This window comes from Larimichthys crocea, chromosome XXIV, assembly GCF_000972845.2.
Source record: "Larimichthys crocea isolate SSNF chromosome XXIV, L_crocea_2.0, whole genome shotgun sequence".
Lineage (NCBI taxonomy): Eukaryota > Metazoa > Chordata > Actinopteri > Sciaenidae > Larimichthys > Larimichthys crocea.
The window spans coordinates 15,663,594-15,735,682 of NC_040034.1; the positions used below are offsets into that span (position 1 = coordinate 15,663,594).

Genomic DNA, 72,089 nt, shown 5'->3' on the forward strand with positions numbered 1-72,089 from the left:
AGACAGCGCAAGCGGCTGAAAACAGCTGAGCATCATGACTAAAATAACGTTCACATTTAAACACACTGAAAACCATTTGACCCAAACTTTAACTACTATCCAACATGACAACCACCTCTAACTTTTACTCTAACCTTAAACTTCAACTACTGACCAAATATCAGCCCAGTCAGCTGGTCATGTAGCCTAAGTCAGACTACACAGACACAAACCTTGACAAAGGGACCATGAACAGAGCACGAACACCACGGGACTAACTGGGTTTAGAGTTTGGCAAGAAGAAGATTGTTGACTGATGCAAAGTGTCAGGTTACAGTGTGACTCATACCACACACCAAATTGCATTTGATGATTTTATTGCAGCAGACTTTCCCAGGAGCCAACACACACCACAGCAGCACCAAGACTCAGAACAGAACCTTGTTTAAGGCTGCTGTGAAAAAGGTCCATTGTTGGTCTTTGTGCGTGTCACTGGATGGGCCTTCAGCTTCCCCTCTCTGTTGCCCCACAACCTAATAGACCCACGCTTCTCCCACACTCTGCCTGATCATTTCCTGCATGTCCCCAGTAACAAGTGCGGTGTTTAACTCGTGTTCTTTTATAACTTGCTCTACTAAGATTTTTGACAATAGTAAGTAACGGACTAAAAGAAGTGATTACCATGCGCCCCAGGGAAACCATGTAAGCCATTTCATGCCACGTCCAGCTGGTTTGTTCCCACAACCACCATGATGCCCTACACCAGTGGTTCCCAATCTTTTTTGTCTTGCGTACCCCCTGAGCCTTTGTCATACCATGAGTACCCCCTCACTCATATGTGTAAATGATTCTCCAAAAGTAGAACGTAACACAACTGATTACTGAATGAAAATCTTATTTAATCTCCTTAATTGAACATTTAACTCGCAGGCATTTTCTTTTTTTTTAACTCAAATTAAACATAAATATAATATAAAAATGTTGCCTTGAAAATAAAAAAGTAATATAATCTAAAATCAAAATAAATAATAAACTTGCCTTGTTTATACCACAAAAAAACGGAGCCCCTTAAATAAGTCCTTTAAACAGGCATTTAAAAATCTGGAACAACACTACACAAAAAATAATTTCAGACTAACTATAGCAGTTTTACTTCTTTTCATCAGTCATCTGAGGCAATATGTAAGATATTCACTGTATTAAACATAAAATTAATATGCTATATCATTTCTAAGGAACACGCTAAGTTGAAACTTGCTTGTACAAAACTACAGCCTCGCCAGTCATGCTCCAGTCTCTACATACATTTCTTACAGTTTTGTTAATTAACGTCTTGTGGCTTCTGTAAGTGGTATTCGCCCTCATACTTTGCACTGTAATTGCTGACTGTAGCTGAGGTTAATGTGCCCTAAGAGGGTGCATATTAAGTGTTGTACAAAGCCCCAAAGCACGTGCTAGAGTCAGAGACAGGAAGAAAACCTACAAGTGGGTTTTAAACAGGCTGAAACAGCGAGTCACATGACTAAAATATAACTGCTCTCACATTACACACACTGAAAACCCATTTGACCCAAACTTTAATACTAATCAAACATGACAACCCGACTCTAACTTTACTCAACTTAACTTCAAACTACTGACCCAATATCAGCCCAGTCAGCTGGTCAGGTAGCTAAGTCAGACTACAGACACAACTTGACTAAAGGGACCATAAACAGAGCACGAACACCACGGGACTAACTGGGGTTTAGAGTTTGTGCAGAAGAAGATTGTTTTGACTGATGCAAAAAGTGTCAGGTTACAGTGTGACTCATATTTGCAACACAGTAACCTTCGGGTCGGAGTACCCCATAACTTGAATCAAAGCTGTGGAAGCAGGAGACTCGAATGCAGCAGACAGTGCCCTTCAGTCCTGTAGAGTTACAGCAACCTATCTAAACGTTTGAAGCCTTAACAACCTAAACACAAAATAGATATGATATATATATATCCATGGTAGAATGCTATTTCAAGTTTCACATTCAGGTTAACACCAATATGGGGGTCCTTACTGTGTGTCTGTATACATATATACTGTGTAAGTGTATTAATACTGTTGGATAATACAGGAAATAAGATATTGTATCGTTATTATTATTATTATAGTATATACACCCTTATACAGTATATTTATATACAATTATAAAGATTGAGTGTCTCTGTCACTAACTGCAGCCAGCACACATACACACACAGACATGAGATGCCATTGTATGTCTTTTAGTCTCATACATTCCCGTGATGTCACATTCTCTGTATCAGCACTTTGCTGCAGCTGTTTGATTTATGATTTTTAACAATAATAATAAATAAAATAAGTAAAAGATTCCATCAGAGAACCTGTGTTGGTTTTATTTTCATTGTTGTCAAACACAATAGTAGCATGTAGGTTTATATAGCAACAGGGTGTGTCCAAATATCTGTTGATTTCTCTCAACCAGTGAAAGCAGGTCAGGAGAGGTAAACTTGTGACGTGAGCGATGAAGTAATGCCAACAAAATCCCCACACGTTATCTGTAATATGACACTACTACTTTCTCTCTGTGTTGACAGTGACTCTTAAGACGGGATGTTAAGACTGGTTCTAGGAGCCATTCATGGACGTGGGGCCTATTGTGTGGTGTTGTGTAGTAACAATAGTGTTTGATTTCAAGGCATTTGATCTTACCCACAATCCTGCAGGAGTGGATGCAGTGTCCAAATATTATAAAGTAGAAATACTTTGTTTTAATAATACTGAAGATTGTTTGTGTTGAAAATTACTCTGTCTCTGTTCTAAGAACAACCCTGATTAACAGTAACTGAGGTGTGACATAAAAGCTATTTTACACCAACAGTGAGTCATGTTTGACTTCCTGCAGGTAAACTGCACAGTGCATCATGTTGTAGCGTACCAGCAACAGCACAGAAAATAGGTGTTTGTTACATTATGGTAAGTGAACTCTTTCCCATCACAGTGTGGCTCTTTGAGATGTAATGCTCCATCTTTAGTTTTTAAAATGTACTTTCATCTGCACATTTAATGTTTCCAGACTGACAAACTCAGACTGAATCTCTCTGGTATTTCAGTTTTAATTATGCTTTTGAGTCACCAAGCCAAACTGACAGTCAGAGTGAGAGTGTGATGTTTACTGGATCTCTCTCAGACAATATTTCCATTGTGTGTGAAAAAAGAGATTCATTCATTCATCATCATCTTAAATGGAAAATATGAAAAACATAACCCAGTCAGTCTACTGTATCTTTCATATTATATTTCATATCATTCATTTGATATGATTTCATCACTGCAATGTATATCATAAGATATTGATGTTTGCCTACTATGAGTACTATCTATATATCTGTACTGTTTCTTGTGCTCCTGTAACACCTGAATAATCTCCACTAAACCTTGACTGATCTCACCTACTCACCCTGATCACTTAACTGTTTACTCTCGAGTATATAAACCGGTCCTTAGTCACTAATTGTCTGCCAGATTATCTACATGCCATGAGCATTAGCTTTTCAGTGCCCACATACTTCTCTGCCTGTTATTTGATCCTCCTCCTGTTTTCTGACGTAATCTTGACTATTCAGCTTCTACCTCAGCCAAGCCCTTTGTTTGTTTTGAACTTAACTGTGTGTTTCGAACTGAGACACTACTTGTGGATCAATAAAAGGGTATCTTAGAGCTAATCTAGTGCTTTATTTCACACTGCAGTTCATTTATTAACTACGGAATACACAAGAATAACTTCATAAACTGCCCCTTCTCAACTTGTCTTTAACAGGGATAAGGAGAGTGTTTTTTTATCAGCACATCTGTGTTTAATGCATGACATGTTGCCATCAAAGCTCCAAACTGTGACAGAAGTGAAACCAATTTCCCGTAACAAGATTGAGGTAACGAAAAATTCCTCAACAAATGCTCCTGACATACAGTCATGTCACTTATATCAGAAGCAATAACTTAAGTTTCTTTTTTACAGCCCTGCAGAGTACAGTGGCTCATACCACAGCTCTGCTGTTTGATGTGAGAAAGCTCACTGTCTCCAGTCTCTACACGTATTTCTTACAGATTTGTTAATTAAAAATGAATGCCACACTTTTGCCCTCTGCGCTTTCTTTTTTTTTCTTCTTCTTCCCTTTAAACCCAAATTAATTTGCTCTTTCTCACTGTATTAGTGATTTACTCAGCACTTATAGTTTATTAGCTTGCTTGCTGGCTCCTAATAATCAGTTTATTTAGCACAGAGTACACTTCAGACTTCATGAACTGATCTTAGGAAGGAAGTGGTCACACCATCATGTCATTGTAGGTAACAAGGTTAAGTTCTTTTTAGTGCAGCAGTGCTTCTCCAGTGAGCCATCATGAACCACAGCAGCACCCTGACTCTGAACTTTAATTTGTATCATTAGTAACACCCGTGTTTACCCTACTATTTAATCAAAATGTCTGCTGTGAAAAAGGTCTATTGTTGGTCTGTGTGTGTGTGTGTGTTGCGGGGTGCGGCCTCTCATCTTTCTGGTTGCCCCACCAGTTACTACTCATTTCTGTACCTAACTAGTTGTAATAAATTCCTGCATAATTTCATATTAATTTATTTCTATCATATACTGTAAATCACCCTCAAAATGTGTCTTTTATAATTTGTGGGCAAAGCTGAACCATAATAATATTAATGTTATGCAAGTTTGTGAGGGTAAACCAACCTGATTACTTGAAAATTGTTTCCATTTATCAGTTTTCACCCCTATTCAGCATACATTTATTGGCTGAGTGAAATGCAGCTTACTTGAGTATTTGAATAATGATAACACCATGACACAATGTACTCTTAACACTTTTTAAATGGTATGGGAAAATGTTGGATGACTGTGGTTACGACTACATATTAAAACTTTTTGGGTTATTGTCTCAGATTTACTGGTTTGGGTTAACTACACATTTCCTAAGGGTTAAGGCATAAGATAGCAACATCTCTCTTATAGCAGAAAGTTAAGCCCAAATTAGAACAGAGTTCTTTCAGATGTCTCAAATGTACAGTATCAGGTGCCAGGGGTCAAATACTCTGGCCTGTTATATCTCTGGGTTGACCATATGACCAAACAAAATGCAGAAGCTCTGTTCTTGGTCAGGTGTTTTCCAGGGTGTTCCTGAGTGACTAAATTATGTTTGCACAAATATGTTTTCTTTTCCGGGAAAGTGTGGGTGGATGGGAAGTATAAAGACAAACCAGCATGTGCTTTTTGTCACATGTCTGAAACATGAATGAGAATCCAAGAACAGATTAAGATATACAAATGAGGTCTACTTAAGACACCACAACAACACCAATAAGTCTTTTATGACTGCACTACTAATATAGCTGTATGATTTCACCTAAAATCTAGATCAAATTCAGCCTTCAGACTAGTAATATATGAAGTTGGTAGTGGTTAATGGTATTTCCTTTTTGTGTTGTGTCACCTTTGATTTTCAAGCACATCTCACTTCCTTTTTCTGTAGACCATCAGTGTAGATATGAATCCTTTTTAAACTTTATAAGATTGAGCTCCTGAACCTGATGACTCCATGGTTTGCTCAAGGTTTCTGTGCTCTGGAGTTTGAGTTAGTTTGTGAATTGATTAATCATTAACACACCTACAAACTTTAATTTGTCTGCTCACAACAAGTCTCTCATCTGCCGCCAAGCCTGATGTTGTCCTTCACTGTTCACATCCTTCTCTGCCTCATACTCAGCAGCTTTGTGGAGCCATGTTACTGAATGAAAGAGATGCCACGGGGACAAACTGTGTTTACATGAAGGTCTAATATAACATGAGCGTTTTTCTGTTTCAGGAGTAAAGTGAACAGGGAACCATGTTTTGTCACATTTGAATATTTTATTTTCATTATGATTGAGATAAACTGTCCATGTCTATAGCCTGTGCACATATTGGAGTCCAAGTACAGATGAAGATATGAAAGTGAGGTCTACTTAAGAACAACAACAACAACATCAATAAGTCTTTTAACTGTTTATAGATAAGCATTGCATAAGCATTTGTGTTTTTTTATGATGACTCATGAGGACTGAACAAACAAAAGCACTTACTCTGACAGGAAGTGATTCCATATTAGGGAAGTCATTTTTTTTCCTTGTGTCCGATTTCATCACTTTTCTTCACTGAAGTGAAAGAGTCATTGTTTCTAAGCATCTAGTTTTTTTTCTATGACAGTAAAGCAAATGTCTGTAATAGTTTCGGACAAAACAAGAATTTTGAAAAAGTCATCTTGGACCTGTTGGTCTGTTGGAAATTGTGATGTGAACGGTTTTCTGATATTTCATAGACCAATTGATTGGCGAAATTATCTGCAAAGTATTGATAATGAAACTTCTCATTACTTGCAGCCCCATATTCCACCTTTTATTTGGATTTTACTGATTTACCAAGAGATGCTGACTTTGAGTTTTTAAAATTTAAATTGTCAGTAGTGTCATCACAGCTTTCATTTATCTCCGTCATATTGGGGTTGATTCCTAATGATCATAAGAAATATTAATTATCCACATAGATGGATACTGTGATGGTAAGTGGGAATATGTTTCTTTATTAATTTATGCGATTTTAGACTTTAAAAGTAGAGCTGCAGGAGATGAATTAATATGTTGAATGTGGAACAGCTTTTTTTTCAATGTTAGAGTACACTGCCATCTACTGTTCAATTTTCCCTCTGGCGTTTGAGTTAGTTTGTAAATTGATTAATCATTAACACACCTACAAACTTTAATTTGTCTGTTCACAACAAGACTGAAAGTCTCTCATTGTCATTCCACAGTTGATTAATCTGTTTCTCTGCCGCCAAGCCTGATGTTGTCCTTCACTGTTCACATCCTTCTCTGCCTCATACTCAGCAGCTTTGTGGAGCCATGTTAGATGTCACAGGGACAAACTGTGTTTACATGAAGGTCTAATATAACATGGATGTTTTCATGTTTGAGGAGTAAAGTGAACACGGAACCATGTTTTGTCACATTTAAATATTTTATTTTCATTATGATTCAAATTAATTGTTCATAACTGTCCAGGTCTATAGTCTGTGCGCACATTAGACAAGTTATCTGGTTTTGTCTTAATATTTAAAGACAGTAATGTCTCATACACTTTAAATCATTCATCTTTACATGTTTCCTCATATATAATAAAATAACTTTTTCTCCGTTCCTTTTAGACTCGCTGCCGTCTCACACTAATCCGCAGGTCCTGGATAATAGGGCTAAACCCTCAGGACAAATAGGAACAATAAGACTCAGAGTTCACTGAACCAATAGACACTTTCGGGTCCTAATGTGAAGCCTCTGCTTCTCCTCTTGTGAGGGGAAATGGTGGTAAAACATGGTTGGAAAACATCAGTAAGGTTTCCTATTCTTTCAGTGGTGCAGTCTAGTGGCACTCTGATAGTTCTGCATCCAGAAAAGGATGAGCAGTCTGATTACAGGACATGAATGTACAGTATAGAAAGTCAGATATGATAACTGAGTTTGGAACAGGTCATTTTTGGAGGTGGTCAAAAGGGTGCTGTCACATTTGATTTACTCACAACAGAAAGAAAAGAAATGCAGTTGGATTACAGGAATAGTTTTCTGTCTTCTGTCTTTAAAAGCAACATTTCATACACAGGAATTATTACACACAGATGACCGTCTCCATCACTTACTGTTAATATGTAACTTCAGCTCTGTCTGTGATGATTGAGGTGTCAATAATCCTCATTAATCAGCTGATTCTAACAAAACATGAAGGGGTTGAAATCTTCTATCTGCACTCTATCACTGTATGTTATATTGTTGCCTTGATGTTTTCCAATTTCCTATGAATATGTCTTTTGTTTTTGGCATGTTGTTTTTTGCATGGGTGTAATTGTCCAGCTGTCTGTTTTTTGGATCTTTAGTCAAAATGCAAAAAGTAATGCAAGACCTTATGGTTTACCTTGGTTGGTTGGAGAATTCATATTTGAACTGTACCTCCTTACTTGTTTGTAATTTTAAAAACTGTATATTGCATGCTCTTTTTGCATGCATGTTTTTCTGGATGGGTGGGTATTAGAGGCAGAAATGTTTACATGCTTTACCACAAAGTCAAAAGTAATATGCAGAATTATATGTTCATATTTATAACATAATACAGTCACAGACTGATAAAATCAGTGTCAAATCAACACCTTTAATTCCTATAAAAATGAACAAGGTGGTGCCACCATGTCATGTGTTTTTGCCCATTTTCTCCATATGCTGCAAGAAAACTATTAGGAGTGAAGTCTGTCTTCAAGTTAGGAGAATAAATATGATCATGAACATCAAACATTTGGGAATATGTTAATCTCACCACTGGACAATCAGTCACTTGCATTTTCAAGATAGCTGCTATTATTTGAGTATTTGTCATACGTAAGGTAATACAAGGTCAACCATGAAATATGTTGGAACTGGTCAGCTCAGCATTGAGAGCACTAAAACAGTATTTTTTATATTAAAAAATATCAGAGTACAAAATAAAAATACAAAAAATAAAATGTTCTGAAATAGAATATGAGGAATATGTGTAAGTGTTGTAATATGTATATGCAGGTATTGAAGTGTCATGTTTTCACTGATGTAGTTCAGGCATGTCCAAAGTCCGGCCCAGGGGCCCAATCACGGCCTGCGGTCAGCTTTCATGCAACCCAAAGCTTTGTTTTTATTATATATTATTTATGGCCTGCTAGGATTGTCAGATACTGTATGGCTGGAAGATTTGGCTTTTTGGGGTGACATAACAAAGCATTTGAATGTTAACCTCTAAGGACATAACTGCTGATATACCTGTATGTACCTGTAGATGTGACACAAAATATTACTTTCTGAATGATTTTGTCAAAAAGTGTTAAATGTTAACAGACATTACTCATACTAAGTCATGTTTAAAATGAACATGAGGTGAAGAGTTTAACATATTCCATATAATTTACTCTTTGTTATCTGACTTCAGATGTGAAAGAAACTGGTTTTCAGATTTGTTCACGCCTGATTGGTGTAGATTTGGTTACATTGCCATTTAAAAAATAATAATAATTGTGACAATGAAATAAAAATGTTACAGAACAGTGCATTTGTTGTAACTTTTATTGGTAATTTTTTCATTTGTTAAATGTTAGTATTGCCCCCCTGTCATCGTCACATTGTCAAATCAAAGAAGTTTGTGAGATTTCAAAATAAAAGTTTGAATTTGAACACTGCCCCACCCACAACACTTAACTTCCTGCGCAGTGCACGTTCATGCGCATGGCCGTCAGAGCGAAGCGCGTGTGATGAGCGGGAGGAGATTTTATACCAAACTTTTGAAAGGTGAGTTTTATTTTAGTGCTTTTACAGTTTGATACATCATTGATGCTAAATTCAGTTCGCCGTCTTCTACGTAACGTCCTCTTTGTGAACTATTTAGCTAAAGTCTGAGTAAAGCTCGGCTGCTAGCTGACGTTAGTGTTTACTTTTGAGCGGGCTAATGGAGTTAGCATCTGCGACGTCCCGTAGCTAGGTAACGTGACTTCTGCAGCTTTCGAACGTCGCGAGCGTCACGTTTTCCCGCCGCGTGAAGGGAACGAACGTTACATCTCTGAGCTCGTTTGACACGCGCTAGCTGATAAAAATAATATAACTGCGCATTAAAGGTGAAAATTAAACCTTTAGCTTTGTTCCTTTTTAATTTAGTCAGTCACCATCGTATGTAGCATTTGATACAGGCTTATACTGACTTTATTTTTGATATTTTTGATCATAAGATTTAAGTCTGCTTTAGCTTAAATCACCTTGACAACTTTGTTTTTTATTGAATATAATACAATATATTATATATATATATATGAATATAATTTGAGCAAAGTTCACAATATGATAATAGATAAGATAAACTCACCAATGTAGCAGGTACACATCGACATTTAGAGTTTGTGTTAGTCATAGCTACAATGAATGAGTACATAGTGACCTAAACAAACTATGTATTTGAACATGCATTTAAAATAGAATAATAACAAGGACAAAACAAGACATGGTGTCAGAACCCAACGTGACCTTGTTTACGTTTGAGAGGGAAAATTCAGAGTGTGAAGACTCATTGTGAATGGCTCAGTAGATCATACTGTGAGACTGTTTGTTTGTGTGCTCTGTTTCAGAAACTGGACTTTACACGAAGAGAGGCAAAAAAAAAGTGGTTGACATGGCTCACACAGACAATGGTGAGTACAAGAAAGTGGGTTCAGTAGGATTTCTTGAACGGATGTAGCGTTTGTTGGAAAAAAATGTTGATTTTTTTTACTTCCATTTAGCTCAATTTGATTTTTTTTATTTTTTTTATTTTGCCTTTAGCTGATTAACTTAAGATGGTTAACTGATGATCTGGTCTCTTTTTTTTTTTTTTTCAGCAGACACAAAGAGCACGATTTTCAGTCGGCTCAAGCCAATCAAGTTTGAACACTTAAAGCCCATCTCGGCATATTCGCGGTTCATCACTTGTGATCAACAAAACGCCAGTCTGCATCAGTCCTCTAATCCGTTCATAAATTTAAAAATTGAGGTGGTGAACAATTGTCAGAAGAAAAGGAAATTAGATTCAAGTCCCGATGATTGTTATGAGACTCCAGCAAAAAAGGACTTTAGTCCACAGGCTTTGTCCCCAGATCTGGGGTGTTTTATGGACTTCTCCAGCCCACCTACAAAACAGGACTGCGTGTCCCCTCTTGCCACCTCTATGCCTGCGTTGTTAAATAAAACACAAGCTATCAGGAGTGAAGAAGAACAAAGTTCAAGCTCTGAGCCACACTGGAAGATGCACTTAAATGCAACGCCCTTTGACCTTGACGTTGACGACATATTGTGCCTAAATCCCCTCAGCACATATGCTACTGGAGCGTTTTCTGATAACGTACAGCGCTGCACAAGTCCAAATAGTGACACGTTTCAGAATAAGCCAGCCTTAGCTCCCAATGTGGCACACAAAACAGAACTGGGACGAGGAGACGGACAAGTGAAGGAAGAACAAGAAGAGCCGAAGGAAGAAATGCACCTGAATGTGAAAGATGTGGAGGAGGACAAGGGTTATTTCTCCATGTCCTACCTGAAGGACCACAAAATAGGAGTGGACTCTCCTCAGCTGCCTCCAGTTACCTGTAGCCCCCTCAGGAGAGGTGAAGATGAACGCCAGCCTGAAAGTGCACCTGAGCCCGGTTGTCACAAACAAGCTGTGCTGCCCGGACAAGATTTTTCCTTCACAGTTCTTGATTCTGGTCCTGTTGTAAGAGGGCCGCTGGTGAAACCTGCGGACTCACTCTTTGAGCCTTTAGAAGGTGACGTCGAAGAGATGTGGAACATTGGTTCCCCCCTGTTTGAATCCTCTGTGTGTAACAACGTCACTGTGAAGTTGAGCGCCGATAGTGAGCAGAGTAGACAGGTGTCAGAGGAGGTGAGGGGAGAGGTGATGGAGGCTGTCGATAAGTGTCAGGCCACGGTCGGCAGAGAGGAATCCACTTTGGACACCAGTTATGAAACTACTTTACCCCTTCAAGTACAGGTAAGCTGCCGTGACGCGCTCACCTTTGTCCATCTCATTTTGAACAGCGTATGGTGTGTGCACTGTATGTTGTTGCATCTTTTTAAGGTGAAGTCAGTTGTAGTGGCTCTCGGTCATCACGCTGCCAGCAGCGAGCCAGCAGCGCCTCTTCTGCCATACCAGGGGCCAAATTGTGTGAGGGGAGGCGTGATGGAGGCTGTCGATAAGTGTCAGGCGACGGTTGGCGGAGAGGAATCCACTTTGGACACCAGTTATGAAACTACTTTACCTCTTCAAGTACAGGTAAGCTGTCGCGACGCGCTCACATTTGTCTATCTCATTTTGAACAGTGTATCGTGTGTGCACTGTATGTTGTCGCATGTTTTTAAGGTGAAGTCAGTTGTAGTGGCTCTTGGTCAACACCCTGCCAGCAGTGAACCAGCCGCACCTCTTCTGCCATACCAGGGGCCAAATTGTGTGAGCAATGCCTGGACTGAAAGGTACTGTAGCAGTCTATCACCTCTAGGGGGAGTAGTGTGACTATATAATGGGCTTTCAAAGAGCTTGGAAAAGGTACCCTCTCACACCCCCATTACCTTCTTAGTTTCACTCAATTCCTGTATGCTTTTGGGATCATGATTATGTTGGTTGGTCCGAATAGACACTCAACAGTTGAGCCAAGATAGCGTAATATTGTTGTTTGACTAAACTTCAGACTATGTCAAATATATAAAAAGGTCTGTCCGAAAGCATTCATTAAAAAAGCAGTAAAACTCCTGTATTTCTCTTAAACCAGATCACACACATTTAAGCTATTCTATGTGATCTCCTTCGGACATGTAATGTAATAACGTAAAATTCTTTCATTCACTGAGCCACCACTGAAACTGTCTGGGGAAACGCCTCCCACTTTGAAAACTATATAAAACACAATGTGTCAGTTTCAGCCATGGTTTAGTGCAGAGGTCCTCAGCTACATTTGTCCAAGGGCAGACTTTTTCTAAGCAGGAGGCCAGACTTTCAAAATAATAATAATAATAATAATAATAATAATAATAATAATACAAATTATTGGCCTGACAAAAATCCATGATAATTAGATACCTAGCTAGAAATCACTCAGACCTTCACCAAGGAGGAAAGCATCACTCTTCAAACTACTGAGTAAACTACTGAGGAGTGATGCTTAAACTCTGTTAAGAGTCATAATTGCAAAACGCAGTCCTAATGAGTCAACAGTTTTGACGCTGTTATAAGTTGCACTGTTGTGCATGTAAGTCCTGTACTAATGGTAATTCAGTTTAATACTACGAGGTGCAGGAGTTTGTGAGCAGCAAAACAAACGTGTTTTTACTGAAGAAAAGGAAACTAACAACATGAGTCTGCCAAACTAAAATGAGTTGTGGCGTGCAGCCTGTAGCTCTTCATCTAACAGCTCACTGTGGCTGCTCCTCCTCGTTTCCATTACTCCACTGACATGAATCCACGCAGAAAATGGCTAGACTCATATTTGATGAACAATAGTGGTACGTGCTAATCTCACTGACAGACCCATTGGATTTTCTGTTCATAATTAAAATCAGCTCATGGTTTGAGGGTTAAATGTGACGCTGCAGGAGAATAAAATATTCAGTTTATATTAGCCATAATTTAATCTAATTCCTGGGAATTTTGCCACGGACACAGTTTGTAATATTGCCGATGACAAAACTTTCATTAGTGCCATTTTACAGGCCAGATGAGAACCTCCACCTGGATGTGGCCCACAGGCCGCCAGTCAACGATCTAGTTTAATGGTTGTAAGGGTTGTAATATTTTTATCTGCCTGCCTTTCTGTGATATCAGTGTCCATAGGCCAATATTTATTTAACAGTTTTGCTTTCATTCACTCGTAGATTTCAGTTTGAAACATGAAACGTCCTATGTGGCTAAATGTGGTTAAGATATTGTCCTTTTCAGACCGGTGATCGCTGACAGAGGAGTGATTCTGGAGCGGGACAAACAGCTGTATCTCCAAATGGTCACCAGACACATGAACGAGAATCAAGGTGGAAATAAAGGTATGACCCTGAGCTTTACCTGAAACACCCACTAGTGTGTAGGAAATTATTGGTATCTAGTGGTGAGGTTTCAGATTGTAACCAGCTGTATACCTCTCACCTCACCCTCCTCTGTGGAGAGAACCTATGGTGGTCATGAAACTAGAAAAAAGAGCCTGTGTTTAGTTCCACATGAGGGAACATAAACACAATTTTCAGGTGATTATATAAACTAATAAATACATTTTTCATTATTATAGATTTTTCATAGCCATGCAGTGCTTTCATGCAACACTAATGTGAAACTAGGACTGGATAATATCCTCATTGATTACAATATACACTCATCGACCACTTCATTAGGAACACCAGTACAATCTGATGTGATCCAATATAACAGCTCTGCTTTTATACGCGCTTATATTTTAACTGTCAGAAAAGTAATGATTCCTTTTTATGTTGATTATCGGTGTAGTGGGTGGTAGTGTTGTACTGGATGTTTAAAGATCATCTGATTTGTTTTGTTCTCATGTTCTTGTGGTTTTGTAAGACATCTTTTTCAGTCCCATCAGGATTTCACAGGCCTTTTTTGAGATAGTTGCGGCCTAAAATGCCTGATGTTGCATGAGGTTTTCAAAAAAATTGCGGCGAAAGTTGCGGTGCTTTTTACATTTTTGTTGCGGGAGGAAGTAAAAGTTGGGATAAGTTGCGATTCGACAGTCGCGCCGGAGGCGAGGGGGCCCCGGAGAGGGCGCAGCGAGCACTAAGTCCACGGCCCCAGAAAGCGTTGAGGTCCGGGCGGGCGCTCTAATGCTTGCGGCTCCACCTTCGCCCCCGAGCCTTTCCAAGCCCGACCCAGTGCCGGTCACGGCTCACTGCCGTGGAGGAAGTGCGCCCAGCGGTGGCCAGCCAGAGCTGATCATCTTGCACCATGCGGCCGTCCTTGGCCCGCCGAGTTCAATCCCCCAGGCAGACTGTGCGGAAGTTGTGGAAAAATCGTGGTGATTGGTTAAAATTGCAACACCGGCCTGAATTCACTGGGATTCACTAAAGTTGCAAATCGCAACATCGCGAATTCCTGGAGGGTCTGCTTTTTGTACTCTTTGCATTACTGAACCTTGTAGACTGTCTGTGTACGCTTACATTTATTTTTAAATCTGGTTTGGTGTCCTGAAGATGTCATGACTGAGCTGCTGAACCTGATGACCCACGTGGCTGATCAGGCACAGGGCACTAAGGCCAATCAGTGGCAGCATCCTTCCGATCTCACACGCAGGTACATCTTCTTCTTTTTCCTGATAGTTATGAAGCAGCTTGGATTTAAAATAGTTGATCTTTTTTTTTAACAAATGTTAAATATGTGGCTCTGGATTTGTGCTTCCTCTCAGGAACTACCAAAGAAGATTTGGCAACACTACGCCCACAATGTCCCTCCAGGAATGGCAGGCCAAGAACCTTGCAACATACAAGCGGTTTGCCCAGCTCCCAAAGATTTTCAAAAGGAGCCCGTATGACTGAATTCAGAGTATTCTTGTGAATAGGGTGCACTTCAACGTGCTGGAAACTCTTAATATTCCAGCGGACCTCATAAATATTATCTTTACGTGTGTTTTTGGTTTCTCAGTTTGTGTTGCACTATATTTTTCTCACAACTAATGCATGTAAACAAAAATTAATGTGTGTTTTAAGGAGTTTTGGAAATTATGCTAAGAACTAAGCACTTAAGGGTTTCAAGGACCTCAAATGCTTTGCCTTTTTACTGTGTTTGAAACTATGCCTGTTTTAATGTGTATTTAAGTACGTTTTGTACTTGTGCTGTTTGACATTTTGTCCTTTTTGCTTGTGAAAGTGTTCACCATTCATGTTTACTCAGGTTAGAATAGACCAGCACTGACTTTCTTAAGTTTCTTGTTCTTCCTGTGTATAAAAAAAAAAAAAAAAAAAAGTGCATCTTGGGTCGATGTTAGCCTCCCGTCGTTTTCTTTGGCGGATTCTTTGAATGACAACAGCAAGCAATTTAAAATATATAAACAAATTTAGCAGGCATGTTGGAGTGTAGCATTCCTGCTACATCGTTCTTGAGGCCATATTATGGCTACAGTGTTATATAAGCCTGGAAATGTTTACCAAGAGGTTGTAGTCACGCCTCTAGAATAATGTAAATTGCCTCTTCTGCAAATTTAATTCGAGATGGAGGGAACTGATACGAACATAGACTTACTTTGAATTTATAATGTGATTTAATTTATAGGTTTTGTGTGAGCATATAAATATTTTTCAACCATACCTTCGATTTGTCGTGGTTAATCTAAACTGTCTATGGACCTCTGGACAACCATCAAAGTCTTACTATAACCTGGAAATTCTGCTTTTATCAAATGTAAATTTTTTTTCAGCACTAAGAGCAAAATTCCTTTCTCTACTTCCATATTTTGACGTGTCAACAAAAGTCTCCTTGGTGGGGATTTAAAAATGAGGCCGGTGAAAGTAAAAAGTAAAAAAAAAAAAAAAGAAGTTAAAATAATTTTGGTGATTTGTACGACCCTTTTAATTGTAGAGCAGCAGTGACCACGCTGTACTCTCAGCTGCTTGGAGGATTCAAAGCACCGAGGTCTCATTTAAACCCTGAAATGTTGTAAGAATAGTGGCTCAGGCGCTGATCGCAGAACCTAGAGTCAGAGCAGGGCTGTGTTTGTGTGGGGGGCTGACAAAGTGCTCAATAAAGCCTAACCTGTTCAACTTGCACTACAGTTGTCATCCTCTGTTGTTTGGCAAATAATGTTGCACATTTGTCGTCTTTATTCTGGGACTACAGTAACTGAGCGCTGTGCACAGGTACAGGCAGTGACCCCACGGAGCTCAAATACATGGAACTTATCAGCACGGCTCCCTTCCACTGAATAATGCAGGCTGTTAAAAGTAATCCTATCTGTACATACAGTGGGGCAGCCTGTCCTCGGCCAACCATCCAGAAGGCAGAAGAGGTGCGTGGGTGTCAGGGAAGGCCTCACGACGCACGCTGTGCAGCCACAGCATGTCTCTCTACACCTTCCAGAAATGTTTTGCCCCGTCAGTGTCATGAGCGGGCTCTGAGCAGCGAAGGGAAACTGTTTGTGTTTATCTGACATGTCTCACAGATGTTCTGCGGCTGTGTTGGGTTTTGTCAAAACAGAGCCGCACCACCAAAATAACAAAAGAGAAAGAAGTCGTGTATCTGCTACGAAATCCCAGCGCCTCATTCCTCGTGCTCAGCCAAGCAGTCACGCCAACGATTTCTCTCATTGATGCATAGACAAATAATTTAATGTGGGACTTGAGTAAGATCCGAGTGATTTGTTGTGTTTTGTTGTTTATGTCTCATTGATTTTTTAAAAAGTCATTACAAACACAGGCACGTTTTCTTACACAAGGCACTGACTCAACAGTTAATGTTGATGCTTGGAGCCATGTTGTTGGGTGATTTTTTTCAGGTGGACTTCCCAGTAACAGAAAGATGGCCAGTTGTGGGTGTATGTGCTTTTTTTTTGTGATGAGAAAACGGACAGTTGAAGCTGAGATTCACATATATTGTTCACTAAAGGGAAAATAGACCCAAACGCAGCCTGTTTGTGGAAAATGTTATATATTTTTTTATTTTATTTAAGCATACACAAGTAAGCATCCTTCATAATTGAAGTTGTGTAACCTTGTGCATAATAGTTAAACCATGCTAGCCCTCATTAAGCAATGACTGCTGTACACTTCATACAATGAATATAAACATGGTAGCACTAATAAAGCAGTTCATTTTTCTAAACCATGCTTCTTTGTGGATCTCATTCCTATATTTCAAGAACCCATAATGAAATAGTCCAACTTCTTCTTTGTAATATGCGTTCAGGTTTCCAGACATGTTCCTAATCTCATACAAAATACATAGTGTGTAAGTTGTTTTGAAAGCCAAAAACTCCTCAGTCTCAACACAAAAGAGTCCATTACTGCTACCAAGCATACAATAATTTTCAGGCATTGTATCATACGTACAGTAGTATGAGAAAACCTTAGGCCTCTCACACTGAAAGAAAAGTCCTCAGTGTGTTGTTAAAGAGTGGTTTGCCACCACGGGGCCGAAGTGGAATGTTGAGTTCATACAGTCGTCACCATTAGTCGAGTGTGATTGAGGAAAAATGCTTTTCGTTTGTGATTGACAGCTCAACCTTTTCTAAACCAGAAACGTTAATAGTGGCTGAACATCCTCACAGTTACAGATCTGTTTGCTTCTTTTAGCTGGAGGAAACCTCACTGCACTCCACCACCAGATATGAAATGTGTGGATTTGAATTAGATTCTAATTAACCCAACATGTATGACCCGTATATTGATATTCCACAGCGGTTTACCATCAAACTGAGGCTGCTGGATTATCATCTCTTTGTAGGAGAGCTCACTCAAACAACAAAGGAATTGCTTTGCATCATATTTTTTTGGGGGTAAGTACACTTATTTGCTTTTGTGCCATGAGTTGAACGTGACATCTGACTCTGCAAGAAAGCAAATAAATGTGTTTCCCCCAGTAACATTGGACAACAACCCGCCACAAAAGTGGATACTCACAATAGCCCTACATTTAAACCAATAATAAGGAATACAATATGTACAGTGTCAACATGGACACAACATACCATCATTTAGAGTTTATTATACACTCAGTTTTAACTTTATTCAGTGGAAACCTCTGCTGATGTTATACTCATTTAAAAAAACAAACTGTATTAGGGATGTAAAAAAAAAAAAAGAGGAATACCATTGAGAAACATATTGTTGGCAAAGTAATGACATGGCCCTTATCCAAGGAAATTATCCAGGGAGACAATCATCGTTATATGTTACTATGTGGATGGATGGATTTATTGGGAGATCCAGCCATTGGTGCAGTGTTTCTGGGGGGAAAAATGGATTCAACCTTCCGGCCGCCAAAGTTTTTGGCGAGGTGCTGATCACTCTGTGTAATGCAGCAGAACACCATTTCGTTGCGTCACCAAGTTTGTCCTGGCAACGGCTTAAACGTCTATGTTAATCAGTCAGAGGGGCCCCCTGCGACTTTCTTCCACCCCTTCTTCTCACTCTGTGACTTTACTCTTGCCTCTGACGTGAATCAGTGCTTATTGGAGGAGTGCAAGCCCGAGCTTTTCAGCTCTTATTAAGAGTAGAAGTAGAGGGAGGTAGGGGAGTGATAGAAGACTGCTGTTGGATTAGTCATCATTCTACCCACCCTGCTCGACCGTAACCTTCATTGCTCTCTTTTAACCACCTTCAATGACTAGCCAGGGTATCGCAGACTGAGATAGAGTCTGTGCAGAACAAAAGGAGCTCGATTTTCAGCAGCAGAATGGCTTTATGTTTCAATGGTTGTTTAAAACATTAATCTTCCTCATCAAAAAGTCTTTTCTTCTAGCACATAAACAGCACAATGACATAATGTAATAGAAATACATAATTAAAAAAAATCTCATTCATGAAAGCAGTATATTAAGAATAACCTGTACCCTTTTACATTATGAGTGAATACATTTTCCACATTAGTCTTGCTATATTTCATTTAAAGGCTCTCTAAACTGACACCACCAAACAAGAATGAAATATAAAATGTATTTACACATTAAATGCTTAAGCTCGGTCTACATGTCAACAGTCTGTAATGTTTCCTTTTACTTTGCACACACATTTAAATATCATGTGAAAGCCGATGAATATGACACAAATGTGAGATACGGGGCCCTCCGTCTTATTAGATAAATCATAAGATATAATTACTTTTAAGGCAGCACTACTGAGTTTGAATCAGCCCTCAATAACACCATTTTGCTTTCTCAAAACAAGTTCCCTCACAGTATACAGCGCACAGTTGATCCCTTATCATTGTTTTTTAGCCTCCTCAGCATGGAGTTGATTTGTGAAAGAAAATGATAGAAGCCCTTATGTTCAGGATGTCATAAGGATGTCTCGGATTGAAGGCTGGGCTCATAAAAAGTTTTTTTTAGCCCCCGTGCTCTCCATCAGAAATTTTTACAACAGCGCTGAAAGACTTTTCTCTGAAAGTTCAGGAGAGGGATCACCTGCAAACGAAAGTCGGGATTAATTCCCTCATATTCAATGTGCAGTTTGCTCATCCGTCTGAACATTGCATGCTGGGAGGTGGAGTTTTTGGACAAAGAGGCTACAGAGTTTCGAGTCCTTGCTTCCGTGCTTCTCCGAAGCCTGTTATTGCTGATACAAGGGATCTCTTTCTTCAGTATCTCTACCGAGGCAGGACCACCTCTCCGCAGACATCCATACTGTCCAGCCCCTTTTTCAACGTTCATTAATTAGATGGATGCACTCCACTATGGCCGTTCTTTTTCCTCCCCAGAATGCTTTGAAATTCATCACCCTCAAAGAGAAAGACACAAGGAGATACTAAAGGGCTCATCCTGGATGTGGAATGTAACATTTCACAAATCTATGAAAGACGGACAAAAGCGAATGTGATGGCACCAAACCTGGCCTGTTTATGGACTCAGAGCAGAGATACCTCTTTAGCACAAGTGAGTGGATTTCGTCTTTTCTGACAAAATTGGGTGATTCAGCTGTGGTGGTGAGCCGTGTGATCCCATCTAACGCTGCCCTGGCATCATCACTGCACATTTAAGAAATGGCTCCTTAATTAGCCAGGTGGAGTCTGGACTCCCTGAGGGGGAAAATTAGCTCGCCAGAATGGAAAAACATTTCCCGCAGCATGGCAAAGAGTTTCTGTCTGAGGGGGGGTGGGGGAATTGACAACAGGACTGTTCAGATGGCACTTTGTTAAAAGTCAAATAAGTAGAACTACAGTGATACATTCGAATGAACGACAGTGTTAACGTTCAAAAGTGAAGAAAATCAAATTAAAGTACGGGGAATGATTTGGACAAAGCGTCTCAGTGCAACTAAGGAATGAAAATGTCCAGGTTTATGGTTGTTGATGATGCACTGAAGAGGTGACAGAGGGCGAGAGAGAGAATGGAAATGTTTCTGGTTTCTGCTCATCGGCTTTGGTCCCTGGGGTTGGTTTATCTGCAGACTCTCCACCACTGGAGTCGTTCGGCCTTAATCTCTGCTGACCCATGCAACAGTAGTTATTGAGCACAGTGCAGCCAGTGAACTTTTGCCACAGTTGCTCCACTGCTGACTCTGCTCTCAGACCAGCACCCCCCCCAAGAGTCCTGCGGCTTTGCTTCAGTGCCAGGCCACGTGCCAAAGGAGAGTAAGCGCTGCCGAGGGCCCCAGAGTCCCAGCCTCATCCTGACAAGCAGATGGGCTTAAAAAGGGGGCCGCTTGTTTGTGAGAACACAAAGTCTTTTGGATAAAGAGAAGACGGCCTGGCAGTCACACCTCAATGATGTTGACAGATGGCATCCTATTGTTGTTGTTGTTGTTCTTGGGGAACTGTGGGAGGAAAGAGGAATATGACAGGTATGAGAAGGCTGGAGAACTCACAGGAATCACATAATAAGCTCTCTCTCAGTGAGCGTGAGGATGCCTCTGCACTTGCATGTTTTATTGATGTTCAAAGCAGGAGAGTGAACGTGATAAAGATTTGTTTTGACTTTGATTTTTTGCACTGGTTTGAATGCAGGAAATGGATATGGTTATGGGGCACTAATCCAAAAAGGAAGCCATGACTTGTGTGTGTGTGTGTGTGTGTGTGTGTGTGTGTGTGTGTGTGATTCATGCACATAATGGTGCCATGTTGAAGCAGTGTTTAGCCTGAAGCTGATATTCAGATGACACTATGAATTGGCATGAAGTGTCAGTGGAAAAAAAAAAAGTCTAGAAGTGGCCGGGACCATTCACCTGCCCGGCGCCGCTGAGGGGGAGGCACCCGGGGGAGAGGAGAGGGGTGGGTTATACCTTACTGCGCAACAGCCCCCCCGTCGGATGTTCAGGAGTGCTGCACTCGGAGGAGTTTTTGGCTTTGTCCTTGTTGTTGTTGGGCTCGTTGTCTTTGATTATGTCATACTGGCGACAGAAGAGAGCAATCACACCTAAGAGAAGAGGCAGAACGTATTCATGATCAGCCAACGCTGGTTATCCTCTAAACATAAATGAATGCACCTGCTTTTGTAAGCAATAGCAGGGGATTTGTTATTTTGTGTCAGATTACGACAGAAGCTCTGCGTGTGAAGCAGTCTGATCCTGGTTAAATACACATTTAAATCCTCACCTGCCCACATGATGAGTACCACCACGATGATGATGAGCTCCCCTGCCCTCAGCTGAGTGGTCTGGCCAACTTCCTCCATCGTCACTTCGTCTGAAGGAGTCAAAGCGTAACACGTTTATCTGGCTGTTAGTGGAAGCGGATTATTGAACAAAAATGTCAAATTATGAGCAGAAAAAAATGGAAATTTGCTCCTGACACACATATTCATTAAAATGTCCTATCACATTGCCTAACTGTAAAAGAGTTAGGTATGTTTGCTGCTGATCTTCATCAGAGCTCAGAATTACATGCAACTTTTTCAATTAAATTAACTTTTAATGTCGCAGATTTGACAGTATTGTCTCACTGTCTCAGATGGCCTTTTCTGACCCGACGTTTGGATAATTTCCCTTTTACACTCAGTGGCCTGTCATGAAGTTTTTGCATAATTGCAGCCTGTTTTATGCTTCTGTTGAGGTGGTGAGTTTTTGAGTCTTGAGGCCAGTTGTTGTTTGGAAGACGAGGAGCTGCTGATGGGCAGCAAAAGAGCAAATTTACACATAACATATCAGCAAAATGTTTTCCTATAAAATCTCTCTCGTCTAATGACTGACACTTCAACCGTGCGGAGCTTCGAGGCAAATAAGTCAGCATCAGTGTGCAGAACACGTCTCCTGTAATAAGAACTGCCAGGATGCTCTATCACAGAATGAGCACAAGAATCCTGTGCATGAACAACTTTCCATCCTCAAAGGTAAGACAGTCGACGGATCAGGGTGTGAGAAGAGGTTTGGCTAATACAACATTCAGATATCAAAGGGTATCCATTTCCTTCCTCTTGTGGTTATTAAAGTCTGTGTAAAAGCAATTATTTCAAAATACATTAAATATGTTGGAAAATAGTTGCTGAAAACACGTGAAAAGACTTTGAATCAGAGTTCAGTATCTTGCCCAAGGATACTTTGACACGCAGACTAGGAGATCAAACTGCCAACCTTCTGAGGACCCAATCTGCTGCCTGAGCCCCTGAGCCACGGCCTCCCTGGGTTATGTAGTTTTCATTTTTGCTACACTAGTAGTGTGACTTTAGAGAGAGCAACTCAGATTTAGGTTTTATTTCAGCCTTCCCTTATGAGATTAATTTAATAAGAGCACATTAGCAAATTATGGCTTTGGTGTTCAGACATGGTTATACAGTGGTAGAAGAAGTATTTAGATCCTTAAATGAAGTAAAAGTACTACTACCACACTGTGAACTAATCTTGATTAAGTAAAAGTAAATACACATTATGAGCAAAATCAACTTAAAGGACCAGAGTGATGGATCTTGTGGCATGTAGCTGTCTAGCTGTTGATTGCAATCCCCTTGTCCCGCTCTCTCCTTCCTAGTATGGAGAAACTACAGTGGATGTGAAACAAATAAAAAATGCAAAAGGCCGATCTAGAGCCATTGTTGTCTATTCTGTAGAGACATGGTGGTTCAACATGGCAGACTTGTGGAGGAGGGCCTGTGGGGTCTGTAGATATACAAGGTTAATTTTAAGGTTACAAAAACATAACAATTCTTATTTTCAGGTTGTACACTAAGGGAAGCATAGTTATACATATTATATTCAATTTCTGCCATATTCTGTATATAGAGCCCTGTAAATCTTACATAGTGGACCTTTAAGTTATCATTACCACCAGTAAAAAGGTGTCTGTCAGTGTTTCACTCTTATATACTGTATATGAAGTTTAATATTTAATTAATGTCTATGTTGCATTTTACTCCTGTACATATTTTAGGTTGGGCTAATTTTAAGTTCTTTATATATCTTGTGTAGTCTGATCTACAGCAAGGCATCAGAGTTTATAAGACCATCATTTGTTCTGAAAATGTCCGACAACGCACTTTCCAGCTAATCCGAGAGGGTTTTCAAAAAGTTTATTTCGCTCAAGAAGTAAGATAATTTTCTCAGCACATAAAGGAACACTTAATCCATCCAGAGTCACCAGATTTGTTTTTTGTTTTTTATGAGAAAACTGATTATACTGTGATTACTTTCACCGGATATGAAGGATATGGCCTCCCTGAAGACCTGAGGACAGCAGAGAATGTTCTTATCTTTAAGAGCAAACTTAAGACTTCTTTTTTTTAATCTGGCTTTTATTTCAACTATATTTATAAATGTTTCTGTTTATATATTTTAATCAGGTTAAAGTTGCACGACATTTTAGATTTGCTCAGTCCACTTCCACAAATGATTTCCATAAATATATTAAAGTTTAAACTAGATGTCACCATCATACATTTTTTGTCATGAGTCATATACAGAATATATTTGTATTTTGAGATATTATTGGGAGAGTGCTCAAAAAATATATGAATAATTCATAGGGGTGTCTTGCTTGTTAAAATTGAAACACAAGATTCATATAAGTCTCTTTGATTGGCATGTCTGTAAACGGTGCCCTGCTTTTACTTAACTTACTAACCAAACATCTTAATATAATAAACATAACATAATTGGATAAATTCTATGACCTTTTTCTGTTATTGGTGGTTTAAATTCCTCATTTACCACCAAACTCTGTTTTCTGCAGATCCTGAGAGGATGAGATTAAACTCTCTGTCCTTGCCTTCCATGTTCTCAGAGCATGATGTTGAAGAGTACATACTCCTCTGCCATTTTATCCATTTGGGGTTCATTTACATAGTCTTTTATTTTTTGCAGTCCAAGGTCTTGCTCTCGAGATCTTCTTTACACAGTTGTTGAGAGTTTGTCCTTGAATGTTCTGTGAATCGAGTGCTTTCACCTGCTCAGATCTCAGTCTATACTTTGTATATACATAAAGAATACAGCCACTTGTCAGCTAGTCTTCTCCTGTCGCCATTATGTCTTAAATTACAGGTGCAGCAAAGTAATGGTAGGGAGCTGTACAGTAGCACAGGTGCTGATAAAGACTTTGGCTGCAGCAAGAAAATAAGTGATGATTTTCAAAAGACTCACTCTCACAAGCACACATGAGACACACGAGCAGCTACAGAGATGTGTTTCGCGTGATCACTAATAGGCCTGATTCTGCAAGTGCCTGCTGGAGTCAAAAGATCACAGTGAGGCAGAACATGAAGAGAACAGTGAAGGCTTCATGTAGGCCACTGGGGATCCTGCGAGCGTGATGAAAAGATAAAGCAATGGAAAAAAAAAAAAAGTTAATCGCAGCAGTCACGATCAACTCATACCAATTAATCTCCATCATCATCTTTGAAGTCGTATGTGGCCATGAGAAGTATTATCAAAGAGAGAAGTTGTTTGCACATGCAGCCTGTAGACGCCTGCAGATTTCTACCGAACAAAGCAGCAAGCCGTAGTAACTTTTTCTTGCACTACTGAGTGTTGTGGAAGTCAGAGGCTTGATCTAAAGTTCACCGCAGCGTAGAGAGCACTGCTATCCTTTTATTAGATGCAGTGGGTGACATTTGGAGGGCCCAGTATGGCAGGAACCCCACGCTCCACTAGTTTTTAGCAACAAGCAATTCTGCTGATCGATTGGCCTCTGTTGCCCAGTATTAACTAATCAAAGCACAACAGCCCAAGGCACCTGACACTGTTGCCAGCTAGCCTCAGTGGGTCTAACTGGTCAAATGTAACAAACTCTGATGCATGCTAGTTGAAGTTACAGCTTTAAAGTTTGTCGGAGTGCCACTTTGATGCATACAGAGATGGAAATGTTAACATGACAACAGGTGGATTTTGACAACGTTACTTGATTTATTGATTTTTTACAGATACATGCTCGGGAACCATATCAAGCAACTAAGAAGCAGGCTGCAAGAGCTCAATAAGGATTATAGAAATACTGAGGTCACTCCACATCTAGATCATTTAAAGTGACCTGGAAATGTAAATTTTCCTTTATTCTGGATATTTTTCAGTTTACTCAACTGCTGTGATTTTATATTTTATTACATTTTTTTTGTAAATTGTTGATGTCAAAGTTTTTTTTTTCCCTATCCATCCATCCATCCATCCATCCATCCATCCATCCATCCATCTTCTGTAACTGCTTATACTCATCAGCGTCATGGTGGGGCCGGAGCCAATCCCAGCTGGCATTGCACAAGACAAGAGGTGGAGTGCACCCTGGACAAGTTGCCAGTTTATCACAGGGCACATAGAGACAAACAACCATTCACACTAACATTCACACCTAATTTAGAGTCACCAATGAACCTGCATGCTGTGGGTGGAAGCTGGAGCACCTGGAGAGAACCCAAACAAACATGGGGAGTACAAGCAAACTCCACACAGAAAGGCCCCAGCCGAGATTCAAACCAGTAACCTTCTTCCTGTGAGTTCTAACCAGTGCTGCCCAACTTAAAATGTGTATTTCTTAATTGTAATTGTCCTAAAAATGGTCAAGTTTAAGGGGAATTTTTTTTTATCTCTCTTTTGAAAACCCACAATTTGTAACTTTAAATTGCAGAATGTATACATGTGTTCAAGCCCCCATATTCCCAGAGAAAAAAAATCCAGAGGAGCAGTATTTAGGCACACATTTCAGGTACTTAAACTGACTATATACTTCTACTCCATGACATCTCAGAAGCAAATATTGTAGTTATTACTCTGCTTCAGTTATTAGTTACTACTTGATTAGATTACATTTATATACCCTTCTTGTCCAGTAAAAAAAACATATCTTCCAAATTTGTTAATTTTAATTTTGAATGTTTGTGATAAATTAAAGGATTAAGTGTTCCTCCTACTTCTTAATATGAATAAGCTATTTAACAACCTGAAAATGCATCATCACAAAGCTCAAAATGGAAAAGAAATCACCATCATCATAAAAACACCAAGAGAAAAACCTAGCAGTTGTTTTGTTGGTCCTATGGGATGCAGCAGAGCTGAGGGACGCTGTCTTTACAGTATTTTACTGCAGCTCTGTTTGCACATACGCATCAAACTCCTGCGTGACAGAAGAAATGAGAAAACATTTATTTCATCTTTGTTATTGAGAATTCTCCTGTGGGCCAGAGAGAGAAAGATCTTCGTTTATCAGATCTGAGGAGACCAATGAGTCTTACTTGGAGCAGTTTTTTATTTCCATGTTTGTGGTTCAAGTAATTTGTCCAGAGAGAGTATACATGTACACTGAAGTGTACAAGTTTGTGTGTTTTTCGGGGGAACAGTAGAATTTAATTGTCTATCGCTCGCCGACAGGATTTCTTATTTTCGTCTACGGCTGCATCCTCTATGACCCCCCCCCACCTTCCTCTCTTTCTCTGACTCACTGTCTCTTTCTCCTGTTTTTGTGAGCAGTGCTTTTTTTTCTTTCTTTAAATTTTCATCTCTTCACGGTCCCTTTGATCTCCTGAAAGCTAAAACCCATTGTGAATGAAGAAATTAGAAGAAACGTGGAATAATCCAGCATTTCGGGCTCATCCTTTGCTCTTTCCATTGAGATCAGCATGATATGACAGAACAGAAGGGCTGAGCAGCTGAGTGAGGATGGTGAAAAGCTCCCCTTTTCTTCTAGTGACGTTCGCCTGTCATATCGAGACAATGGACTTACAGCTGTACTGAGAGACACTCTCTCCCACATTCTCTGTGCAATTATCTGCAGTAAAAGACAATCTCTATTCTCTCTTTTTGCCACATTTTCTGTGTCAGTCCTTTACACGAAGCAGACAGCCCATTTCCCACTGTTTGGGTTTGTTGTCCCTTTAATGATAGATAAGCTTAGAAATGATTTATCAGTTCTGCTGATGGCAATTTGCAGAATTGTCACACTGAATCATTGATTTAATCTTAAGTAGGTCTGAAATAGTCAAGAAGTAAACATGATTAGTGGTTACCTGTGCAGAATCTGGTATCTAGTTGTGGGGGGGGGGTCTCACTCGTATGGAAACTGAACATTCATCTTGACACAGTGGCAGATTCTGAATCCTAACTACACCGATTTTCCACTGCATTACAAAATGTTGACTTCAAGAACATCCGCTCATCTGTCATCATAAAGGTTTCACTCTTTTCAACGTAAGCTAAGCTAATTAAGCAGACATCCTTGAGCGAACGCTGCAAATGAGACTGAGAAAGATCTGTGATGTTGTGCTAAACTGTGACGTTGTTGTTGAGTGAAGGATGATGAATCACAGACCTGCTCTCTGTGGAGATTTGCTTTCGAAAATGTGTGCACGCTGGGAAATGTGTCGAGGAGCAGGGAAATCTTTTCATTTTTTTTATTTTATTGCAGCGAACAGGGACTTTCACTCTGTGTGTGTGCAGTGCCTACCAATATGTGGAAATCTTACAATTTTTTGGAAATGGATGAGTGAGCTGCAGCAGAGTGCTGCTTCCTCGAACACGCGCTCTCTCAAAGCGAGGCCCGTGGGCCAACGGCGGCCCTAAAGAAGCGCTATCTATCTATCTATCTATCTATCTATCTATCTATCTATCTATCTATCTATCTATCTATCTATCTATCTTCTCTGTGTTTCCAGTCTTTATGTTAAGCTATGTTTGTCAACTGCTGGCAGTAGCCTCATGTTTAGTGTACAAATATAAGAGTGGTTTCAATCTTCTCATCTAACTCCTGAAAAGAATATGAACATCAAACTTTTGCTTTTGATCGTTGCAGCTACCCCTCACAAAATCCTTATTACCCCGCTCAATAAAACTACACCCGTGTCTTTTTGTTTGTGTGATTGTGTTTATGAGGCACTTCTGTTTATTTCTGTGTATTGTGCACGAGCCGTGAGAGAATCATATCTGCAAACCTTAAGGAAACGACCCTGTCGATGTACATAGAAAGAATGAAACCTGTAAAAAAAAAAAAAAAAAAAAAAAAAATCATTGTTTATCTGGATACTGTGCAGTTATTGATTTCTGTAAATTCTTCCCCTCGCAGAAACAACACACAAACAACACTTCCTCTGCTAATTAGGCCTCGGTGGTGAGAAGAGCATGTCTTCAGTGCTCTACAGTGATTGTATTTATATTCTACATGTCTCTGCCAGCCCACTCAACACTACAACAGAAGTTCGGACTCCTTCTGGCTCCACTGCCAGGGAAGTATCAAAGTATAGCAGCAGCTCACATGAGAGATGAGTGAAAATGGGAGGAACAATAGATGAAGCAGGGCTTCAGCCAAAAGCACTTTGATTTGCAACCCCTTGCAGCTCTGACTACCTCCTCTCTACGTCTGATAAATGCCTTTCCTCATTTTGGTTTACTGTGCAGTTGTGCTGGGTGCATGCAGGGTGAGGCTCGGCGAGGCACGTCAATACACAATGAAGTATGCACCCCCTGCAGACATTTTATTCCCGAGTTGTGGTCAGCGGGGGCGAGCTTTAGAAGCACTCTGTTGTGAAATTTCATTTCACGCTTTGTGTGTCTATTGATTTTTATTGGTCTTTAGACAAAATCAGTCAAGATATTGTCAAAAGGCCAAGTCCCCTCTGCACTTACTGTCTTGAAAAGAACAGAACCAGAGTGAGAAAATGTGCAAGTCTTCTGTGTGGATGTGCTGGATGACCGAGAAAGTGTTCGTATGTGTGTGTGTGTGTGTTTCCTCTTTGTGCTACTCTACCTTTACTCTTAGAGGCCTGAGTTTCGGCTTCCTTCGGCGTTCGGAAGCGCAGGGGTTCGCTCAGCGGGCTCGTCCCAGACATGCTGATGGACTGGACATGCACAATGTAGTCTGTCTCTTCCTCCAAGTCCCATAATGCACAGGAGCGTGTGGTGGTGTTGACTTCCTGGATGAATCGCAACATGCGCACATCTTTCTTCTGTTGGAATATGACACGGGGAGAAGATGGTGAACATTGTTCATAGCAGGGGGACACATGTCATCATGCTCCAGTCCTCACAGAATTATAGTTAGGCTTTAGCTAACGGGAGGGACGACTGGCCCACCCAGTGAGGCTTTTATTGGCACTTTGGTGCTCAAGAGGTCTGATGTGACATTATGTCAAAAACGATGTTTAGAAGTGTTCTATCAGGGCAGAGCAGTCCTGGTTGAATTGATTTATTTCTTTTTATTTAACCAGGAAGGGGCCCACTGGGATTAAAAACCTCTTTTTCAAGGGAGTCCTGGTCAAAGACAGGCATCGACACAAACTAAGAATGAGTCAAATTAAAACAGATACAAGACACACAGACAATATTACAACATATAGCAATCTAGAAAAATAATGAGTACAATACAAGCCATGAATTCAACAACGACAGCTCAATGATTCAGTCTCTAGGTCTTTCAATATGGATTTAAAAGCATTCAAAGAAATCGGATCTTTGAGTTTTAAAACATTCTGTAAAACAGTCTGAGGGTGCAGAGTATCCAAATACACTCTTCCCGAGTTAGTTTGAGCATTTGGTACAGACAACATGTGAAAGTCCCTTTGAATGCAGCGAGTATTGTTTCCTTTCTAGAAATAAAAGAACAGCGATAGGATGGAAGCAACCCAAGAATTGCCTCGTATATGAAAATACACCAGTGGGTGCGCCTGCGGGTTGCTAAACAAGGCTATTTTGCCCGAGCATAAAGCTCCCAGTGTTGAGTCAGTGCTTTACAATTAGTAATAAATCTGAGGGACGCATGATAAGCTGTGTCAATCATATGCAACGCCTGAGCAGGGGCACACATGTACAAAAGATCCCCATAATCCAATATAGGTAAAAATGTAGCAGCAACAAGTTGTTCTGGAAATAGAAACTTAAGCCTCAGTGTTTTCACTGTACATGTGGTTTTAAAGTCAGAGAATGAATGAATAAAAGTTGCACATAGTGGATGTATAGTGACACTGAGAGCAATACTACTGCACGTCACTATTTACTTCTACTTCAACAGTTTAGTAAATAGGCTTATTTGATAACTTGCTGAGCATTAGATGGGAAGATCTCATGTCTGTGTGGTAATCCATTTTTGTGACAGACACAAGATGCAGCATATTAAATAGTGACAATTAGGTGCTAGTAGGGAGATTGTTATGTGTTTCCACCTAAATCGAATCAATAGATTTCCCAAAATGTGAAACTATTCCTTTAAAAATGTCATCTACAGTATGACTGTCAATATACAGACAAACGCATTTGCTATTTGTACCGTCAGAACATCACAGCTCTACATTTATACTTCCTCTGCACACACACACACACACCTTGGCATCACTGTGAGACAGTGACCCACACTGACCCTGCTGCTGTCCTCCTCAATCATGTCACTCCCCACAGTGCGTATGTGTGTGTGTTTGTAAAATCACAAGATGGCAGCTTGAAAAGTGATGTGATTAATGTTTTCTGTGTGTGCGAGTTTGTATGTTTATGTGAGCATGATGGCATCACGTTTCCTAGAGTTTCACAGCGCTGTCAGAGTCTGCTGTTGTCTAAGAGGAGGGCGGGATGCAGCATCCTGTGATAATAATACGTATTGACTCTTAACAACCAACCAGTGATGAAGCACAACTTAATTCAATTAGTGTTTGTGTTTGCATGTGTTTGTTCTCGCAACTGTATCCGCCCCGTTGGTACATTTACATATATCCAGTGGGAGTTGTATCTGCCTGTGTGTGTGCTGCTCACCTGCTGTGTTATGGCAAAGCCAATGACGGGGTCTCCCTCGGGGATGTCCCATGTCACCACAGCAGAGTTTGCTTTCACCGCGTTGATGGTCACATTGACAGGAGGCGACAAGCTATCTGCAAACAGAGAGGAACAAAAGCTTGTCTTATCTTCTGCAGTATGAAGTTCAGCTCCTTTATGATTCTGCCTGATGCAGAAACGGCCACCAGTATGGCAGGAAGCCAAATTCAGTGGTGTGAATAAATGGCTCGGCTGAATCCATTATGTAAGGTGGAAGCGATAGAGTATAGAAACACAAAACAATTCCTCAGAGGGTGGTAGCGCCTAGGGCTCAGCAGACACTATTCTGTATGATGTGAAAGGATCAATGCAGTCTCTGAGGTGAAATCGCTCTCATCTTACATGAATTTAAATCTAAGATCAAATTAAATTTTAAACTACGTTTGAACATGCTGAAAAAAAATACAGAAAGTATCTATATAAATATAGGATTATAATGTTTTTAGCCATGCTACATGTTGTCTCAATCCACACTGAAATATTTCAACAATTATCGAACAGACTGTCGTGAAATTTCATTTTCATCTCCCACCATCATGATGTTGTGGTTTTGAGTGAAATGTCTGTATAATAAATGGACAGATTGCCATAAAACTTGGTACAGATATTCTTGTAATAATTTTGGTGACTTTTCCTCTACAGTAGCTCCATCCTCAGGACAAAACGTGTCCAATACCTGAAAAACTCCCTCAGTTTAGTGATAATTAGCAATCATAAGATATTATACCAAATTGAAATAGTGAACTATTAGCCATAGCAAGTACAGCCTCACAGAGCTGCTGTAGTTTTCTTGTTGATAACTCTTTTTTACTTGCTGTGAAATATTTGCAACTTAAAAAATAGAGTTTCTGATCTTGGTGTTTTTATTTGTTGTGAATGTTCCATTGTGTACAATAAAATTATATTCATTTTGATATTTTAACAAACACCTCTCAGAGATTCAAAACTTTTCTTTTTAGTGCTGCATGCACAGACTTATAATACAGTTACAGGCATCAACTCATTTGCTTTGGTTGTCGTTGAGTCTGTCCACTGAAATTTTAAACAATTTAAACACCAACCATCTTCGTTGGAAAAGCTCCCAGTTCTGCAAAGTGGATGTTGCTGCAGTATTTTAAAGTTAGACAAAGCCAAACAGTGCCAAACAAAATACAACATATTTTATGTACAAACCACAAGCATGATGCCAGAACACATAAATCCTTTTGTCTCATTAAAACAGAGCGGGTAATCCTTGCAAATCAAACTGAAACTGAGACTCTAACTTAAGTCAGCCTTTCTTTCATGCATTGTGAGATGAGACCTCTGTGTGGTGCACAAAGCTGGACAGTAATATGGCTTCACCGATCGATCTTTGTCTCACTTTAATGGAAACTGGTGAGGCTGGTTCACAGCTCAACATAATGAAGTCTTAACACTGAGTACAGGAAGTCCTCATTAAATCCTACAGCAGACTTTTTTCCTGGAAGTGCGACCGACCTCTTTAAATATTTTTGAAAGATTATGAGACGCTCTAAATGAGAATATTCAAGTTTTGAAAATAATGATTTGGTTTCATTATATGTCTGAGATGTGTGTGACCACTGCAGAATAAGACTCTCTCATTAGCTACATATAATATCTACAGTTTATTGTGAGTGTGTTTGCAGATCAGATGATCAAAGAGGAGAACACATCAATTTGCTTCAAATAAGTGTGAAATGGATTGTTTTTACACTGTATAATTCCTCTCATTACACAGCAGGTGTAACAATATATTGAGGATTCGTGTTTTGTGAAAACAAAAAACATGACTGTGTGTGCCGTGGAGCCAGAAATTGATCATAATTTCATGTAGATGTAATCAGTTATGACTTCCAAAGTGTACTCTTTGTTTTCATTCAGAGGCAATTAATGCCCGAGGGGCTAATTAAATGTTATCACACTGTAAACTATCAGAGAGGTCTGCTGACGTGCTGATTTTCTAAAAGAAGATAATCAATCACGGTATAAAGTCAGTTGATCTGAAGATGCTGATTTGACTCTGCATTGAAAAATTTAATAAAGATATAGTTTAACATTTTATGAAAAGCTGGATGCAGCTACTTAGTTTAGCTTAGCATAAAGACTGGGAACAAGGGGAACAACTAGCCTGAGTCTGTCTGACATCAGTCAGGTTTTGCACTAATTAAATTAGGCTAAACTAAGCTAATTGGCTGCTTGCTGTAGCTACATATTTAGCATACGTACATGATATCAACATCATCACGGTAAGGGTTGCTGGGGGTGCGTTTATTTGTGCTGAACATAACTGCTATTAAACAATCGGAAAATAACTTCTCTACCCCCTCTCTTTCATTCACTGTCTATATTGCTCAACCACTGATCGCTCTCTCGCTCTCAAACCATCAGACACAAACCAACAGAAACTGTGAGACCGTGAGCCAGACACAGATTTAGAAGCTGGGCACATAAAATAAACAAAGCCAGAGAACAACAGATAGATTACCACAGTTTAGTCCATGAATCCATCTGGATAGCCTCTACATGTCATTTCAGGCTGATTGTGGAGGGCTTTGACGGTCTGATTGTCTAAAGCCTGCACTCTGTATCACACTGAAGCATGAGAAGACTCTATCGTTACACCATTACACTGCAGCAGACTGCATTTCTTATGACTGTGGCCTTTCGGGATTGATTGATATTTGTGATGTGAAGCAGAACCGAGAGAGATGAGGGACGAGGAGAAGTGGTCACTCTCGGTGATGCGACTCTTGTGTCTTTAATGGGATATAAATCTAATCTAGCCGACCAAATGCAGTCAATGAGTTATTGAATAAGTTAAAGCTCACTTGGCCTTTGACGGGTACAAATCACAGAGCTGGAAAATTACGGAATGATGGGCTGCTGTGGTACTTGTACACACAGACATACTATACTTTCAGGAACAGCCAGACCAGACCAGGCCTGTGTGTTACGTTTCGACCCGCCTGCTGCCGCCGACGTTTTGATGAATGGCCCTACTAACAGTAGATGACAGGATGGAATCCTGCTGCATCTCTTCATCAGTGGGGACTTGGATGTTTGAAATGGTTTTGCTTTTGTTTACTGTCTGCTGTTTGTTTGATGTTTCCTGGGAAGCCTGAGGGACGGGCATCTGGGGCAGAGGGGGCTGATGGGACTGAAGAAGTCACAAATCAAACTCATTATCTCTCGGTTAGTTCTCTCTTACCGTCTTTTTCTCTCTCAAGTGTTAACGCTGCTCTCAAGACACGCAGTGACAGTTAACGTTTAAATCCTAATGCCCCTCAGGGAATACACTGAACTGTGTGACTGTATTACTTTGTTTGCATCTGCTAAAATGTTCTTCAGAATTGCAAATATCTATATCGTTGTCTCCTCTTCCAGCTTTAACAAGAAGCGTACATAAAAAGACAGCGTAGGTTATTTAAGTGATTTACTATTACACTTCCATAGGGTTGGGAGACTTGTGGCTGAGACGGTCTAACTTTTATGTTGCTTTCACCAGCTGCTGTTTTGTTGATTTGATCTGATCTAAGGAAAATATATATACACATTTGTCTTTTAGTCTGATTCATGGACTGGAGGATAACTCACTGACAGGGCTGTAACAAAGTACATTTACTCAAGTACAGTGTTTAAAGAAGAAATTTGCATTTTTGTGATTTAGCACCCCCCAGTTTCAGAGTATAATACCACTGTGGTAAACATGGACAGCTGTACACATGTATTTCCTATGACTATATTACTTATGATCAAAAGCTAGTGAGTCAACAACTTTGCTAACAGCCAAACAAGTGGAACAACACAAGACATACAGTATATAATATTACTTAGTAGTCCAACAGCAGTCTGTCTTTCAGCCTTTTATTTCATCAAGCTCTCACCAATGACTGAAAGTCAGACCCAGAGTTACTCTTGTCTGGCGGTCTCTTGCTTGGTCACTCTCTCCTTTTCTCTTCTTCTTGTCTGTCAGTTTCCTCTTCAATCTTTTCGTCTCTGACATTATGTCCATAGAGGCTGCTGAGCTCATTTATGCCTGTTTGCCCAGCTCTGAAACCGGAAGAGCATTCGTCCACACCCCAGGCATCAAAAACCTCTTCTTCCTGGTGGTACACACTCCTCTGAACTCACAGTCCGGACAGCTCGGCTTACAAACTGAGCTAACATTAGCTAACAGCAGCTACAGTTCACAGCAGTTTACTTTACTGTCAATCAGTGCACTCTGTAAATCACCAAGAGTTGATGCAGAGCAGCTGGAGGACATCGGAGGGACACCTGACAACATTTTCTACATAAAAAAACATTTTTGAAAAAGTAATTACATTACTCTACGAATCACCCAGCAGCACTTTCATTTTGTTGGGTTTAGTTGCTGTAATGTAACCACTGAATTTCAAATTGTAACCACACAGATGGACTGCCTGTTTAAAGGGTAAGAATAGACTTTAAAAGAAAGAAAGTAGGCTTAAAAAAATGAAAGGGGAAGCTTTTAACACGACTATGTGAAAAGATACGTGTTAATAGAATCAGACTCCTCTCTTGTCAACAATCGCCTGACCACAGTCTGATCTCTGAGGCTCTACTCGTGAAGCTCTTTACTTCACTCCTCGTGTCTTTTTTAATCCTACATCCTATTATAATCCAATAATTTTGCACAGAGCAGGTTCACTTTTAATAAAGCCTCAAAATCTTCTGATCTTGGTGAGAGTACTTTCTCTTTTCTCCTTAAATTAGAGCAGTCTCCTGAAAAGCCTTTTGAAATCAGAAATGAGTTTCCCCCTGGATGAGGAAGTGTAGTATTTCTTTTATTTCCTCCTTCCTTTAGTGTACATGTATATTGCTGACTGTTTGTCTGAATCTGTAAATTATTTATTGTGTTTAAGTCTCTCCCGGAAAGCAGACTTTGATCTCTCTGAGACAGAAATTAAATCAGACATGAAAGATTATTGCATATACATTGCATGAGATTGCAACAGTGTGTGAAGTGGAATTAAAATAAACAACAACATGCCTTTATTATTTCTCCTTAGCTTTCTGCAAAGCAAAGTTAAACCATATCTTTGCGTGTCCTCACGTTTAACAGCTTCCAGTCACTTTTTGTCCGTCTTTGTCAGTCTCCTTGTCTGTCTCCCTGTCCCTTGTATGACCGCAATATATGCTGGGGGACAACGGGAGCGGACGTTGGCCATGACCACGGGCCTTAAATATCCACATGACATGAGAGTCAGCTCTAATGAAACACCAGACAGATGTCTTCATAAACTCTCTCCCATCGCAGTAGCACACAGTCTTCCTCACCCGAGATGGGGGTGACTTTGAGCCATCATGGATGTCCCTGGTGTGTGTGTGTGTGTGTGTTAGCCCAATGGTGATCAGAGTGACAGCTATTTGTCTGTGCTCCCCCTATGCTGTGGAGTTCGAGGGGTGACAGATCCTTAATATCCACGTTCATTAGAGAGCTCACTGGGAGCAAGTGTTAAACTGTATACGGTCAAGGAGACGAAGCTGAGTGGCTGCTTCATCACACAGACATGTTGGGAATACACACACACACACACACACACACACACACAGTGGACAGTCCTGGTCCATAAAGCCTATCATTATTTAATGAACGTCCTCCTTATCTCTCTGTCGACCTCAGAAAGACAGGATCACTCCTCCCACACCTCCTCCAGACCTGCTGCGATCCCTCCTCCCTGACTCCTGCTCTGGACTTATAGATGGGGATACATTGCAGATAAAATGGTGTTGTAATGCGCGCAAAGATCATTGTGTGCTTTCTTTTTTTTCTTTCACCAGATGTATAATTCTCATTTTGTTATTGCTGATGCTGAAGTTTCCTACTTGGTCTCTATGCTATTTGTGTTCTTTCTAACAATAAAAGTGTATAAGGGACTGCATTTGTGCACTCTGTTTTTGGATGAGGAAAAATGTGTAAACGCCGGCAGAACAGTCAGTTCAGTCAGACCACATCTGCGGTCGGTCTGGCTCACACTGCAGTTTAATCTCAGCCACGTGTAAATGCAACCTTTACAGTCTAGGATCTCTAGTGTGGGCACAACTGTGATAACAGAAATGACTATTAGTAGGAGGTGTAAATACAAAGGGCCTGTGATCAGATACCACTGACCAGATAATGTATCTGGATACAGATCATACATTAATACCAGGGGGAAATGGGGTTAAGGCAGGGGTGATTGCTCCAGGGAAACACTGAGACTCTTCTGCAGCCATCGAGGGGTGGAGGCGAGGGGATTGCAATCAGCGACTTCACCTCAAGATGCCACTAAATCTTACTCCTTTATATAATCATCAGGTACAGAATGCATAGGAAGGCTACAACTAGATCTTCTTTTAAAGTTTATCGAGAGTGTGAGAAGACAACCAGTAGTCCAGTGTGCATCTGTTAGTTGGTGGTATCTCGATTAAACATATTTACTATTTGTACTTTGTACTATTAAAGTATGAACACAGCTGAAACAATAAAAGTATAGTTTTGATACCTTATAAGGTCCTTCACATCTTATCATTAGTTTGTAATTCAGTTCAATTTTATTTATATAGCGCAAAATCATAACAAAAATTATTTCATGACACTTTCCATACAGCGCAGGTCTAGACTGTACTCTTTATATTATTATTTACAGAGACCCAACAATTCCACCGTGAGCAAGCACTTCTCCCTTTTAACAGGCAGAAACCTCAGAGTTTGTATTGTCCTTTATTAGTGCAAACTTTGCTTAGAAGTTTTATGAATTATTTATTTAATAAATTACAAAAACAGAAATTTGCCACATGCTGATCAATGATCCTTGGGTCAGATGCCCTCTTTGCCCAGTTAGTAATCCATGTTCAGGTCAAGATCATGGCTGTAGTGGTAGATAAGTCCAAATAAATTTAGTGAAGTGAAAAGAGAGTTTAATATTCACAGATCAACTGTTTCCATCAAGATCGATAAACTACAATTTGCCCGACGCTGCATTTACCACTACACTCCTGGTTAAGGTGATTATTTATCACCATCTTTTTTCTTTGTGAGGAAGAAGCCGATTAAGAAGATTAACTTTATTGATCCCTCAATGGGGGAATTCTTTTTTTCACTCAGGTTTTACATATATAAGCCTGAAATACAACCACACACACACATACACACACACGGCTGCAAATGTGGAGAGATAAACAACCATTTAGTGGCACCCTGGGAGCAGTTATGGGGTTCAGCACCTTGGCAGTGCCCAGGAGGTGAACTGGCACCTCTCCAGCTACCAGTCCACGCTCCATACTGTGGTCTGTGCTGGACATGAGCAAGACAAGTTTACAGTATTCGGTTTAGTCTTTTATGTCGAAGTCCATGTGTAGTGAATGTACTGCTGCTTGGAACAACATAGCCATCACTAGTGTCATTAATAGTACACTGCTTTTCCTACCATGCCATGTTAAAATTGAGAATCCATCGAGGATATGAGTGAATGTGGACGACTGAAACCGGTTCATCTGCACCGCACTCGTGACCCTAGTCAGCTGAGACAGTCTGATACAGCTTGACACACGAGGAGACAGCCGGAGCTTTGAGACTGAGGGAGCATGAAAACTAGCAGGGTGGTGCTCCATCTCTATCTGCCCCCATGGGGAGATATTACTGATTTGTACCACCGCATTACAGCTCTGCAGTTCTTTCAGGCAGTCAGGCCCTTGGACAGGTTCAGCTCTCTGGGATCCTAATGAGTTAGTGAACTAACATGAAGACTGCTTGTTAGCGACATCATATACCACTGTTATCTGGCAATTTAGGAGGAGGCACAGACCTCGGGTGTCTCTTACTTCCTGTTCCTTTCTTTGAAGCACTTTGGGGATCATACGTGCTGCTCCTCCTCATTTATGTCTGGCAATTCAAACTGCTTTAGCTCATTTCACTGCGAATAGTAAACACACAATCACTTTCTATGGAAGATGTAATAACCGGCACGAGCAGATGGGAGTGACTATCAAAGCGGGGTGCTTTTGAATGAAGGGGGGGAAATAAAACTCTGTGCTGTAGTCATACTGGTTAGAAAGCCTGAGGGCACGGGGGGGAATTAGCAGCTATAAATTACCACGTATTAACATGGCGACGTCTCGCACTGGTAACAACAGAGCCAGGGGAATTACAGTTTCTTGGTGTTTGTTTCCTGCGCTAACATCTGTGTGAGCTGCATCCGTGCGGTACACTTGGGAGGTTCGCATAGATAGAGCTGGCAAGAACGCCAGCTCCCTCCTCATTCATAGTTAATGTGCCATGATAGAGCCATCAGGATTTTGTGCTGATCTGGAGTTTGCCCTTGCATGTGTCAGAGGAGACCTTGGCACGTGGTTTCATCCTTGTGGATGTACATACACGCTTGATGCAGAAGCTACCGACACTGTGGAGAGGAGGCAAATACGAGGCGTTAATGTGTTTCATTTATGAGCTGAAGCATCTGGTGAATAATTTAAAAGCGCTATCTCACGCATCAGAGTCACACTGAAGCTCTATGTCATGTTTTATAATGCCATTTTCCATTACGGGCTGCCTACTGTTTCACAGACCTCTTTTCCATGCGACTGCTTTAAGTGTTACATAAACCATGAAAGGGAGCTCCCCCTTTGGATATCCTCTTCTTCTTTGTCGTCCCGCCGTTTGTTTCAAACAACTGCCAGAGCTTTTTTGGATCTCTATCCACCAGCTTTTTGTCTGGGGAAATCCACCTCATACGTTTTAAATATTTCTTCCACTATTTGCTCTCCAGCTTTGTGACTGTAATGGACACTTGGTGCTAAAGCTCCCCTCCTCTTGCACACCCGCACCGTCTATCTGTTTTTGTCTCTCTTTTCTTTTCATCTCTTCGACTGTCTCTCCAACGCTCCTCTCTCTCTATATTTCTCTACAGCTACCACACTTGGGCTTATTTGGCAGCTCCTCCGTACCCTGGTGTGTAAAGCTCTCTTGCCTGTAACTGACACTTCAATGGGAATCTGGGTGCAAAGAGGAGCTGGTGGGTGAAAAGGGGAGACGGTAGCCTAGCTGTGACTCACTCGTGTACTATTCTCCTATTGATTAGCCTCATGCCACTCGTACACTGACTGCTGATTTATGTGGGCAGATGTGCGGCTTATAAATGGAGGAACTGTTTTGAAGCTGTCCGCCTATAGATTTTTATTTTGAATTTATTTAGCCACAGAGCTCCGGTTTGTGTATGTGTGGGAGGTTGTATTTGTGTGTTTTCTGCATGTGCTGCATGTCGACCAGAGCCTGTGTGTTCTCGGTGCTTCATTCTGCCTCCGTGTACAGCAGCCCAGCACCATCAAATAATCACACCTAAGGGTCTTTTTGTCCCTTTGTAGAGAAATGAGTTATTTACTCATAGAAAATGAATTTTCCAAACCTGCTGGCCAGGTCTGCTTTTTTTTTTTTTCTTCCATCTGATGCACACACACACACATACACACACCTTTCTCTAATTAAATGTCAAAAGGCAGGGTATGAAAATCAATGCGGCATTGTGTGCAGAGAGAATGCAAGGCAGCTAATTCAAAAAGGCAAAGAAGTGCCGTGGAGCTGATTATTTGACAAGTCCATTGCTAATGAAATCTACCCTCAAATCAGTTGCAACCCCTCCGCTCTACCACACACACACACACACACTCACACACTCACCAAGTGGGGAAATAGCAGTGACATGGGATGAAGTTGTCAACGCTAAAAGGGCTCACGGCTTGATTTAAGGTTATGTAAATGAGATATTAGTGCTTGATGCATAACTGTTCTGTTCTGTGGAAGTCTGTCTTGCAGCCCTGCCGAGGACTTGAGGACAGCTGGTAAAGTAACGCCTACAGTGGTCGCCTGGGAGGATTGGTGTCACAGGCTGGTGGAGGGTGGGAAGTATGTGAATAACTCTCTGGTTCCTCCATGTTTCACCTTCTCTCTCTGGCTTTGTCTTTCTCCCCTGTGGCTCCAACACTATAGCACTCTCTCTCCGTTTGCATACGTTCATTTGCTTTCTCTCTATCCATTACTCCCTTCATCTCTGTGCAACTATTCCCCTGAGACAAACACATGCTGTGTGACTGACTTCTGGCCCCTGACTGCGTAGTGAGGTCCCCCACCCAAATCAGACTTACAGCCTCTGGCACAAAGGTAGAGCAGACAGATGCCTTTACACCTTAACATGTTCAGTGTTTGGTCATATTTAAAACACATTCCTGGATTTTCAGTGTCAAAACACACTTTCTGGACCTCCCCTTGGATTTGACTTCTCAGTGCCAAATAAAAAAATGTGTTTTTATGCTCTGCTGGGCTGCTGAGGAGCACAGACAGCAATCCAGGAGCACACACACAGTTCTGTGCTTAGCATATGCTCAAATGTACGGTTTGAATCATGCTTCACGATGTGTATACATGTGGAACCACTCATGACCATAAACACCAACAAAGCCCCAGTGGTACACAGGTGCAATTATGAATAAAGCAATTCACAATGAAAGACAGCACAAAACATGGAAGTCATATCCGTGACGTCACCCACAAGCATCTGAAGAGCCTACGTAAAGCTCAGAGTGTGGTCGCTCTGGCTGTCAGCCTCCTGGCTAATCTAAAAAAGGGCAAAGAAGTGGAGTGTAGGTGGAGCTGAGGCAGGCTGAATCATGTCTGGGTGCTCAAACTAGCCATCTGTAGCTACACCCATCTGTCAGTCAAAGCAGCCATGATGTTAATTCTGCATAACTTTGATCCTTAATATCATTTGAACAGGTGTGTTACTGTATATAGAAATTCACCCTCGGTACAGTTGTTATGAACAGATAAATTCGCTATAGAGGTCAAAACAGTTTTTTGTACCAGGCTGTAAACATGAAGTGAAGTTGGGCTTTTGTGTGGTGCTTGAGTTCTGCCAAAAGAGTTCCCTGTGCAATAGTCCTGCTGATTTGCATGTTGTGGTGTATCTGTTGTCACCGTAGGTTTCTTCAACAGAGACATTTAGAGAGTTATGACGGATTTCAGTGTTTTTTCAATTATACACACTCAGATTCGTTTGCAGGCTTTCACAACCTCTCAGTTCCTCACTGCCGACTCCTCGTGTGGTTGTGTCTGGATCGTCTCTCCCAGGTCCAGCACGCTACTGTGTTAAAAAGGGGAGAGTGAGTAGACTGGATGCAGTTGTGCTAATCGCCTCCCCTGGTGCTGCTCTCCTGAGCCCCCTCCACACCGCTCCCCTGCTGCCGATGCACTACGCCCCCTCCACAATGTAATTTAGCATTTTAGTTTCTGTTGTATTATCGTTTTCTGTATAATGTATGTACAGGAACAGTTTCGTATCTTTGTTTTTGTACTTGTGTTGTAGTCAGGGGCACAAGATAAAAACAAAACAAGTGAAGATCCTATCTGGGATAATAAAATGATTAATTATAACTGAATCTCATTAACAGAGCTGCGGTCTCTCAGATCAGTTCAGTCTGTACTAATAATGAACTGTTGATTTCACCAAGACAGGGATATTTTGTATTATGAAACTGTTAAAACAAATTCAACAATTAAATCTGTAATCTTTTAAATTACACTGGTGTTTCTGTGCCCAGCTTCTATAACACTGGGGAACACAATTTTTGTTGAGTTAGGTTTGACAGCTGTTTTTAACTAATTTTTGGGTGCGGAATCTAAAACTGATCTCAGTTTTCCGCTATCACGTCAAGTTTTTCAACTATAGGATCCCTGTTTTCTTAAAAAATATGAAAAATACTGTACATAACAGATATGTGCTTGTTTTCACTAAACGAAAGTGACAATGATCTTTTTGCTCTCACCAAACCATGGGGATACCAAACCATGGGGTGCCAACTTTTCACGTGTTCGTTTGGTCCACATCCGTAAACTCTCGACACACTGCTTGCCACTTTGTGAGGAGCCCCCATGGCTTTGTCTGGATCACCGAGTTTTACTTTAAAATATGCAAAATATGCTTGTGTTTGACAAATGCACTGATGTTTGCTTGCCTCTGACTTGGAATGGTGAAACTACCACAAATATAGCAAAAGGAGTCAGGGTTGTTTAGGCATTTATGACGAGAATAGCAGGAGCAGACATGATCTGGAACAAAGGAAATATATACCTATGTGAATAAAACACTAAGATGGAAGAGTTACAAGCTTTGAAAACTACAAAAACGGCATGAAACGAAATAGAACTCATAACGGTATGCCCATGGTTACAAGGTTAACAGAAAAGCCAGCACAAATCCACTTAATTCCTAGCTATTTGTTTGCAGATACTGATAGTGCTGACCTATTGGGACACACCTATCACCGGACTGTCTCAATTGTGACTGCACTGCACAGTTGCCACGTAGCTGTAGATGAGTCCAATCGTGATCAGCTGGCAAGTCTTAGTTACTACAGCTAATCAGTGAAGTTTTGCTTATCTGGAGGGTAAGCTGTGGAGAAAAAACACGACATGCTAGAACAAAACTGACTGCAATTTTGGAATCAGCATGCCGATTTTAGTTTTTTTCAAATTGTTCCCCAGTGTTATAATTGAACCTCATTAACAGAGCTGCGGTCTCTCAGATCAGTTCAATCTGCACTAATAATGAACTGTTGATTTTAACCAAGACAGGGATATTTTATATTATGAAACTGTTAAAACAAATGCAACAATTAAATCTGTAATCTTTTAAATTACACTGAAGTGTTTCTGTGCCCAGCTTCTATCATTTATTTGAACGTCATGTAAAGGGAAATCCTAACCTTTCCCTATACTGCATCTGTGTGTATTTATTTTGAACAAGACACTTGGGAATGTGTCAAATAACAATTTGATTTAGCTACAGTGATTTTTCAGCTTAGAGAGCCAAACTTTGGCATTATACAGTATTTTAAGGGAACTAACAACCACATCCACATTTCAGACAAACCACTAGCAATAAATGAAATGTGAAAATGTTGCAGAGCATGATGTAAAACATAAAAACACCAGCAGCATTGCAGGGACACTCTAAATGAGAATCATGTCAATAAATTCTTTGCTCGAGTGTGGGAAGGTTTTCTGCATGTCTGCTTTTATACGCTACAGTGTCTTATTTTATGTGTCCATGATGTTTTTCATCTTTATCTTTCACTGTTATTGTCCACAACAAAAAAAACTCACCATGAGTGCTCCCAGGGCTTTTCAATACAACATTCAGAGAGTGTTCCTCTTTGTAAATGAGCCTGTACGTGCACAAACAGATGGATGTAGGTGGTAACAGGTGAAATTCATCATTATCCATCACGTTATGGTGTGATTACTCGCATTTGATTAATAGGCTACCTATTCTTTTCATTGTTTGGACAATTCCTACACTCCTCATTTAGAACTTGTTTTATACCAGCTGCTTCTAAATAAAAAATCCCAGAAGACACACTCATGTACACAAACACTATACCCCACAAGCACTTCACATCCACTGCATTTATTTCCCTCCAAATGGCAGCTCAGGACTTCCTCCACCTGCCCACATGACATGACAGACGTGAGACAGATGACAGACTGCGTCAGTGAGCTGCTGCCGTCATGTCAGTCTTTTGGCATTATCATCTCTTTCTCCCACAAGCCCGCTGTCCAGATGATTGCATCAATCTGTCCTCTGAAGCCTGTTTCATTGCATTTTTGAGATAACCTGACATCACTAAGCACATGCAAACATTATATACCTGAAGATAGTGAAATTAATTTAAAAACTATTTCTCAAAAAAAGATGAAAATTGTTTTCTTTCTACTTCCTGCTGTTGGGTCTTAAATCTTGTAAACTGAAAAGCTTTAGCACATACCAGCCGCTGGCTATCAACCACAAGGCCATCGCTCTTATTCATCTGAGCCATTGGCGAAGACAAACTCAAAGAGGCTTTTTTAAAAAGAAGAAGAGGTGCCAGAGGAAAGAGCAGCAGCAGTACTATGTTGTTGATAAAAAGACTAAGCAGTGCTGGCAATTATGTACTAAGAGGACAGGTGACAATTAAAACATGACAGTGTGCGAGAAAGATAAAGGGAGATTATCTGGGCAGTACTGACACAACAACAACAGCAAAGCTGGGGGGAGGACAGACTTCTCAAAAACAACCTGTTCTTTTTCATCCTGACGGCTTTGTCAAGCTTATGAATTAGTTGTAGCTTCAGCTTTGTGTTCTGAACCTCATTTAACCAAAACTTAGATACATTTGCACACCAAGAATATAAAATATAAGTGTTAAAGATATCTTGTCAGTAACTAAATTAAAGACATATGCATTTTAAACAAAAGTATAGTTATACTGCTGATGTTTTACTTGAGGTTGACAAGATAAAAGATCTTCAGGATGAAAACAGTTTGTGTAAGCTGTGTGTTCAGTTATTCATTTTCTTTGTATTGTACAAACTGCAATGATTGAAGAGTGTCCTGTTTCCTGTGAAATGGCTGCACCACAGCCTAAACACTCTGGTGTACAGACGCTACAATATCAGATTGGCTGTACGGTTGTGTTTTAGTTTGCTAAGAAGAAAATTGACTCAGTCATTCGGATTACTTTATTGTTTTACCTTTTTACCTAACTGTATGAGCAGCAGTTTGGATCTGATATATATGATTTTAGGGTATTGCGACATGACAACAACAAAAACGTATTTAATTAATTCACTGTGCATTTGAAACCAAATAACACACTGATTCAAAGTAGCCAAAGAGAGCTGATCACTTTCTTTGCACATTAAAAAGTGGAAGTGTGTCCTCTGCAGCCTCGAAACTTAAAGGTCGAGTGTGTAAGATTTTGAATAGGATCTATATACAGAATATGAAAAAAATTAAATACAATATACATCATTATGTTTTCATTACTGTAAAATGAAAATAAAATTTGTTTTTATCTTAGAATAAGCCCTTTATGTCTAAATATGCTGTGGGTCATCTTCCACACAGTCTGCCCAAACCCCCAGGACGAGAGTCAGGATTTGAAGTCAATTAAAGCAATGATGTCCATCATGCACAATGGCCCAAAAGACTTTTTTCCTTAAGTTTACATTGTTAATGAAGTGGCTGTAAAATCACTATTTGACAGCCACTTCATTACCAATGTAAACTTAAGGAAAAAAGTCTTTTGGGCCATTGTGCATACATCTTTTGAGTGTCACAACCCCCTCAAAATGACAGCATTTGGTTCAGTAACCTTTGGAAAGTGTAAAAGTTAGCGCAGAGATAAATGGGAAGTTACCTGCTCAGGAGCATTTAGTGGGTGGACGTCTCCACTATGTTTGGGCAGAAGCATAATCAAACCTTTTTATGTGCCACTATGCAGCTTCAATAACTGTGTCCAGTCCTCTTTATGCATCCACCATCTTTCTACAGTAGATGAGCAAACAAAATACTGGCTCTATGTAGGGCCTTTTGTGTTGTTGTTTTTTTCACATTTTGCGACCACTGTAGTTTCCCTATCACCACCAGGATGGAGAGGATGAGGCGAGGGGTTGTAATCTGCAACTACACCACTAGATGCCACTAATGCTACAGTCTAGTCCTTTAAGTTAACTAGTGGTGGCTTGCCAATGTGTATATATCCCATTTTTGTAAATAATATGGTAGAAATAATACTGTGAAATAAACAAATGCAGTCAGTGAAAGTCACTGAAGTTCTATTGTTACATTCAATTGCAACATAATGAGGTATTTCCTCGTTAAACTCCCCCAAAATCTGATGCAATGTAATTGTAAGAGGCAGTGACGGTGTGGTGACTAACTGTAGCCGTGCTGTAATAAGCTCCTGAAAAACAAAAGTGCAGTTAAACTGCTTTTTTTTTTAAAAACTAATAACAGCTAATAATTACAAACAACTAATTGTGCTCACACAATCGACTAGAGGGAAACTAATGAACAGATAATCACATGCACTCACAAAATTCTGCGCCCCCCGTCCTTACCGTGCCCTGTTAAAGAGCCTATTCAGAGGGAACGGTAATGATTCAGCCGTCCAATCAGGAGGCTGCCCCAGATACCCAGCAGGTCTAAAGGACACACATTTAGAAAAAATCAGGGCAGAAGTGTTGCATTTAGAAGACTAAAAATACACTATCAGACCCTCTACTGCTGTTTCTAATGTGTACAGTAAAATAATGACGTGAGTGTTTCGCCATGGGACCACAAGGCCTGCGCACTGTCTGCTCATCCTCTGACGCCGATGATGGACTCTGTATGTGATGATAGATCATCTCATTTCATGCATGTGACAAAACTGCACTCTGAAAACAATAACATCAAAGCCCCGCGGCTGTATTTTTTAAAAGATTGAATAATGCATTATGTTGAGCGTACTAAACTATCCTCAAAGCATAAGCAAGTATTTGTATTTGTGTTTGAGGAACCTCTGTGTTTGTGTGACAAATAGCACCAAGAATCTTATGAAACCATATTAGTTTTGATTTTTTGTCTCTCTGACTGACTGGATGTCTGCTCAGAAATATTCACAGCCCTCAAGTGTAAGATGATAATTTGATGAGAGAGCAGAAGACGGACAGCTTTTACAAACTCTGGCTCTCACAGCCGAGTCTAACTCCTCTGTATGGATGTTAGATGGCTTAACACTTGACACATAATATACTGTACTCATGTGGGATTTATCACCTGGCAGGTGGTTGCCAAAAATTTCCTGGATCTTCTTTTTTTATTTTATTTACAGCATAAAAAATAACCTCTGAGCTCTTGAAAGCCTTGGCTTTCTTCACTCATTATCAGAAGTGTCTCTCAAACAAAGAGAACAGCCCAGAGGCTTTGCATGGCTTGCATCACTGTTCGGTTTCTTGATTGATTCATTGATTTTTTTTTCGTTCTCAAAACTCTTTGTTAGTGACCGAGGGGAAAATTGCCTGCAAGGATTTATGGCCTCATTTGGATGAATGTGTTCAAGAGTCGATTTACATTTCAAATGGAAACATTACCTTTCCTTTCCCAGGATCAACTGACTGTTTATGAGCGACTATAAACGCAGACACAGTAAAGACGTCACCTTAGTGTAAATTTTATGGTGCCATGGTGTGCACCCACTCACTCCTGACAGTCCACCTCTCCGCCTTGACATTGATTTGGCCTGGATTTCCCGGTGCAGGAGTCTGACAAAGCCTTAAAATAAACTGTGAGATAAAAAAAACTTTAAATTGTGAATTCAAAAATGATGCAGTCACAACAATTTCTAACTTTCGTAATTTTAGCAGCTTCTTCTTTTTTTTAGCAGCTGTTCTGGAGCTTTCTGTCATTTCACATGGTCTTCATCAGCAGATGAAGTTTACTTGGTTGTCATCGAAGGGTAGATATTTAGATTTCGACTTTTTTCTCAGCACTTTTGAGGCATTTTATGTCTTTATTCAATACAGTGTAGAGACGAAACATTCCCAGTTGGACTTGAACTGATGAAAGGTGGTGGTTGTTGTTCTTGACGTCTTAATGCCACTAAGCCAGTCTGAAGACATCTCTGAAGACACTAACTGATTTGCATCCTTTAGGAGTGCAAACGTTTGGACACTACTTTGATTTTGTTAAAATAGACGTAAAGCAAACACGTATATAGTTTTCAGAGTACAGGTGTACAAATGTTGTTGAACAGGGTTTCAAATCAGGGTGGAAGTTCCTTTTAGTTTAATGTCTTGTCCATTTGTGTCTAAAAGTTGAGGTTCAATGTTGCTGATGAAGATAATTTGATATCAGAGCAGCTACTAAATGGACTATGGGGGCATCAACATTTAAACATATCACTAAAACCATCACCTGATAACCTGATGTATCCTGTTTCTTTGTATTCTGAGCTGAAATAAAGTTTTCTGTTAACACTTGGACAGAGTCGTTTTTGTTTTTTTTGCTACACATGCAGCTATGGTTTATAAAGACTTTAATGGTTTTGGTCCCACCCATTCATCAGATTTGTTTTTAACCTATGAACGCTCTAAAAACATCTTCTGGTAGTGGCATTTTAATTATCCTTGAATTCAGAATAAAAACCCCACAGTGAGGCGTCCTTTTCTTATTGCGGTCCACTCTTTGTGGAAGAGCCTCCCTGAAGACCTGAGGGCAGCGGAGACTGTTGGTATATTTACAAAACACAATACCTGTCTTTTTAGTCTGGCTTTTACTCAAACTATATATATTTACTTGCTTATCTGTACATTTTAATCTGTTACATTAATACTACTATTGTGTATTTAGTTCATTTTTATCTTTTTATACATTTAATTGTGTTTTACTATCATTTATTTTATTTTATTTTATTTTATTTTATTTTATTTTATATTTTTAAGCCTTCCTCTGGTGTTTCTTCACTGCAAAAATAATAAGATAGCATTTCCTTTGTTTGTGTTTATAAATGTGGGTGTAGAGGACAGGGGGGGCTGTTTTATAGTGTGAAGCACTTTGTGTTACATTTCATTGTATGAAAAAATAAGTGCTTGTATTGTATTGTATTATATATACTATAATATATATATATATATATATATATATATATATATATTATATATAATAATAGATATAGATATATAGAATATAATTATGTTAATTGATTGGTGAAACAATAAGGCAAATACTTGTTATTTAGCATTCATAAGCAGAATATAATGTTAATTATTGGTTTATAACAACTTTATAATCTATTTGTCTCCAAATGTAACTCCTCTAATGATGCATCCATAACTGGTGTATAAACAGATAATAAATGCATGTATGAACAAATGCTAACGGCGCATTATAAAGCATTTATTGAGTGTTTATACACATGCACAAATCACTGAAGTGGAGAGTATCATAAAATTCCAACTGTGTTATATTGTTAGTGTGATTATAGTTATGCTATACCGTGTTATCAAGCTGCTCATTCATCAGTTCACAAGAGGAGTAACAAATATAAATCATGAAATTAGTGTGTGTTATGAAGCATCCATGAAGTGTTATCATACAATGTGAGACACAGGGAGTTCAAATAAAGTGTCACCGGTGAAAATGGAGCACAGAATGTTTGGACAGATGCTTAAAAGCATAAAAACATGAAGACTATCTTCCATTTTTCCACTTACACAATCAAGTGCCTGCATCCAGTCTAAACATCCCCGCTGCCTGTGTGCTCTAAGTGCCTGAGCTTTGTAATACAGTCTTCATAAGACCTGCATTGTTTACAGTTAAAGAAGAAAGAGGGGGGTAAAAAAAAAAAAAAAAGCACACAACGCAGAGGCCGTGCAAGTAATTTGTGTGTGTATAAGGGTAAGTGTGTGAGTGTGCAGCACAGTGATCCCTTGTCAGTGGAAAGGAGTGGGAGGAAGCCGAGTGAACCAGAGGTGCATTTTGATGGCAGGAGTGTGTGTGTGTGTGTGTGTGTGTGTGTGTAGTATTGACTCTGAAAGAACATGTTTTATAGATGCATGCATACAGTATAGGCTGGACATCAGCACTCACACACACACTCACACACACACACACACACACACACACACATATAAAGACACAGCATGCATCAGTGGCGTTTCCATGGATCTTTGTGAGAGGACCACAGTCGCTCCTCAGCAGTTCAATCGTGGGTCTCCAGTGGGCAGCAGCAGTTAAACTCTCTGGTTAAAATCTGGTTTCTACACTGTACGGGTTAGATCAACAGTGAGCCTGCAAATATGTGTGTGTGTGTGTGTGTGTGTGTGTGTGTGTGCAGCAGTTTATAGTACCTGTCTGAAATGAGATTCAAAGGTCAGCTTGGCTCACATCAAACACACACACACACACACACACACACACACACACACACACACACAGACACACACACACACACATTAAGAGACGGACAATAACATGGTGTGTTACAAGTCATTTCACCTCCACTCATCTCAAATCCGCCCACATGTCAGCTGTCTGACTGTGATTCTATGCAGATCTGCTCACATGTGAACAGTCCAAACCAACATTTCCAACCCATCATGTGTTGTTTCATCAGATGACAACACACACACACACAGTCAGCCTCAACACAAACACAACAGACTACACAACGTCTCCCCAACAACACAGGTTCAAATCTGAAGCCTGAACAACACAACACACACACACACACACACATGCCTCTGCAATCTCTCCACGGTTCGTTTAATTAGGCAATAAAATCTCTCTCTCTGTGAAGCTGCTGCTGCAGGTCCAGGATCAGTGGAAACGTCCCTCTCATTGCACATAAACATAAACTTACCCGCTGTGACTCGAGAGACGCTGAGACAGCTGAGGACGAGCAGGAAAAATCTCTCCATCTTTCTGACGCTCGGACGACGTGCGGTCCCATTTACTCCGGCCGGGGTTGCCGTGTTAACCGGCGGGCTGGTTGTGCCGTGTTGTGCTGCTTGGCATTCACGTCAGTTCATGCGTATCGTCTCGACTGTGAGGGGGGGAAAAAAAGGTGGGAACAAACGGACGGTCTGTCGGCGGCTCCTCAGCACCTCGGACAGCGCGTTTCAGCACCAACACCTCCGCTCAGACAACAGCCCCGAGCCGCCGCCGACCAGCGAGCAGCCACCGGCGAGCTGCCAGTGAGCATGATCATCGTCTGGAGCTGTTTTCTTTGCGTCCTCCCTGATCTGCTCTTGCTGCTCCTACTGCTGCTGGTGCTGGTGGTGGTGGTGATGCTGGAGGTGGTGCTCACCACCGCTCGGCTGCTGCTGCTGCTGCTGCTGCTGCAGAGTGAAACGTGCTGGCTTTGTATATGAGCGCCTGGACTGTCCCTGCCTGTCACACTGACTCCTGAAGGCTTTTTACAGTGAGAGAGGAAGGTTGCAAGACAGCCGAGACAAGCTGGATGAATAATCCACAAGTTATGTCATGAAATGTCAAAAAAAATAAAAATAAAATCACATTTTCTCCACATACAGGCCTATGTTCAACTGTCCAATGTTATTTAATAGTTAAGGCCTATGTTTGATTTAGTAGTTTTGCCTTTCCACGCATATTTCACGACAAAAAACAAACAAAACAAACAGCTGTTATTATCTAGTATGCAAACTTCCTCCAGGAATCCGGACGCACAGGAGCCACAAGCTGATCAAACGCAAACTTTGTCACCAAAAGACTTCTCCTTTGATCGAACATGGCTACTCTCACTTTGTCTCTCTCTCTCATCCTCCTGCTGTTTTTGCCCACTTGGTGAGCCAGTACTCTGAATTACTGCTGCCCACTCATAGATTAAATATGCATACACTGGCCCACGCAAACAGTCTCATGTGCACAGATAAAGTCGTTTTTTGTTTTTTTTTCCACTTCTAAAACAAACACGTGCCTCTTGACTTTACCACTGAGTTAACCCCCCCCTACCCACCACCTCCACTACCACTCCCAAACGCCCATCACATTGTTTGAAAAGCACCGTGAGCGCACGGTGAAGCGGGTAGAGAAGTGGATAAAGTGTGCATACAGTACCTGATAGTTTCCCTGCAGCGCGCTGTGGACTTGAAGCTTTCCTGGATTTGTGTGTGTGTGTTTGTGGGTTTAGAGGAGGGGGGTTTAAGTCCCGAGTCAGGAGACCGGCACTGTCCCCTAGCTGTGTCCCCAAGAAGTGTTTTCCTCACCCCGCTGTGCACCTCGATTCATAGCCCTCTGCTTCTGACGTGTTTCAGAGGACGTGTTTGTTGGTGGTGGAGAGATTATTGTTCTGTTTTTTTTTTTTGGCATACTCTGTCCTCCATCTATGCGTGTGTGTGTGTGTGTGTGTGTGTGTGTGAGAGAGAGAGGGAGAGAGGGAGAGTCACAGAGTTTATCTGAACACAAAGAGACGTACTGTACCAAACACCTCTATCATCACCTTCATGTATCCATGAGCAGCAGCGCTGGGGGGAGTAAAAACACACCTTTACAGATAAAAGTCCTGCAGTACAAAAGTATGGAAGTATTATTGTCTAAATATAAAGTCACCTTGTTCTGATTAAAGCAACATTGTGTAACTTTTCTACCAAAAAATAACAGATTTAAAATCATTTTGTTATTCCCACTCTGCACCCTGTACGCCTTTTCCTGTACTATGTAACTTTGTGCATGATCTCCAGTGAGAAATGAGTAACTCTTTGCGGCACTAAGTCACACACCACCAACTATTTCACTGATTTAGGTGAAACTGGATTATATTTTATGGAGAAAATGTTTTCTGGTTTTCCCTCTGATATCCTCTGGCTGCTACTCATCAACTCTCTGTGATTTACAGAGTTTCCTGATGGACAGTAAAGTAAACTGCTGACAACTATAGCTGTTAATTCAGTTTGTTGGCCATTGTACCCAAACTGTGAACTCAGAGCACCTGAGTTGTGTTTTGGACTACTGGGAAGAAGAGGTTTTCAGGTAATGCAGACGGGGACCAGAGCAGGGCAAGTGGGCCCACGTATCTGGGCAGCCTGGACATAACATCGGGGATGTTGCCAGCGGAAGTTCAGAAGAGAAAAGGAGAGAGTGATGTCACAGTTTACGTTCATCACAGTAAAAGCAAAATCATACATACTTAAAGTTGGACATAAAATCTAATCTAATACACATTGTTTGTTGCTGTCTGACATACCATTTCCATCCTTAAAGAATACTTTTATGAGGGTCATCAGGACAGGCCAGCCTTACTCTCACCAGGCCTCTCGCCTCTGGTTCAGCGTCACCTGCTGATTAAAGTTTAAAGGTGCAGCACATACATAAATTGGGCCAGACAGTCAACAATGTTGCCTTCCAAGATGTCTCCTGCTTTTGATGGGTTCATAGGAGGAAAAACATGTTTTTCCTGAAGACATGGACATCTTTGAATGCATCAGCAATGTTCTGACAGAGTGTAAGAGAAAAGCATACCCTGTTTGAAGAAGTTGGAAGAAATTCCTCCTGAAAATGACCTTAAGTCCCCATCAGACAGTGCAGCTCAGTACACCATACCCTTAGCAAAAATGGTCCACATTAATTTATGATAACTTAAGTCCCCTTAACAACGACAACAAGAAAAATAAAATGCACCCTCATTTGGCTGTTATAGTCCAAAAATTCTTAAAGTGAAGTAGAAGAACCTCAATGTTTTTCTGAAGTACAGTACTTCAGAAAAATGTGCTTTATTTAAAATGTTGCTCTTCACTGAGGCTTGCAGTGTTACAGACTACCATTGCAGGAAGTTTTGGAACAGATTGAGCATTTTCTTAACAGATTGTGCACAGAACAAATCCAGAGCCAAATTTGGGCACGTTGTGATCGTGTGGAGGACAGCTTCTATTAGATTTAAATTAACATTTTAATTCCCAGTAACAGACATTTTAGTCAGGCACCACACAACAACACATGACACACTTCAGGTGTTTGTATCCTGCCTATCGAGAGACCAATCAGTGCAGAGCTGCATGGATGATACTTATTTTTAGGGAATATTAGACAAAATAGAGAAACACAGATAGAAAAAATATATTGTTAAAGAACATGTTGAATTTTCTACATTAGACTGGAAGCAATTATCAAAATGTACAAGAATCATGTAAATTATCCAGTGTCAAAGTCCCAAAAACTGCAGTTCCTCGAACAGCCACTTGAGGCTGGCTACTGAACAAGTCTGTCTCCATAAGCTCCCATGTTAAAATGTCCAACTTCACAGCAGAAATAAACATGTTCACAGTCTGGTACAAAAAACTGTTTTGATCTCTTTGGTTAATTTCCCCATATAGTTCATTCTTTTAACACACATCTGTTAAAATTAAAGTTATTAAAGTTATCCATAATTAAGAGTGTGGCCGCTTTGATTGACAGGTGGGTACTATCACAGGTGGCTTATTTGAGCAACCAGGCTTCATTCAACCCGCCTCACCTCCACCCATGATTTTATGTTGTCCATGATCAATACCTGCAATGAGGAAGTGAGGAGACAGAACCAAAACAAATGGAGTAAAAATGGGACAGATCCACAGATATTCACCTTAGACAAAAAGAGTTTTAATGAATGGTCCATGACTGATATTCTTATGATAATGATAAAAGTGCAGCGCATACATGGCTGCTTCTTGCTGCTCCCAAACCACATCTCGGTTTCCTCATCAGATGCTGACCCCCTCTTTCCACACACAAACATCCTGTGGGTCATGTAGAATACAACTCACACAAACCTCTTTTTGGATCTTTTTTGCATGAAGAGTGCAGCTTCAAAAGCATTTGTTCTAGGCTTGCCTGCCAAAAAATCAAACAGACTCTAAAACAGTTTCTGTCCAAAATCTGCACTAACTAAGCCTGAAGTCTCAGAAAACAGATTTCTGATATTTAATGGAATGTTTTCTGCACGGTCATGTTACTAAATTTGCAATTTAATAGTTATCTCTGATTTATATTACAGCAGTAATAATGTTATGTTTGATCTTGCCAAGACTTCCACTGGTCACCACTCCAAACCTCTAACTTGTTTGGACATCCTTTGTCCACTCTCCTCCATTTTTCCAAACTCTGGGCTTCACGCCATGCTGCCTTTTCTCCTGAACTGAGATGGTGTAGTGAAACAACAGCAAGGGCTTGTTGTAACCAGGAAGCCATGCACCCAGAGAAATCTTGAAAGGATACTTCTTTGTGTTCATTATCTGTGCAAATATTTTAAGTAAATTCACCAAATCATTTATATAGATATTGTCACGACTGCTTTGTGTGTCTAAAGATTTAGACACACAAAGCACCCCTGAAGTTCCCAAGAACCAGAAGAGCGCTTCACTGAAGAATCGAAAAATTATAGCAGACCATGAGGTTAATGGCATTTAATGGAAATTGTTGGCAGCAATGCAGTCTTTCAGGTGGAAACGCTCCAACCTTATCCCGTCCTCAGCAGCCTGAGGGAGCTGTAGAGGAACCGAAGGCAGAGCCAGCGATTCCTGATGAATAAACACCTGCAGTCATGCAGGATTTTGGTGTGATCAGGAGGTGTTTACTGGTGTGAGTAAAACTTTTGGTATTTATCTTCACTCTTTGTAACTTGTCTACAGGAGCAGTTTGATATTCATAGAGAGACTGGACTGGAGAAAAGTAAGTGTTACTTGAACCCTGATTTATCCAATCGCCGTTCAGAAAATAAGATTGTTTGTTTGCTCATCTTGTGGACATCCTTTTGATCTATATATTATATATTATCAAATCACAACAAATCTGTTTATTTGGGGTTAATTCTGCTGTAACCCCATCATATTGTAACCAATTGGAAAGTTTGCTATACATTTTTAGGACATTGAAAAGTTTATTGTGCGTCCATCTGTAAACAGAGTTGAACAATGTTGAGGCAGGGTGGGAGGAAGTGAAATGCTATCCACTATTTATTTTGAGGATGTGGCCAGAAATTGCAAACTGCTCCTTGATTCCTTAAAATCAGGATATTTATTTCTTTGCTCATTTTATGTGTTAAACCCCACTTTCTATTGTTTTTTTATTCAGTTCTAAAGACACCTCTTGAATGAGAGATGAAACCTCTTTACAGATCCAGTTGCCTCAGATTTAATCCTTTTCAAAGGAAGATGACCTGGATGACTGAGAACCTTCACAGACCATGTTCCACTGAGTATGCATTACAATCTTTGATCACACTTCTTCCTTGCTGTGAGCATCAAGAAGGTGTTTCCAGTTCAGAAATGCATTTCAAGAACACCAATCTAATCACAGAAAATGTTTTGGACAATAGAGAAGCACATAAGGCTAAGGCTAATTTACTCTATTCATTTTAAGCCAAGACGGCACAAAGGCAGGCCACTGAACAGTTTCTACACTGAGGAGGGAACTCTCAGGGATCCCTCAAATTCCCGGGCTAACAGAATGATAATGGTCTTTAAATTCAACACTCAGCAAACACATAAAGGATTCAACCCAAGCGAGTAATTTGCTTCTGGAAATTGGCCTCACTGATACTTTACAGGCTCCTACATTAAACGCAGATCAAGCAGAAAATCAGCAATAAATCTGATGTCTTTATGGACATTCTAGTTCATCTATGTTCCTGTGAGCTTCAACCAAGTCAAGGGAGAGGTTTATCCCAGTGTGTGTGCGTGTGCATGTGTGTGTGTGTGTGTGTGTGTGTGTGTGTGTGTGTGTGTGTGGTAGTGGGGTATTTGTATGGTCCCTGTAATCGTTTTTCAAAAGTGGCAACAGGGGACCATGAAGTGGAACATTAGTCTAAAGCTACCGAGGTTACGCTCAGCTTATCCAGGTCTTTGAAGTGTCCCTTCTGCTAACTGACTGATCTTGTAAATAAAATGTCAGCGAGGAGTAAATGGTCCAGTTCAGACAAAAGAGAAATCTGTTTGGGGAACTACTGTGACTACCACTATCATGTCCTTTGCTAGCACATTTGGACACCAGCTATACCAGCTCACTCTCACTCAGCTATTCATAAAGGTAAAGTCCCTCCTAAGTTCCTAAGATTTACTGAAGTGCACCATTAAATCCCGATGAATGTCTTCTCTAGACATTAGTTGGCTGCTAGGAAACATATAGCACTGATATGAACTTTATAAACAGTAAATCATGCCAGCATAGTTCTCAAAAACTAGTTTTAGAGGTGCAAAATATATTTTGTAAATGCAAGTATTACATAGACAGTATGAAACATGTACATAGTGCCAGTGACGTCATGAGCCGTTTTAAAACTTATAATGTAGTCGCTCTGGCAGTTGTTATCTTGGCTCTTCTGCCTCCCGGCTAATCTAAAAAAAACGGCAAAGACCATGATCTGCTGGATCATGGGTGGACCTGAGGTGGGCTGAATGATGCCTGGGTTAATCAAAGCTGTCACACTGTTGATTATGCATAACTAATAAAGAGTTACATAGTTATATAGAAATTCAGCCTCAGTACAGTTGTCATGAATGGGGAAATTAGCTATAGAGACCAAAACCATTTTTTTGTTCCAGGCTGTAAACATGTTTACTTCTGCTGTGAAGTTGGACATTAACATAGAGGCTTATGGAGATTGAGTCACTCTGTAGCCAGCATTAAGTGGCTGTTTGAGGAACTGCAGTTTTTGGCACTTCCACGTAGGCTTTACTTCACAGCTATAGAGATTGCTGCTTGGTCTGCATACATGGAGAACCATGGGTGTTTGGTTAGTCGTATTCAAATACTGCCTTTCTTACACTACTGGGATGAATGGGTGGAGAACTACTTAGTCTCATATGTATTTATGGGCACAATACAAGTCAAACTTAAACATCTTGGAGCTAAAATGAATATGTGACTTATAAAATAATCAACATGTAAACTTATGTTGCCCAAAGTCAAAGTTGCCTTGTCCTGTAGCACAGGAAGTTTCAGTTTGTTTGTATTGTTAGTTATAAACCTGCAGAGCTGAACAAATGAATAATAAATAAATAAATAAAAGACATCATGACAGGCTGATTGTTGAAAAAGCTGAAAAATGCAATGCAGAACTTGTTGATGATGAATATTGCAAAGAAATCATGGACTGAATATTTTAAAGTGTTCCCATACAACCTGAGAATGGCATCAGGAGACGAGCTTAAAATGACTGGGAATAAAAACATCTTGGATATCTCGCTTAGTCTGCTGCCACCATGTCAACAATATGAGGTGGTTATTAATATATATATTTATATATATGGTCCATATATTCATTTTCACTTGATATAGAATATAAAACTTTAATTATATTGCAGCCAGGGAGCATTTGTCCATGGTTGTTTGAGACATTTTGTTATGCATTTAATTTGAAGTTGCTGAGGCATGAAGCTCAGCCATTATCACTTTTAGTCACAAAGTAAAAACTCCATCTGACTAAGCACTACGGCCAGAGGATTATAAAAAAGTCAAGACTCCAAAACAGTTGCTAAAATCGACAACCTGATATAGCATTTTTTTTTTCTTAAACACAGAATGAAACAGCAGCTAGAACACCCTGGCATGAATATTTTACATGCACCAATATTTCCTGACGCAACACAGCTTACCGGGGACTTTTCTGCTTTTCAAAATGAGTTTGGATTATGAGCTCTGGCAGGTCGCGCAGAGGTGAGGACCAAGACCAAGAGGGTATTTTTTTTAGAGATTGGAAGCAGGAAATGGAGGATGTAGGAAGCGAGGGACAGCGGTCTTTGTTCCTGTTTCAGCTTGATAGGATTGGGAGAGAAGACACAAGAAAAACTGAGCTGTGACGGCAGGCAAAGGTATGATTGAAGAGAAAAGTTCATACGTGGAATAAGTTCAACCAAACTTCTTGACTTTCTCTCCCTCTCTTCAGTCTTAGTTTGAAAATTTTGACTGGCATCCACTGTAGACATGAATGTGTGGAGAACAAACGTGGAGAAACTGTAGCTCTTGGATGATTGAGTTCTCGCTCATAATCCCATTACAGCGCAGCAGATTCAGAGTTCATTTGTAGCTTTGTGTGACGACACGCTCCAGTCTGAAAATGGGGAGAATCAGAAGTGGCAGCAGCTCACTGACTCAAAGTTTCTTATGGCAGAACGCGGAAGATGAAGCTTTTCAACTGACCGAAAATGAAAATAATTTAATTTACAGTAGCACAGCCATCTTTAATGCCTTCCTGTTCTTTAAGGCAAATAACTTGTTTGTTGGTTCTGTATCTCTGACTATTTGATGAAAGGCAAATTTATCTGTCAATATTCGTTGAGACAGTGCAAACCTGTTGGATTATAGATTGCAAAGCAGGTTTTTCTGAATTTCTGACTTTGTTGGGTGATTATAATGACAAATTATAACTATTTTATTATTTATTATAAAGTATATCTATCTATTTGGCTGCATTTATTGGTTGTGAGTGCAGTAAGTGGTGGAAAGGTGAAATAAAACCCACATAAATGTGGTGAGCTCGCACAAAGTACATCCACCCTTTAGAGGCACATACGTATGTAGATTTTACAGTGAAAAACTGTCAAACCATGACAGCAAAAGACAAAAAATGTAATTTATATAATCATCCTGTTTTACTATATAGAGAAATTTAATAGGATATTTCAGAACTTCTATTTATACAGCATTTTAAAGCAATTTATACAGAATTAAGAAATATTTTGTATTCGTATTTGTTAAATATATAGTAAAACTCTAACCCTAACCCTGACCTCACTGGTCACATCTCTGTCTGCACGCGACTTCAAACCCCACCAGGAGCGTTTCAGACTTTGTTTACTTGCTCAGATTTGGTAATTTTCCTGGCTTGTGTGCTTCTAAATATGCTTCTACATATGTAAATATGCTATATAGTTAATTTGTTTGTTTTTACGACCAGCATTTTGTGTAGGGTATTTTATTTTGAAAATCCACCGGCTTCTCTACGCTGTTTCTGTGTCTGGCTTCCGCCAGCTCGAGGTGCTCTGTGTGAATTAACATAGGCTGCTCACGGCGTCCGTCAAAATTAGACGGTTTCGTATTCAGCACAGAGCCGAGCGGAGGCCCACTTCTGGGACGCTTCTGAACCAGACACAACGCATCTGCGCCTGCAGTGCAGGTACTCATGTTTTTGCCACTGGAAAGAACCCACAAGAGGGCACTTCATTAACAAGCAACCTCCGGCAACCCAAGCAAAGCTAATTACCTGAGACAGCCAAACTCATTGGTAATCTTCATCCTGCCCTTGCCCTTCATCCACCTATCCATTAAGATATTCTACAGTTAATAAACTTCATTATCGAGGATGAAAAGAAGCCAGGCTTGATCAGTAAATGTCATTTAAATTGTTTTAGGTAGGGGTGGTCGGTAGCGTAGTGGGTTGTACAGGCACCCCATGTATAGAGGCTACAGTACGGTCCTCACTGCAGCCGGCCCCGGTTCGAATCCAGCATCGGACGGCCCTTTGCTGTGTGTTATTCCCCTCTCTCTGCCCCCTGCTTCAGCTGTCCTATCAATCAAAGGCATAAAAGGCCCAAAAAAATACTTAAAAAATATGAATAAACAACAACATTTTATACATATAGAATATATAAAATATCATCCTGCAAATGCATGGACCCCTCATTGTGCTGAAACTGTGTGTGCATTTGCTTTCACAGTTTATATACAGTAGTATGTACTGTATGTGTGTATCTGCTTTCCTGCACTAGCTGCTGTGTGAACGGCTGAAAGTCAGCAGATTGTAAATCACTGATGGTAAGAGGCAGACCTAACTTCTCTCTTAAGGAACAAGACCATATCCAGCTCTCTCTGGGACAGATAAAGGAAGTTGGGTCAGGGATGCAATTACAGTTTTCTTCTTCTTCCCTTCCTCGCTGGCGTCTCTGTCTCCAGTCTCCCCAACCTCTACATCCTCTTTGACTGACTCTGAGAAATTACAGGCTCATTAATGACATTCAGTCTCTCCTCCTGACCACAACAACATCTTATCCGTCTGACTGTTTGGGTCTTTTCTTTTTCATTATCGTCCTCCCTCCTTTATTCTCTCCCTCCATAATCTTTGCCTTTTGCCATTGCTTCATTTTATCATTTCCAGTCTTCACTTCTTGTTTTGTAACCTTTTTTTTTTTTTAAATGGCTTTCTGATACCATCTTGCAGTATTTAAGTGTTTGCCTACATGAGACAGCGAGATTTAGAGCAGGTCTCCAGGTCAGGGCTGTACAGGCTGTTCATGGAGGCAATCAGGCCGTCCACCCAAATAATGACTGCCATGAATCAACCAATGAATGAGACAGTCATTGGATTCAACACCACGGTCAGCACTTCTGCCTCTAACTAACCCTACGAGTGGCCGATAAAACTACAATGGAGGCTGTTTGTGTTGAAATGAGTGTCACAGGCTCCTGCTCTCAGGTTAGCTCAAGCTGAATTATTTGATTAGGTGAAATAGTTACAGTGGAGAGGGAGCATTTCTTCCCTTGGTGGAGAAGTCAGTTTAATTGGCCATGTTTTGCATCACAGAGCACAACTGCATAGCTGTTTTTTTTTATGAGAGGCTGTTGCAGGCCTCATTGGAATAAAGCTTTCTGATTCCTGCTGCAGCAACTATTCATCAAGACAATAATCTTTACTTTAATGGGGACGACTCAATGTTTACTCTATGAAGTGAAGGAAATGACCTGCCTGCTGTGTATTAGAAAGAAAAAAAACAGTAGACCATTCAACTTTATGTGTTGTCTTTGTGTGGAATTGTGCTCTGAACTTTTCATCTACTTTACCTGCACCATAAGCCCAGATGAATGAAAGTTGTAACAGACTGAGGTGGTTTAATTCACCTTTCATTTATTTTAATTTTTTTTACAACTCTTTGGAGTAGAACTTTGTTGTGCTTGGATTACAGTGATGGATGTTCTGTTAAATCACAATTAGAAGAGCAGAAAAAAATAAGAGCATCTTAGGTAACTCTCTGTGGGCGTGCAAGCACTGAACTCTCTGATTCATAGCCCAATAAGTAAAACCTCTCACTTTTTGGGACACTCAGTCGGCCAAACGATGTTCTGCTTACACCCAGCGCTGCCAGTGATCTAATATCCAAACAAAAAAAATTGGCATTTGCAAATTCCCCTGTAGCGTTCATCAAAGCCGCATCGAAATCCACAACTTCTAAAAGCTCAAAGTGTGCACAGATCATCTGAGATGAAACAGCGGAGATTGGTTGAGTGAAATCCCTTAAGCTGCTTCTGCATCTGGTTTCTGCCACTCCGACTCTTGATCTGCAATGTCATTGAAGTTCCAGCGCTCCAAGAAAGCACTCAGGAAAACTACTGCGGCTGCTGGGGAAAAAAAAAAGGAAAAACCCTGACATCACCTTCCACTGTTTGATGAATATTCATAAAGCGGGAGGCGTGGTGTAGATGGTGAGGTGCTACTTGTATGTGTGTCGATGTATACACACAAAAAAGAAGGACATGATGAAAGTGCACATTTGACAAGTGTCTCAGTCGTTTGTGACATGAGAGGTCACCGTAACCTCTTTGGCACTGATGGGACATCTACTGACGTCACCTTCTTCTAACACACATGCACAGTGCACAGTACATTTACTGCATGTGAACATGAACAAAAACTCCAATGTCATATAACTTGGGTCTCATTTTCACAATAATATTCAGCCATCATCTACAATTATCACTTTACTGTCATCAAGTTACATGACGATATCGGAAAATAGAAGTCTTATGGGACTGGAAACATTTGAGAATCCGACTATCTGTTGTAGAGTTTACACACTCCCAAGTTTGAGCGAATGTACTCACCACAGTTGTGCATTTGGGGTGCCAGAATTCTTCAAACTGCCGTTCAAATGTGGAAAAATGAAAGTATTTCATCTTTAAACATCTGACATCAAACGGTGCTTTAGGTGCAACAGGCTGCTTTGCAGGTTTACAGGGGCAATAATAAAATACACTCTCTCTGTGACACACATGGCCTGTTTCTCTAATACAGTGTGTTTCCACTGCAGGGTACGGCTCATCTCCGCTTCTTTACACTCTTTTTTGGTTTCATTGTGAAATTTGTGGATAGTACCTGGGACATTTCTCGGCTGAGGAGGTCAGTCAAGGAAGTACAGACATTCTTCTGTTTGGATGTTGATGATAGGGTCGCAGGAAATCCTCCATTGTTCCTGTGTGTTTGTGTTATGTCGTATCAATTCAATTCAATCTTATTTATATAGCGACATATCATAACAAAAGTTATCTCATGACACTTTTCATACAGAGCAGAGTCTACACCGTACTCTCAATAATATTATTAGTATCAATGTATGTACGACTAGTCTCTTGATATTACCGCCTTCATCTTTCATCATCTTTTCCCCTCCTCACTTTTCCACGACATCTGTTATAAAAATTAGGGTTACACAGTTAGTTAGATGTTTTAACTTATACAATGTTTGTTCCTATTTATTACATGTCCTTAGGGCACTTCCCTTTATTGCTGTTTTCCTGAGACTGGCAGGGTAAGGTAAAGTTCAGGTTAATGTATAAATAGAAGGATTTCAGAACAGAATGAGGCCCAGGGACAGATCAGAGAGGTTACATCTAGATTGGGGACATACTGGCTACTCATTAGGGGATATGTTGAAGAAAACTGTTTAGATGCTTTATATGCAAATTGTCTGTTAACCATTTTCAGGGGTTGAGACAGCCCATCAAGTGTATAAGAACCAACTGTCAGCGCTCCTCAGGGAGCCTTTTCTCTGTAACCCCTTTAGGGTGTTGCACTGTGAAACGCTCCTCTTGTACAAGAACAATAAATTCAACTTAAACTTTGATGCTTTGAATCCGATCCTCCTTATTTAAGGGTTTTTCTTTAAAATTCCCGTAACAACATCCATTCACATACACCAACATACATGTGTTTTGAGTTTAGTAGAAAGACAGAGACAGAGAGGAGCATTTCGGTATTCAGAGAAACCAGTAGACTGGGGATCTGCAGTGGGCAAAACACTAATGCTCACTTTAAAATGTGAGTTGAACGTTGGCCTCTAATCGGAAGGCTCTCTCCCTCCAAACTCTGTCTACCTCCAACATGGTTTAGATAATCTAAACTTGTTTCCAACCATATGATCTCTTGATCACGTTTGCTTCCCTGTCTTTATTGCGCTGATGTCACCATGTTCCTCGCGATTAACATGGCGAGTAAAAGCACAGTTATCACTAATAGGATTGATGATCAAAGCAGAAAATAAACCCAAATTATAATAAACCAGATTTTTCCTTAAAATTCCTCAGTGTCCTGTAATGTACCGACATATGCTCTAATACACACTACAAGCTGAGCTGAGGATTACAAGAGAGGACTGGTAAGATCACACAGGAGGAATAAACACAAATTATAGCAACAGGAGAATAGGAATGCACCCTCTGTGCTGCAATGTAAGCAGTCACACTGAGTTTGCGTGGGCGGACTCACTGGCTTGAAGAACACAATTACTGACATACCACAGCGCTCATTTGCCTCCCGAAACAGGCTCCTGCACTCTGTAGTGCCTCTCTCAAAATCATCACTGCCATTTATGTGTGTGTGTGTGTGTGTGTGTGTGTGTGTGTGTGTGTGTCATGCGGCTGTAAGACACTGCTGCAACTGTGATCTTCTGGACGCCCTTTTCACTCTATCGGCCTTTACGCTTCATCTCACCCTCCTTTCCATCTTGGACATCGATACACCGAGCCGCAGCATTATTTAGCCTCCACACACAAAGACACACATGCATGCACACACAAACAGTATACAAATTGTCATCTAGTTTCTACTGTTGCCTCTGTTAGTGCACATACACACATACATAAAACATGGATTTAACATCATTTATCTGGGTTAGAGTTGCCATATGCTCAATTTAGGTACAAAATATACTCACTTTCTTGCAACCTGCCATAAAAACTTCACATTTTAGAGAGTGAAGACACTGAAAAGCAACATTATTAGCATGACACACACGCATGGTGTGAATAAAAATTCACCCTGCACAGAAAAAGGAGCTGAGAAGCAGCCTCTAACTGTCTGTTTGCCATTTCTCTCTGCCTTGCGGCCATGGCAGTGCAATAAATTGAGTGCATCTACACAGAGCAGGATCCCCACACATCCTACCTCACTCTGGCACCAGCCTCCCCATCGTCCTCTTCACCTGTCACTCAGTGCCTTTCTCAATTAAATGGGCTACTAAGCACCGGTGTTCATCTCCGAAGAGAGATTGCCTCCAAGGCGAGGAACTGTGGATTCGCTCGAGGCAGAGAGACACGTGTGTTTGTCGTGCCTGTTGGATCATGTGTTTTTGTTGTCTACAGCCGCAGTCGCACAGGAACACCACGTCTGACTTACAAGCCTTAGTGACGCTGATTTTATCACGGCTGTCTAACCATGGAAAAATCTGATCCTGTGTGGTCTCACCCTGTATAGGGAGACATGAAGAAAAAATATTTGTGCCAATGCGTTCAACATCAGGATTTTGAGTCTGTGTGAAATCAACCAAACCGCTGAGCTGAGGCACACTGTTCGAATCCGAAGTGAAACTCGTGTCCTGATGACATGTCTTGGATGGCTTCCTCAGAATGATTGAACACGACTTGTCTCTCGATATTACCGCCTACGTCTTTCATCATCTTTTCCCCTCCTCATTTTTCAGCTTTTTTCTGTGGCTTCCAGTTGCATACGCCAGCATACATGTGTTGCGAGTATAGTAGAAGGCCAGTACACTGGGGATCTGCAGTGGGCAAAGCACCATTGCTCACTTTAAAGTGTGAGTTGAACGTTGGCCTCCAATCGAAAGGCTCTCTCCCTCCAAACGCCCCCTCAGTCCAGTCTCTGATGTAACAGGTGACTTTCACACACCTACACTCTTTAACACCCTGTTGTTCATCCTTCATTGAACTTGAGTTGGTCACAGTCACGCAGTAAAAGTAGTAATAGTATGAACTATTCATATAGATGTGGTGTTTCGGAGAAAGATTTTGAGGAGAACATTTATTGGGTATGATCTGCGGTAAAATGTGCTAAGAAATATGATATATTTTGTACTTACATTATCCCAAATGTTTCTAACAATCTGAAATTTTATCAAAGGTAACAGTGCATTTCATTTGGTCACCTGTCAATGGCATCATAACCACTTTAGCCCTTTTACTAAGGGAAACATGGGATAAGTCAGAAAGTGAGGAGGAAAGACGTGACTGAGAGTAAAGTGAATAAAATTACAATAGTCTGTTATGACACTACGCAACTTTGTGCTCTGGGTACAATCACCCACAAAGAAGTACGTAATGTGGCACTAAGTCACACACCACCAACTATTTAAGTGATTTTAGTGAAACTGGATCATATTTTATGAAGAAAATGTTTTCCCTCCGATGTCCTCTGCTGCTCATCAACTCTGTGTGAACTGTAGCTGCTGTTAGCTCAGTTTGTTAGCTGGGCTGCCTGCATTATGAGCTTAGAGCGACAGACTGTTAGTGTTTGCACCAGAGGCGTTTTGGACCACCGGGAAGAAGAGGTTTTCAGACCCAGGTCGCGGGGGAATGCTGACAGGGAGCGTATCTGTTGTCATGCCAGAATGAGCTGGGCAAGTGAGCAATGTAGCCGGGCTCAGCATCCTCTAAGGACACAACGACAGAGGCGAAAAGACTGGAGGAGATGTTGAGGAAAGAAACTGAGAAGAGAAAAGGAGCGAGTGACCAAGAAGCCGTTTTGCAAAAGTAATTCTGGGACTAACTAGTTGTTGGTGACAGACAGATGCCGAATATATGAAATGTTATCCTGCCCTAATAGTTTTGCTGCTACCACTGTAGAGAGCCACCTCCCACATCAGAAGCTCGCTGGGAAAATAATACAATAATCATTACGGTAAGACCACCAACCGATTTCAAAAAAAAAAAAGAAGACATTTTTAGATATGAACTGTGTCTCTGCTGATCTGATAAATGCAGAGCATTGAAAGAGCGAAACATAAAACTTCTTTGTCAGCTAAAAGATGTAATTCATCATAATGAGAAATTTGATTGCCAGATCACTAGAAATCCTGTGTTTAATGTTAATTAACAGGAAATACTTCAGCCAGTCAGTCATATGAAAATGCAGAATTAATTGTCATTCAGTAAAATCTTTAATTATGTCTTTGTCACTTTTTCTTGTACATTTGTTCGCAGTCATTCTCTATTATCATCATTATTTGCATCACAGTCTACTTAATTTAAACCTTATTTTGAGTCACACACCTCCCAGGAGCATGTCATTTTGTTGTTCTAGTTCATTGTGAGGGAAATTATGTAAACACATTGAAATCATTCTCTCTCTGTATCTCTCTCTCCCTCTGTAAGTCTCTTTCTATCCTTTTCTTTGTCCCTCATTGTCTTTGTGTCTCCCAGGTTATTCCTTTTAGACATTATTCAGCAAGGGGCTGACAAAGACCTGTCTGCTGCATGCTGATATAGCCACAGAGCACCGCTCCAGCCTCTCCTCTCTGATGTTACGCCATGCACACACACATACACATCACACAATAAATTCTCTTCATATTTACAGCCTCATGACGGGTGTAGAAACTGAGAAAGGCAGAAAGAATTGGAGCATTAATGACCAAATAACTTCCTCTGCATGGCTGGAGAACAAAGGTGTGAAAACGATTCAGTGGACAAAAGGAGCAAAGATAGATTTTAATCCACCCAAAAAAAGGTGGTTAGCAGCGCATTTGGAGACAGACGAAGGACCGCATACAGTGATGGATGCACACAGACGGTGGGCGACAGTGAAAAATGAGAGGATGGGAATCGTTCTTGAGGTGACACATACTGATGATGGAGGCTGCAAAGTGAGGGATGAACAAAAGAAAGAGGGGATAGGGAGGGATGTGTAAGATGAACCTAAGCAGATGGGTCAATTGGTTTGACACTGGGCGGCCCAGTCATAGGTGTGTGACACGTGAACACACACGACCTACATGCTGCTTCATCAGCACTGACGAATGCAGCGGAATGGCTACACAATTAGAAACGTGACGTGAAGAGGAGAATGAGAATATGCAGACAGTTTGTAAAGAGCGTGACAAGAAAAGGTAAATATTTTGGTGGGGGTGAGATGGAGTGCTGTGACACACAAGAGAAATTGAGATGGTAATTCATCAACGTAATGCTGAGGACTCAGACCCAGTTTGATCAAAGTGTCTAAACAAGCTGAAATGGAGTTTTAAGTCAGTTAGATTTACTAAGGGAAGCGTGAGAGAAGAGATGCACTTTCAAGCTGCAGTCATTTTCATATCGGATGAAAAATGTCACAACATTTGCCAGATGTGCAAAACAAAGCACCTTGATGCTCGTAGTGTTATTGTGAGTGTTATTCCGTGTGGAACAAAGATTATCGTAGACTCAGTTTCACTGTTTTTGCTGCCTTTTATGTTAATGTAGGTGATTGCCGAGGTTGATACATGTGTATATATGAAACCAGACTAAAATGCCTTAAAGGGGAACTTGCTTTATAAATTTATAGTGGATTAGGTGACTTCTGTGCATGGGCAGAAAGTGACACACCTTACAGGACCATGCAGAGGTTTAGCCTGCATGATAATCATAGAGGCATTCCCGTCCCAACCCTGATAGAGATAAGTGGTTACAGGAAATGGATGGATTGAATTTCACTTTGGCTTCTGCAGTCACTTGCCCCGCATGAGAGTAGAGCGATAACAGAAGTCACAAGAACCACTTAACTTGTTTGGGAGTCACAAATGTAATAAACTGTAGCAACAATAAGCTGTGCATGTTCGAGCTGTGTTCAGTGTCGTCTAGAAACACTTCTGTTATTGTTCTGCAGCATGTTTCAGTAATTTCTCGTGTTGAGCTTGAAGGATTTCTACACCAAATGTAATGGCAATAAATTCAATAGTTGTTGAGATATTTCTGGGCCAAAGTAGGGACCGACTGACAGACAGATGGAGATTGCTGCTAGTGTGGTGATAATATAAATAATATATAAAAATGTATGGCAAGGAATACACTAGAATACACTAGAATTGAGCAGCTACATTACAGATGTTCTTTATGTACAAATGTATGTGTAACAGAGCAAATATCTGCATATATATATATATATGCATGCACTGTATGTGTGTGTTTAAGTACATGCATGTATGGGTAAAATATAAATGTTTTCATTTTTAACCTTGTAAACTGAATCAAAGCAGAAGTTGTTGTCTACCTGCTCCACAAAACTGAATCAAAGCAGAAGTTGTTGTCTACCTGCTCCACAAAGAGAAAAAACGTCCTCTGTTATCGGCAGGTATTTAAAGTTACACGTTAAACTGGTGTGACAGAACGTTGCACAAAATGTATTTCACTGATTGGAGTTTCTCGTTAGCAGAGGGCCTTTAATCTTAACACATGCAGCACCAATATATTCAAACGCTGCTAGTGCCTAACATACTTCTCTCCATTAGGTGAAGAAATGCCCTTCAGGAATATGCAAATAAAGTGCTGAAGCAATTAACAGAGTGAAGTATCTCAGTTTGGTCATATTGATCAGAGAAAAAAAGATAAAGTACTTCTTATTTAATGTGTCCATGCTCAATAAAGTACTCATTTGCAGGTGATGGATAACAAGGGCTGTTCTTAACCATCACAAGTACATCTCCGACTAATATGAGTCATAAACAACGTACAGTACGAATATGACATCCATCAGGCAGCCAGGCAATAAATCTGTCATTCATTTAACCCACTGAGGAGGACTAAAAGGCGTGTTGCTGAAATAGTGTGCCGGGCTGTCAACCTGTCAACGTCACTGGTAAAATATACTGTAGTGCACTCTGAGTACTGTGTGAATGATGAGAAACACAATTGCAAAGTGGAATTTGGCAGTCGAATGAGGTTAGCCCTGTGTGACCTCCTTTTACCGGCTCTTTAGCTGAAAAAAGTGGTGCTGGCCACTGAGAGGGCCACTACTGTAACTGAACAAAGTGCAAGTTCTCTGGGGCCATAAACAGGAAATGTTCTCTTGCATGGCATCACAGTGTTGTCCTGCCAGTTTAGATACACGGGGTTTCATTCTCTTCGTTTTCTTTAAAGCTCAGGGGAGCAGCAGAAAGCCAAACTTCAATAGGACGGCTGTGTCTTGTGGCTGAGTGACTCACTGAGTTTAATGAGAGTGTCTGTCAAAAGAAACAAGGCTTTTCTTTTGATGTCTGCTGGTCCCGTCTTCTGACATGTATATCAAAGCTGCCTTGGTTTGGTGGTGACTTGAGATTTGATTTTCATATTTGATCGACAGTGTCTTTGTGTGTTTTTTTTTTCTTTTTGTAAAATCCGTCCATCAGGATAATTCCAAAATCCAAAAGTTCAACTGTAATCTGTGAGAAACAAAAGATTGCTTTTGACAAATAAGAAAACAAATCCTCCAAGTGACCCGGACCCTGTCTGCTCATCGCTTGTCCACCTCACCATCTGCTTCAATCGCCCTAATGAAGCACATCCTTCTGTGAGGTCCTCCGAGTCTCCACCTCTGCACCGGCCTAATCAGCTTCAGAAAGCTTTGGCCCCTCTGGCGGCAACCCGGGCCACGTCTCAACCCTGATCGGTCATTTCATCAACACCCAGTGCCTAATGAACTAGAGGATGGAGGGCAGCGAGAGGAGAGGAAGGAGGCAAACAAGGGAAAAACTACAAGCGTGGGTCCATTGTACTAATAAAGAGACTCTTTCCCTGATGAAAGTGGCTCTTTTGTTCCATGTTGGGCACACTCAGAGGACAGGGCGGACGAGGCGATCTGACCACTTTAATGTTCAGCTCTGTGATAAATGGTAAAGCGGTGAATTATTTCTCCCTTTTGGGAGGTCTTTCTTCTCATATGCCAGCTCTGTATTAGGCTCTCATTTTAACTGATTGGGTCCTTTTGTGTGCCGAGGTCCATGCAGTGCACTTGCAATTTCTCATTCTGCGTATGCAAAATGTATATTTTTTTTGCAGAGGCAGCTTGTTCTTCACTCTGCGTCAACAGGGAAAGGCGCATTCATTTAACACTGGAGGAGAGACTGAACTCCTGATTAACAAAATACTTCAGTATGTGCAGAATTAGTTCATTTTTATTCCATTTAGATCCATTTCTGTCCATAAAATGAATAAATTGAACTGATGGATTCCCTGGAAATAGTGATTAGCTGAGATGTATCTCTATTTAAATGAGAGGAAAAATCTTAGAGAAGTGGCCTTGAAGAATATTACTTACGATAGTTTCAATGTTATAATTGGGCATATTAAT

General features: G+C 40.5%; 2 protein-coding genes across 5 annotated transcripts; one reads left to right on the plus strand and one right to left on the minus strand.

Annotated features, from left to right (window-relative positions):
- Nucleotides 1-9,239: 9,239 nt before the first annotated feature.
- Nucleotides 9,240-16,104, plus strand: kop (askopos). 3 transcript variants are annotated; one of them, XM_027275093.1, is made up of 8 exons: nt 9,240-9,371; nt 10,199-10,261; nt 10,448-11,592; nt 11,680-11,874; nt 11,962-12,071; nt 13,531-13,631; nt 14,787-14,886; nt 14,999-16,104. In XM_027275093.1, the coding sequence occupies exons 1-8, from the start codon at nt 9,335-9,337 to the stop codon at nt 15,126-15,128; spliced, it is 1,881 nt and encodes a 626-aa protein (XP_027130894.1). In that variant the 5' UTR covers nt 9,240-9,334; the 3' UTR covers nt 15,129-16,104. The 3 variants fall into 3 exon arrangements, with proteins under 3 accessions (XP_027130894.1, XP_027130895.1, XP_027130896.1); XM_027275094.1 differs by having other exon boundaries at nt 10,451-11,592; XM_027275095.1 differs by lacking the exon at nt 11,680-11,874.
- Nucleotides 16,105-16,459: 355 nt separating this feature from the next.
- fndc5a (fibronectin type III domain containing 5a) lies at nt 16,460-52,047 on the minus strand. 2 transcript variants are annotated; one of them, XM_019266363.2, is made up of 6 exons: nt 51,660-52,047; nt 31,380-31,495; nt 29,389-29,587; nt 21,832-21,921; nt 21,519-21,652; nt 16,460-21,053 (listed from the first exon to the last, which is right to left on the minus strand). In XM_019266363.2, exons 1-6 carry the CDS (start codon nt 51,715-51,717, stop codon nt 20,994-20,996), a joined length of 657 nt encoding a protein of 218 aa, XP_019121908.1. In that variant the 5' UTR covers nt 51,718-52,047; the 3' UTR covers nt 16,460-20,993. The 2 variants fall into 2 exon arrangements, with proteins under 2 accessions (XP_019121908.1, XP_019121909.1); XM_019266364.2 differs by having other exon boundaries at nt 20,982-21,053; nt 21,462-21,652.
- Between the last annotated feature and the right edge of the window lie 20,042 nt (nt 52,048-72,089).

Coding starts and splice junctions, on each gene's coding strand:
- fndc5a (XM_019266363.2), bottom strand. CDS start 51,717: ATGGAGAGATTTTTCCTGCTCGTCCTCAGCTGTCTCAGCGTCTCTCGA. Junction 21,653..21,831: donor GGTACTCATCATGTGGGCAG/GTGAGGATTTAA, acceptor CTCTTCTCTTAG/GTGTGATTGCTCTCTTCTGT. Junction 21,054..21,518: donor GGGGGCTGTTGCGCAGTAAG/GTATAACCCACC, acceptor TTCCTCCCACAG/TTCCCCAAGAACAACAACAA.
- kop (XM_027275093.1), top strand. CDS start 9,335: ATGAGCGGGAGGAGATTTTATACCAAACTTTTGAAAG. Junction 9,372..10,198: donor TTATACCAAACTTTTGAAAG/GTGAGTTTTATT, acceptor GCTCTGTTTCAG/AAACTGGACTTTACACGAAG. Junction 11,875..11,961: donor CTTTACCTCTTCAAGTACAG/GTAAGCTGTCGC, acceptor CATGTTTTTAAG/GTGAAGTCAGTTGTAGTGGC.